Genomic DNA, 71,158 nt, shown 5'->3' with positions numbered 1-71,158 from the left:
TAAAACAGAAACCCAAAACGTGCTGTCAGGTTTAAAGCTGTACATCCCTTTTGTTTGCTTGGCTTAACGTGACACATATTTAATATTTTTGCAGGTCTTATGAATCGAGACTATGAAATTGTAACAAGCAGAGCAGCGAGTGAAATAAATCATTATGATGGTACTGGAGCAGCAATGAGCATTGCTGCTAACAGGGTCTCATTCACTTTTAATCTGACTGGACCATCACTGACGATTGACACTGCATGTTCATCTTTTCTTTTTGCTCTACACTACGCCTTGCAAGCAATTAAATCAGGTAATGGGACGGAAGAGAAGCTGGACAATGAAATTAGACTTGCTACTGTTTCTGTGCATCATCTTGGACATCTCAACATGAGCGTCTTTCCATTTTACTCCAGGAGACTGTGAGGCAGCAATCTGTGGTGGAGTGAACTGCATAATAGATCCCCGCACCTTTGTGTCTCTCAGTAAAGCAAAAATGATCTCTCCCGAGGGAATAAGCAAACCCTTCTCCAAAAAGGCAGATGGCTATGGAAGGGGAGAAGGCTGTGGTGTTGTTTTCCTCAAACCACTGAAAAAGGTAAGGTTGCTTGTGAAGCAGCCTAAAGTAGGACTGGTTCCTTACCTGAATTTCATACCTCCAATTCTCATAATTACTCCAGAAAAGATTTTCCAATTCAAGTTTAGGATTAATGAAGCACTTACTGAGCATTAAGCATTTATGCACTTCCCCTACCGTGGGGAAGGGATCACACATTTTAAAGTCAGTATTATACTCTGTCTGTTCGTTGTTTTGTTGTTATGTTTTGGTTTGTCCTATACAGGGAAAGCATGGGATTATTAAAGATAATTTTACCTTTTTATGACACAGGCAAAAGAAGATTACAGCAAAATCTGGGGTGTTATAAACATCAGTGCAGTAAATCAGAACGGTAGGTCCATGACTCCAATCACAAGACCGTCTCAAATAGAGCAAGAGAAGTTACTGCGCAGCATTTATGGAACTCATGTTGATCCCTCAGTTGTGCAGTACATTGAAGCACACGGTACAGGAACTGCCGCTGGAGATCCTGTTGAAGCTGAAAGCCTGGGTAGTGTCATTTGTAAAAACAGGTCTTCACAAGTTTCCATTCTGAAAATGGGTTCCGTGAAAGGAAATATTGGCCACACTGAATCAGCTGCTGGAGCAGCAGGGTTAATCAAAGTGCTTCTGATGATGCATCATGGAAAGATTGTTCCCTCCTTGCATTACTCAAAGGAGATGAGCAGCATCGATACAGAGAAATTGAACCTTGCAATTCCCACAGCTGTAGAGCCCTGGGAAGAATCCCCTGAGCATGGAAGAGTAGCTGGCATCAACTGCTTTGGATTTGGAGGAACCAATGCTCATGTGGTAGTCAGGCAGATTAAGCAGCTAGAGCCTCTTCCCGCCTTTAAGAGGCCCCTTGAATTAGTTCTGCTGTCAGCAGCGTCAGGTAAGTCCCTTCAGATGACAATGGCCGATACAGCTGACCAGCTGCGCACAAGAAACTCTGTAACTCTCCCAGGCCTGGCCTACACGTCTGCCTGCAGAAGAAGCCATGCCAACTATAGGTACCGAAAAGCGTTTGTCACAAATTCTCTCCAACACTTGCAGCAAGAGGTTACATCGGCAGCGAGCACTGAACTTGCCGTGTCAAAGGTGGAACCACAGCTGGTGTTTGTGTTCTGTGGCAACGGCGTAACGCTGAAGGAGTTCAGCGAGGTACTGCTGAGCTCAGAGCCAGTGTTCAGAGATAAGTGTGAGGAAATAGAAGCACTTTTTCAGAAACATGCTCCCATCAGCCTCCTGCCACGAAGAGGCCATAGCGCAAAGTATTTGTTGGATCCAGAGCTTTCCCAGCCCTTGCTTTTTACCCTGCAGGTTGCCTTAGCTTCCCTTCTGAAATACTGGGGCATTAAACCAGTCACTGCTGTTGGCCACTCGGTAGGGGAAGTTGCTGCTGCGCATTTTGCTGGGTACCTTTCCCTGGCAGATGCAGTCAAAGTGATTTATCACCGGAGCCGGCTGCAGGCAAAGACTGCCAGTGGCAGAATGTTGGTGGTTGGAAACATCCCTGTTCAAGAGATTGCTGAATGTCTGCATGGCTACTCAGGAAAGGTGTGCATTGCAGCTTTCAACAGCCCAGTTTCCTGCACCTTGTCTGGGCATTCGGACTCTGTGGATGCTGTGCAGAGAGATCTAGCTCAAGCTTTCAGCCAGAGAAACATCTTTCTTCACGTTTTAAATGTCCCAGCTGCGTACCACAGCCCCAGCATGGATATGATACTTGGGGAGTTGGAAGAGAACATAAAAACTTTAGAAAAACAAAAGGGGGAAATTGAAGTGATCTCAACACTGACTGGGGTGGCTGCTTCTGAAAATGACTTTGCTCAGGGCAAATTCTGGGCCCGGCATACTCGTGAGCCTGTTGCTTTCACTCAAGCTATCAAAACTGCAGCTAGAGACAAGGAAAACGTGGTGTTTGTGGAAATAAGTCCTCACCGAGCGTTGCAGCGAAGCATAAAGGAAACTCTAGGAAAGGGCACAAAGGTGTTCTCTTCTTTGCAAACTGATGCAGAGTATCAGACACTCTTCACCCTGGTAGGAAATCTGTTTGAACTGGGATATAATCCCAACTGGCAGCACTTTTATAATGGGTATCAAAGCGCTCCACTGGCCATTCCGCGGTATCAATTTGATCGCAAAAAACTCATGGCCTGTCTAGATATCCATCAACAAGCAAATCAAAGAAGTGTCAGCTCCAGTCATCCTTTGATTTATGGCATAAACAGTGACAACACGGAGTTTGGCTGCCTGCTGTCTCAGGAGACGACATCGTACTTATATGAGCACAAGAACAATGGTGTGGCTTTAGTCCCTGGTGCTTTTTATGTGGAGCTTGGTCTGGCCTCTGTGATGAACAGCTCAAGACCTCGAGTGCCTCTGAGTACTTGCCAGATGAGCATCAGTTTTTCTGCGCCGTGTGTTCTCACACAGAGTTCGCAAGTCTTGAATATCAAACTGAGTCCACAAAAAGCAGTGACAGCCTTTGAGATAGTCTCTTCCTCCAACGCAGTTTATGCTACGGGCCATGTCGTAAAGGGGCCTGAAGCTGTGGTGGAAGAAAGCACCATCTGCGTCCAAGACATCTATCAAAGATGCAGGTCAGTGGTTAGCAGAGAGGAGGTTTATGAAGCACTGTCTGAGATTGGCTTTCAGTATGGTTCCATGTTCAGGCAGCTCAGTGACGTGCATTATTGCCAGGAACTAAAGGAAGGTATAACAAACATAAAGGTGAACAAGGAGACTGTCAGAGAGATGCACAACTACTGCATCCATCCAGTGCTGCTCGACTGTTTTCTGCAGATGACTGCTATCATGACCTCAAGGACGGTCCAGTCCAGAGTAGGCTTTCCATCAGGGATAGGCAGCCTGGTGGTGCTCCGACCACTGGAGGAAGAAATGATGATATATATGAGAACAAGCAAAACCAGTGGGAACTGCCTAGAGGTCTGTGGGTGCTTTATGGACAAACATGGCTCTGTTTTGGCTGAACTCAAGCGCGTTGCCATCACTTTCATGAAGCAAGCATCTTCCAGAGACAACGAGTTCATGTTTGAAAACAAGTGGAAAGAAGTCTCTCTTTCACAGACGATTGGATATCTGGGGGCTATGCCCAGGGTCCTAGTGTTTGCTGACAAATTTGGGATAGCTGAGCAGCTCAAAAAATACTTGCATCCTGATTCAAGATATGTTATGTATGAAGACTGGGAAGCCCTCTTGGAAGGCCATACACAGAATAAAATGAGAGCAGATGTTGAGGATTATGATGACATTCTCTTCCTGTGGGGAATTCAAAAGTTAAATGAAGACTTCCCAAGCAAAGCAGTAGACGAATTGGCAAAGTGTTGTGAAGCCTATCGCCAAGTTATTGTGGCATTAAGAGAGAAAATGTCCCGCTGTTCAGTCAGAGTTATCACCTACAGAACAACAGAGAGAGATGTGGACCATGTTAACTGTGGGTTTGCGTTGCATGGCATGACCAGAACTTGTGTCACTGAAGTTCCAGAAATCACGTTTCAGATGATTGACCTCAGCTCTTCCAGTTCCCTGGACATCTCAGTGCTAGCAGATGTTCTTGTCAAATACAAAAGTAGGGACTATCCAGAAGTTCGCATCAGCCAGGGAAGAACTTTTGTGGCTGAAATCAGACGCACACCTTTTGTAGATGCAGATTACGGCCAGCGTGTAAGATCTCTCCAGAAGTCAGAAACATTCACTTTGTACACTTCTGATCCGTACACAGCAAAAGACTTGTCTGCCGAATTATCCCCCAGCACCGCTCCTCAGCTTGAGAAACAGAGCGTTGAAATTCAAGTGGATAAAATATGTCTCCACTCAGAAGATTATTTTCCCATTAGTGTTTCTAGTCGTAACTTTGGTAATACACTGTATTGGAATTCACAAGCAGTAGGCAAACACAGACTTCTGGCTCTTGATTTCAGTGGCACAGTAACAGCAACAGGCAATGATGTGAAGAAACTTAAAGTGGGAGATCACGTGGTTTCATGTTATCCAGCTGCTGCGTCATCCAGAGTTCGGATTCCAGGAACAGTTTGTTTCAATGTAAAGAAATTCCCATGCTTTCAGAACGTCCCCTGTATGTCATACTTTATCCTTGCGTGGGAAATCTTCAGTCAGAGGTTACCCAAGGGGAAAAAAGGCAGAACACTGGGTATTATTTCTACAGAGCCATCATCGGTTTTGTGCCATGTTCTTTCAGCGGCAGCAGAAGAGATGGGTTGGAGAGCAGTACTTGCGAGGCCCACTCCTGATAAGTTTCAGTACATAAACTTATGCAATGCCCTTGTTGTTCTTCCTCCAGTAAACAGACTGTCTCAGGAGGATCTGTCCCACATGAACTTTCTTAAAGATGTGGTGATAGTGTGTGGCAATCGACAGTCTGACTGTGTCCAGAATGACAGCGGAATTGATCATGAAAATGTCAGCTTCCATATTCTTACACTTGCCAGCATTTTCCAGAAAGCATCTCTAAAGGAATTGCAGAAGACTGTGCATGCATGGATCAATTCCATGGATATGAAACGTTTTAGACATCTATCAGGTTCTGTTTTTCAGCAGACTGAGAACTTGGAAAGGATAAACTCTGTGACGTCTTATTTTACCTGCAAACCTGTCCCACTTGCTGTACTGAGAAGGCAGAAGGACATCACCATGCTTTCAGATATACCGTTGTATGAATCCCAGAAGAAGTTGTTTAAGCAGAATGCTGTTTACGTAGTAGTCGGAGGGCTCACTGGACTTGGCTTTGAAACGGTGAAATTCATAGCCGAGAATGGAGGAGGGTGTATTGCAATACTCTCCAGGAAAAGTCCAAGCAATGAGAAGCAAGAAGAGATGAAGGCTTTGCAGCAGCAGTATAAAGGGAGCAAAGTAGTGTTTGTGCAGTGTGATGTTACTTCGACCAGTGATGTTGAGAAAGCTTTCCAGTCCATTGCAAACATCTTTGCAAGGAGTCCAATCAAAGGAGTATTTCAAAGTGCTGTTGTTTTACATGATGGCCATGTTGAAGCTCTGACCTTGGCTGACTTTCAGAAAGTGCTGAGCCCAAAAGTAGCAGGGACCCTAAATCTTCACTGGGCTACCAGAGGCCAGGAGCTTGACTACTTTGTGTGCTATTCCTCTGTAACTTCCTTTCTGGGAAATTCCACCCAGGCAAACTACGCGGCTGCAAACTCTTTCTTGGATGTCTTCTGCCTCTACAGGAGGAACTGTGGGCTTTCCGGCCAATCCATTAACTGGGGTGCTTTGAACCTTGGCATACTGCTCAATCAAACCCATATTCAGAACATTCTGGAGTCCAAGGGCATAGACATTCTGCAAGTGCATGAAATTCATGAGTATCTCAGGAAGAGCTTACTTCTGAATAACCCGCAGCAAGCTGTCGTCAAGTTAAACTTTCAAGCTTTATCGCATCATGTTTTTTCTCGCATTCTTTCACTCAAAAGTCGCTTCATGTCACTTATATCAGAAGAATTCAGGAACCAGCTTGAAACCCCTGAGGAAACTCAAGTCCAGGATACTGCCTTGATCAAATCTGAAGACTATATCACCTTACTGGTAAGTGACCTCACCAGGTTGAACCCAGATGAACTGACCATGAATACACCACTTTCATCGTTGGGCATGGACTCTATGTTAGCTATGACAATTCAGAACCGTGTCTTTCAAGAGAGAAAGGTGGACATACCTCTTCTGAAACTGCTCGATCCTCACACAACTCTCTCAAATTTAGTAGTAGTTTTAGAAGAAACAAGCAACGCAACTGGCAAAGCGGAGAAAAAAAAGGCTGCGGATGACAGTGCCGAAAATGGGAGCTGGCTATAGGAGTCTTCTCATTCAGGAACTGTGTAACTTGGCAGCTACCTGGAGGGGCCCTTTGGAGTATCTCAGAATATGTCGTTGCAGACAGGGTAGAAGATCTGGTGATGCTGAATGTACTCTTCTGCATCGACCCAGAAAAACTCAGACCAGGTTCTTCTGCCATTGCACTAGCTGTATTAATTTCAGTCAATTGTTTGAGTTGTTACTTTCAAGACTTTTACCTTCATTTTTAATTTTTTTAAACTGGAAATAGGTAGGTTGATACATATACAATTTCCTTCGGTAAATTTACATATTCAATGCGCATTGCATTTTTTAGCCCGTTTAAAAGTCTTGATCAAAATGGTGTGTTTGCACTTCTAAATGATGACTGCACCTGTAAAGCAGCACAGGTTTATCACCATTTTTGTCATCATTATGTTCTTACTGTATTATTCCTTTTTTGAATATTATCAGATGTGTATAAATACGTGTGTCATTTTGAAGGTCTTCTAGATGTTGTGAATTTCAAAGGTTTCTTCTCAAGAAATTAAACTTAATTTTTTCCTTATGTCTGCAAAAATACTAAAAATTTACCAGTTGAAAAGCATACAGTAAAGCAACTGTTTTTCTTTATTAAATAACCATCTTTTACGAAAGCTCTAATAAGCAAGAATAGTAAAAAAGTTTAAAAACCAAAACTTAAAGTGTATCTGTCATGGTTTGGGCCAGACTGACGACCGAGACGAATGACAGATGGTCTCCCCCACCTCTTTCTCCAAGGACCTCAAACCAGGAGAGTATCTTTGTCTTATTTTGATTTTTTGTCCCTCATCTGCTCTCCAAGTTTAAATTTTCCTTACCCTGACATCTGCCCTTATTTTACGCCAGTGAGGAAATACAGACTTTTCCCCAAGGACACTGAAGGAAACTTTGCTTATAGGCTTGTAATATGGGAATAGGGTCCTTGTATTGTTTCTCCCTTTTATACCTAATTAGCATTCACCCCAAGATGTCCCTCGCGGGTCTGGTAGTATTCTCCAGTGCATGGAGTGTCCACGGACTATGAGGTCCCCCTGAAACCACTTCTTCCCCAGGCTGAACAAGCCCAGTTCACACAGAAACACAGAATCGTAGGGGAGGGAAGGGACCTTCTGAGACCATCTAGTCCAACTCCCCTGCAAAGCAGGTTCACCTAGAGCAGGTTGGACAGGAATGGATCCTGTTCCCTCAGCCTCTCCTCATAGCTCTGCTGCTCTAGCCTCCAAGCATCTTGGTGGCCTTCTGCTGAACCTTCTGTTGAACTTACTCAAGCTTATCTATACCTTTCTTACACTGGCGGGCCCAGAACTGGACCAGGGTTCCAGATGTGGTGTAATGAGTAAAGTGTGGTGAACTGGTGGTGTACCTTACACCACAACTGTGATATAATGAGTAAAGGTGAAGAATCACTTCAGTCGGCCTACAAGTTATGCTCCTGTCGATACAGCCCAGCCGGCTGTTAGCCTTCGTTGCTGCCAGTGTGCGACTCGTGCTTAGTCCACTGCCCATCAGGACCCTCCGGTCCTTTTCATCCAAGCTGCTCCCCAGCCAGTCATTGCAACATGTACGAGCTCCCCAGCTCGTAACATCGTGGGGCTTAGTCTGTCGCACGTGCAGAACTGGTGCAGGGGGCTAATCCACCCCAGGTGCAAGGCCTTGCATTCCCCATGGTTGAAATTAATGAAGATTCTGTTAGGCTATTTGTCCCTCCGAATAGCGGCCCTCCCCTTCAATGTGCCAAACGCTCTCACCTCGCTTCACGTCCTCCATGAATTTGCTGAGGGCAGAATCTGTCCTGTTGCCTAGGCTGCCAATAAAGAGCCTGCGGGATGCTGCTAGGAACTCGCTGCCAGATGGACTTTGCACTGCTGATATCGTCACCTTTTGGGCCTGCCAGGCCAGTAAATACCCCACGCAGCTTATAGTCCTCTTTTTCAAACTATCTCACATCAATTTGGCTACAGAGATGCATTAGGAGACTGTGCTGAAAACCTTGATGGAATCAAGGTGAATAACATTCTCTCTCCTCATCCACAGAGCCTGTCTTTTCATTCTTTCTTTCAAGGTAATCAGGCTGGTCAGGCACCACCTGCCTTTGGAAAATCCATGCTGGTTGTTCCCAACCACTTCTTCATTCGTGTTCCTTACAGCCTGAATCATTCTGGTTCTGTATGAGCAGAGATCCCCCGGGACCTTGCCCAAACATCTTGGAGGGAAGCATGGTAATGCAGTGAGGAGTAAGTAACTCTATATGTATACGTATACATACATGCACACATATGAGGAGATGCACAGGGAAGATTTTAAATCCAGAGTGGTTCTGGTGCAGCAGAACCTGACCAATAGCCAGGGAACTCACAGAGCAGGGAAACAAACACATTAATTTTGCTTGTTGTCTGTGCTGTTTCCTGTGCAAAAGCACAAGCACCTTGCAGCACTGGTGGCAAGGTCAAAGCAGCGGCTTCACATAGCAGTAGGTTAAAGGCACGTTTGGAACTATGATACAGAGGGTGGAAGACACTCCAGGACATCGCTCTCTGGTTGCTTGATGGCTTGAGGGACACACCTTGGAAAGGGTGATGCCAAGGCCAGTTGCTGTTAATTCAAACGTGGCCATTAGTCACAAGAATTGTGCTGACCGATGTGTCAACCAGGGAAGTAACCAGAGCGAACAGCAGTAGCTATAAATGCCCATAGCGGTGTAACGCTGTGACAGAAGGACGCAGAAGTTTCCATTGCCTCAGATGACTGTTTCTGCACTGCACCATATGCCCACCTTGCCAGAGGCAGCAATACCACAAACGTTGCACTGTGTCATCCTGACCACCTGAAATAATGTTTGTGTGAATAATTAATGCATCCCACCTGCAAAACAGCAAACTTTTTGCCTGAATGTTATGCAGCACTGGTGAGGCCACATCTGGAGTGTTGTGTCCAGTTCTAGACTCCTCAGTACAAGAGAGACATGGACATAGTGGAGAGAGTTCAACAAAGGGCCACGAAGATGGTCAAGGGACTGGAGCATCTCTCCTATGAGGAAAGGCTGAGAGAGCTGAGAGTGTTCAGCCTGGTGAAGAGAAGGCTCACAGGGCATCTTATCAATGTGCAGAAATACCTGAAGGGAGGGTGCAAAGAGGACAGAGCCTGGCTTTTTTCAGTGGTGGCCAGCGACAGGACCAGAGGCAATGGGCACAGCCTGAAACACAGGAGGTTCCCTCCGAACATCAGGAAACACTTTTTTACTGTGAGGGTGACTGAGCACCGGCACAGCTTGCCCAGGGAGGTGGTGGAGTCTCCCTGCTTGGAGATACCCAAAAGGCATCTGGACACGGTCCTAGGCAATGGGATCTAGGTGTTCTGGCTTGAGCAGGGAGGTTGGTCCTGTGACCCCCAGAGGCCCCTTCCAACCTCCACCGTTCTGTGATCTGGTGAAAAAAGAAGCCTCCAAACCTGTAATCAGTTGTGCATTCCAAGACCCTCAGACTATAAAAAATCTCTTTGGGAAGAGAGAGGGAAAAGAGAGAGAGAATTGACTACCAACACACCACGTCTCCTGCCATGACTGGGCGTATTATCTGTCACCTCTGTGTGGTATCACGCTGCTTAAACTTCTATGTTTGCTGTGTCTCTGTACATGGATAGACCTATGAGATATGCTTTTATACTTTTGCTGAATTTGTATCATGAGACACCTTTCAATCTCATAATACAGCAGCTGCTAAAGCTAGCACTGCAGGGCCAAGTGTCACGGAGAAATCTCAGATTCCACAGATTAGGGCTCTGCTATGAAGTCTTAACAAGTATTTTTCCAGCTTCCAACAAATCAGGCCTGACTACAAGCATGGCCCATATATAATTTCCAAAGAAGAATTTTAGTCTTGATAAGGACAGGTCCCATTGAGTCAGGCGTGCAGATACGGATTTATGGAAGACAAGGGCTACAGTATCTCTTCCTTAATTGCCTGGCATCGGTATGGATTAGTGTGGTGAGTTTCCATTTGACAGAGCAACCGGTTCTCCCATCACGGCCAGCATCAGAATTGGATCTTCTGCCGAGGTGATGTTCCTTGTACCAAGGGAGCTGACTGATGATCTTTGGAGAGACACAGCTGATGAGAGAGGAGGGAACTTCTGGTAACTACCTATGGTAAGTGATTCTGTGAGACCGAAGCACCAACTTCGCTGGCTGCAGCCGGTGCTGCTCTTCGGCTTTCTCTTGCCAAAGCAATCACTGTTCTGCTAGCACTGCCTGGCCACGCACTTCTCTGAAAGATGGGTTTTCATCATCTACCGATGGCGCTTGTATTCCGAGGTCTTGTTGAAGGCTCTTGTCTCTCCTATGTGCTTTGGTTTTCACCAAACCCATGTGCTTTGTTTTTGACTGCTTCTGTGGAACTGCCGTACATGTCCCAGGGGCCAGAATATCTGAATAAAACCAAGAGCACTCCCAGCCCCCAAAAGCATAGTGAGAAACCTCATCTTGAAAAACGCCCTGGCAAAGCCAGTTGCAGCTGCAGCCAGGGCAATTAGAACTGACTATTCCGAGAGCAGCAGTTTGTAACGCAGGGTAGCGCAGCAATGGCAGAGCACTGACTGCTCTTTCATTTGTGCCTGACAAATACGTAGGACATGTGACCAGAAAAAAAGCCTGTGGGAAATCCACACAGATGACACTTTAGCTCAGAGATATGTTTAATGTCCTGAAAGCAGCACCCAGCTGGAGGAGCAGGAAAAAGTTCCCCACAAGCAACAGAACGGACTGCAAAAACACAGAAGCAACTCGCAGCGCTGCAGGAGCAGTGACGAAGTCCTGAGTGCTGTTCTATGCTACCAACCATCCGAACACATAAACAGGACCTTGCAGTTCTTGCTTAGGCCTCTGATTCAGTTTAAAAGGGTTTTTTGTCTTCATCAGCTGCTATCAAATGTGATTGTTTGAAGAAAGCTGTCGCTGTCGTTTCCTCCTGAAAAACGATGTTCTGCTCAAAATCTGAATTGTAATTAGATAAAAGACTTGTGAAAAAAAAATCTGTATCTGTGTTTGAGAGAAGGCTTTTAGTGACAACATTGTTTGGACTTTGCAATTAATCTCAGATAGAGCTGAGATTATACATAGATAGAGCTGAGAAAATACACAGGGTGTATTTTTCAAGATTCTGGGCTCTCGGTCTCCAGACTCGCAGTCCTGTTATCACAGGAAGGATCCCATTAGCAGGATGCATATTCAATAATAAGATAATCATGACTCTGCCACAGCACTTGGAAAACTATTAATTTTTCCAGTCAGGGCCTGAAGTGATACAGCATTTAGCCAAACTGCTCGAACGCCTGTCCCCCCTTCTCTGAGTACAACCATAAATGCAATTAGACAGATATGTTCTAAACAGCACCGACACAAATAGAGATTTAACGGCAAAGATCCCTAATGTTTCTTTGGACAAACGTGCTCATGGATGCACGTTTACTTTCTGCCCCTGGCAACTCATCAAACCATCCCCCTGTTGTGAAAAAGGAGCTTGCAGGCTGAACTAACAACTTCATTTTCCTGCAAGTAAACTGATGTCTGTTTCTTGTTTTTCCTGCACCGTGTAATGCCGGATAACATGCATGTTGGCCCACGGTTGTGTTCTGCACCCAGATCAGGGGACACAGCCCGGCTTCGGCAGGATCGGGACACAATGGTGGCCACAGCTCTGGCAGGGGCCAGGTGATGGAGCCTCAGCTTCCAAGCACTTCCCTGTGACCGGGGCAGGCTGTGGCCATGGCCTCCCCGCAGTGCCTTTGGGAGTCTCTCCCCGTAGTCTCGGCGGAGCTACCTCAGCCCTGAGGCCAGGCGGCCAAAGCTCAGGATATTAAGAAGCCAGCCTGTGTCTTCTTTTTCAGATAACGTCCCAGAGAAGTAGGTATTTGGTTGATGGAGGCAATATTGCTGCTAATGGCTTCCCTCAGTCATAACTTGTTAACACACAAAACATCGATTATCGCTGTGAAATAAAAATGCTGTAGCCTAAACGTAGCTATGTAAATGTTTTAATCGATGTAGCCAGCAGATTAAGATGAATCTTACTTGACAGCCTGTTCCTATGATGCTGGTGGAATGTAGACCTGACTCTGCTACTTAGTGTTGCACCTGTGACCGCAGAGAGGGTTATAAGAAATGGTGGCGTTAATAACAAAACAAGACATACATTTTGCAGAATCTTTGGAGAGCTACGGCAAAGCTCTTCAGACATCTGAGGCAGTTGGGATGATTAAGGAACTGGAGCACGTCACGTAAGAGGAAAGGCTGAGGAAGCTGGGACCGTTCAGCCTGAAGAAGAGAAAGCTCACAGGGGATCCTATTAATGTATAGAAATACCCGAAGGGAGGGTGCAAAGAGGACAGAGCCCGGCTCTTTTCAGTGGTGACCAGCGACAGGAGCAGAGGCAATGGGCACAGCCTGAAAGATGGGAGGCTCCTTCTGAACATCAAGGAACACTTTTTTATTGTGAGGGTGACCAAGCACTTCCACAGGTTGCCCGGGGAGGTTGTGAAGTCTCCATCCTTGGGTATATTCAAAAGCCTTTTGGACATGGTCCTGGGCAACAGGTTCTAGGGGTTCTGGCTTGAGCAGGGAGTTGGTCCAGATGACCTCTGGATGTCCCTTCCAACCTCGGCCATGCTGTGATTCTGTGATTCTGTGAAATCCATCGGCAGATGGATTTGATCATCTCTGTTACTTCAAATCTTGGGGAACGTTTGACATCACCACATTAAACAGAGCTGCACGAAAAAGAGTGATCAATTCAGAAGCCTCTTGCCCCTTAAGTCCCTCTTGACCGCCCACAACAGCATGTGACTCTGGAAGAAAGAAGCTGACATGTTCTTGCATCATTTTCAAGGATGGACTTAGCAGAGAGTGAATTCCTCAACGCAAAGTTAATCACCCCCCGCCTCCCCGCCCTTCCTTCCCCAAAAGAAACAAGAAATCCTATCCAAGAAAAAAGGTGAAATAAATTTGAATCAGGACTGATAACTCCCCTCTCTAAAATACCCATTTTCCCCACTGGCAGCAGGAGGAATCCACGGCAGTTAGCTCACATAGTACTCCCTTGGAGACAGCGAGGCTGATTTTGTTGAATATTCACAGAAGTTCAACCTACATAGGCATGGATGGAAAATCTTTAGCCGTCTGGCCTGCATTTGGCAGAAGTCTGTGCAACTGGACAGGGGGCTGAGTGTGGGAAATGTCAGACAAAATTCGTTACGGTGTTAGTCATGTCACCTCCAGATGTGTCAGCCCCCAGCAGAAGAGCAGCTTGTCCATGCTCGTGACACGGATGACAACTGATGAGACCACTTGAGCCAAGTACTGGTTTAGAAAGACACCCTTACATTTCTCATATAGCAGTAAAGGAAGATTTCATCCAGACCGTGGATTTCTTTTCAATCCTCAGAATATGAAGAAGAGATGCTTGTGCAGAACCGTAGTTTCTTGTCATCGGCGAAATTTATTGCCAAATCATTAGGAACTCCAAAGAATGCAATATTTCATAATGACATATGGGACTTTTACTTCCGTATTGAACTGAGGAGAAAATAAATAGCTGGCTATTCTGCCAGGAGGTTGCAAAAAATTCTGAAGGGAGGTTGCAAAGAGGTCAGAGCCAGGCTCTTTTCAGTGGTGACCAGCGACAGGAGCAGAGGCAATGGGCACAGCCTGAAAGATGGGAGGCTCCTTCTGAACATCCTATTGAACTGAGGAGAAAATAAATAGCTGGCTATTCTGCTTTTTATGTAATGAAGCCAATACGTGGTGGAACTGATAATTTCTGGAAACGGACAAAATTAATTTGATGGAAATACCATTGGAAAGATTTCATATCAAAATATTATGCACACAGGGAAAAATGTGCACAACGTGAGCGATCTTCTTGATGAGTAAGTCTGTTACCGCGATCTAAAACTTTAAAACACATTTTTAGCATGCCGACTCTAATCCTCTTCTCCCTGAAGTAAATAACATTGGCTTTCACGAGTTGTGGAACAGTGCCCAGTAAGCATGTAGAGAGTTGTTCCTTTGTTTCCAGGAATTTAACCCATGCTTTGTCTGGTAAATCTCCTTGGCTTTAAATCCTGGAAGTGCCATAGGCAGCAGTGGTGATGACAGGAACGTCTCTCTTGTGTAATTGCCTGGACAGTTTGTATTTTAGAAACTTTCCTCGTCTCTTTTTACTGTCATTTCTGGATTAACAGTTCTACACCTCAGCTGTTATTTGATAAAAGCCTCTGTTACCAGGGCAGATGGGCACAGGGCAACGGTACTTGTGCCTCCACCTCCCGTGGTGGCTGCTGTGGCTGGACGTGGCTAAGGGGACAATGCGGAGTCCCTTTGCGGCCAGAGCAAGTTCCGCAGAACGCTTCTTTGGCAACAGCTCAAATGCACATTTAACTTGTTGATGCTGCGACCCTTTTTCCAAATCAAGAAGCCACCCTCTAAGCAGTGTCACGGTTGCTGTGTCAGCGTTGCTTTAAGCAAGACCTGTTTGTGAAGAGAGAAGTTTGCAAGATAGGACTATCTCTGATGATGGACTCTGAGCCTACTTTAAAATGAAGCAGCTCTTTAAAGAGTAAAGGTGGGTGTTGGTGTGCACACCGACACGTGTACATGTACTATGCTATGTACCATACCTATGCGAAATATTTTCTGCCAAAACACTTGTTCCCAATTATTTCAGTGAATAAGGACTTGAGTTGCCTTAAATGTTATTTAGAGAAAATATCTGTTTACAGATTGCTGCTGGAAGCTGCACTACAGCAAATAGAAACCTTTTATTAAACTGAGTAGGGCTGCTGAAGCCAACAGATTTATGGTCTGTGTCAAAACTCCTGCGGAAGTTGCCTAAGGTTTAAAAAAGCTGGCCTGTGATTAGCAGCAAGGTACTTTTTTTTTTTTTCTTTTTTTTTTTCTTTTTTCTTTTTTTTTTTTTTCAGCAGGATAGTGAATGAAATAGCCCAGGTCTTCAAACACAAGGTTATGTTTTTCAGAAGGGGATTTCTGACGTAGTGGCAAGCTCCTCTTTAGCTGGTGTTTAGACTAGAAATGAATATACAACAATTCCCGGGGCACTCTCTGGTGGGAAGATGACACTGTAGAAGTCACGTATTTTTCACACACGTAGCTGCAAGACATTTGGAATTTGTGACATGGGGACGAAACATACAGACCAAAGGTTTTTTTGGTCATAAAGTCAACAGTCTCAGGGTGAGAGCAACAGGGGTTTTTTACAACTTGAGACACGTATCCCCACAGCCACATAGAAGTAATTAAAATCTATGGAAACACTGGAGATGTGGAACACTAGAGTTAAAGTCACCGTGGTAGGAACAGCTTCGATAATTCTCATTAACCTCTCTGAATTACTATTATGGCTGTATTTTATAGATGATATGTAAAAAATACTAGTGTGGTAAATCAGAACAGACGGTCCCTGCTCCAGTTGCAAACCCTGCTCGGTTTCAAACAAGAAAACTCCTTTTGCTCTATTTATGAAGTTGACCATTCATCAGCTGAGCAGTCTTCATGAGTGCTTATCCGAAGACTGACTTGGCTAAAAATCAACAGGGGTTAATTACATTTTATTCTAAGGATGTGCAATGTTAAATATTTGCATTTCTTACATATCTGTGTGGCAGAGTTACGAAGAAGTGAAACCTCCTATTTTCATCATCTCTGTGTAAATGAGAAGCAGCTGGCGAATTTGGGACAGGATGGGGATGAGCTGAGCTGGGTTTAGGAGAAACAAGGTCGCAAATGACTTAAGCAAATACAGGCTGCTCCTCCCCGTAGAGGACCACTGGAACTGTTTCTCCTTTCTGCACTTGAAATTAATACCCTGAATTGACAACAGAAAACACATCTGGGCAGCTGAATGCAGGAAATCAATTGGTCTCTCTGGACTTGCCAAGTTACTTGCCCATACCAATGCCAAGTTTGCCAGTGCTTTTCAGAAATAATTGGGTTTAGCACTCGCCAGAAGAAACGTCTGTCTTTCTCTTTTAAATGGCCCAAGTGTCTTCCACAGATGGAATCCAGCACGAGAAACCACGGGGGAAAAAAAATTTAAAAAAAGAAAAAAAATAATTTAAACTAACAGAAGTGGATTCAACACTGCCTGGGGTGGCTGCTTCTGCAGAAGAGGTCACAGAGCAATCCACAAAAAGCTTGAGATTTTGTTGTTTTCGGACAAGCAATAGCACACAAATAGGAGAAAACCCGAGAGTTTGTAGGAACGCGTCCTCAGAGATACTCCTCCTTGTGCACTAACACTGCATATCACAAGTCTGTTTGACTTGGGATGTAACCCTGACGGGAGCCCATCTCTGCATCGTTTGATCTTTACCTGAATCATTTATGAGTGTCCCAGTGGCTGTTCCACAGTACGCGTTTGATCACAAAAAACTCGTGGCCTGTCTGGACGTTTCTGCTGCGGAGAAGTACGGACTCTTGAACTGCCAAAGGCTCTTCCATCGCTAGCTCTGGACTTCAAAGGCAGAGGCTGCAGTGGCAAAAATACAAAAGCTAAACAAAAAATTGGCTTTTGCTCAACTTAAATTTCATTACTACATTTGTCAAGTGAAGAGAAAGAACCGGTGCAGGACATCCGAGCGTTAAAATAAAATTTGTTGAACAGTTAGGGTTGCTTTTATGGAACAGAGTGGAAACCTGAAAACAGCGACTACTCCAGTAATTGCAGAGTCGCCTACATCTGTCTCCTGAAACTTTTATTTCCCCCTGGAACCTTTGCAGTGCTCACAAAATAGTGCAGGTAGCCTTGATGGACACGAGAATATGAACAAGTGCTGCCAAGAAGTTGGGTTCGGCCAAGGGTTAACTTGGTGTGCTGGGGTCAGCACTGTGAAACTCCTGGGACACGGCTCTGCTGGATGGGGTGGGGTCCGTGCTCAGGATTAAAGCTAAAAGCACTGGAAGCGTCACTTCTCTTCCAGTCAGTGCAGTGAGGTTGGAGTGTATCTTCATTTGTATTTGAGGCATTTCTGTGGAAGGGCAGGACGAGAAGTGGGTTTTGCTTTTACTCCAAAGGCAGCAAGCTTCCCCCTCCCTTTCACTGGGGAGCTCCCACTCCCAGAGCCATTTCTCAGGAACTGTGCCTCCTGCACGTGAGCACTTCCCGGAGGCTGATAAAGCCCTGCTGCGCAGCTGTGCAGGGCAGACCACTGTAGGAAGCCCTCTGCCCACCCTGTCCTGTCTCCAGGGCTGGATGCAGTGTCTTGTTTCCACTGACCTCATGAGGTCCACGCAGCACCGCAGTGGCGTGCTCTCTCAAAGTCTTTGAACCCTCAGAGTCTTTACTCCTGGCCCCATGAGTGCCCCCAAGCCCACCCCATTCCCTGACTTTCCTCAGGTGTTCCACCCTTCTCCGTCAGCGCTGAGCAATGGGCTGCCGGAGGCCAAGACAAGCTCCTCAGATAAAATGTATTTAGTTATGCAGGTTCATTCTTAACTCAGTACTTCATCACAAGTCATTTAAGAAGCCTCTGACACCATTTCCCACAGCATTCTTCTGGGGAAATGGGCTGGACAGGGGTACTTTTTTCTGGGTGAAAAACTGGCTGGACGTCTGGGCCCAAAGAGTGGTGGTGAATGGACTTAAATCCAGTTGGTGGCTGACCACAAGTCATGTTCCCCAGGGCTCAGTACTGGGGACGGTTCTGTTTGATATCTTTACCACTGATCTGGACAAGGGGATCGAGTGTCCAGATTAAGTTTGCAGCCCTCATTATGTTTGCAGCCGACACCAAGTTGGCGGGGAAGTGTTGATCTGCCTGAGGGTAGGAAGGTTCTACAGAGGGATCTGGACAGGCTGGATCGATGGGACGAGCCCAATGGTATGAGGTTCAAGAAGGCCAAGCGCTGGGTCCAGCACTTGGGTCACAACAACCCCATGCAGCCCTACAGGCTTGGGGCAGAGTGGCTGGAAAGCTGCCTGGCAGAAAAGGACCTGGGCGTGTTGGTCAACAGCTGGCTGAATATGAGCCAACATTGTGCCCAGGTGGCCAAGAAAACCAACAGCATCCTGGCTTGTATCAGAAATAGTGTGGCCAGCAGGACTAGGGAAGTGATCGTCCCCCTGTACTCAGCACTGGTGAGGCCCCACCTGGAATACTGTGTCAAGTTTTGGGCCCCTCACTACAAGAAAGACATTGAGGTGCTGGAGCGTGTCCAGAGAAGGGTAACAAAGCTGGTGAGGGGTCTCGAGCACAAGTGTTATGAGAAGCAGCTGATGGACCAGGGATTGTTTAGCCTGGAGAAAAGGAGACTGAGGGAAGACCTTATGGCTCTCTACAACAACCTGAAAGGAAGTTGTAGCGAGGTGGGGGATGGTTCTTTTTCCATGTAACAAGTGATAGGATGAGAGGAAATGGCTTCAAGTTGTGCTGGGGTGGTTTAGGTTGGATATCGGGAAAAATTTCTTCACTGAAAGGGTTGTAAAGCATTGGGACAGGCTGCCCAGGGAAGTGGTTGAGTTGCCATCTCTGGACATATTTATAAGACGTGTGGATGTAGTGCTGAGGGACATGGTTTAGCGGTAACTTGGCAGTGTTAGGTTTATGTTTGGACTCAATGATCTTAAGCATCTTTTCCAACCTAAATGGTTCAATGATTCTTCTATAATTCTATGATTCTAAGAAGTCCAAGGCGTTCAGGGTATCTACTGGCCAGCCTGGGAAAGGCATTTGTGCATGGTGGGCTACTCTAGCCCAGGATGTGATGAGAGCCAGCAGCTCTTCCCATGCTTCTTGCCTTACATGTTCCTTTTCTCCCTACAATTGTGATCAGCATCTCTGTAGTCCTCCTGGGTAGCCTGACCTTGCTTGCAAAGTCCATACACTTTATTTTTCCACCAAGTTTTCCACCAAGTTCCAGAAGGAGATCCCTGTTCCGCCAACCAGCCTTCTGCCCGTTTGCTTGACTTCCAACACATTGGAATTTCCTGCTCCTGTGCTTGTAAAAGATGGCTCTTAAACATGACAGGCATTTATGGACCTGAATACTTGTGAAAGCAGATTCCCAGGGGATCTTACTAACTAGTTCCTTAAGTAGCCTAAAGTCTGCTCTTCCAAAATCCATGGTAGTAGTGCTGCTGACAGTTTTTCTCGTATCAACAAAGATTTTAAACTCAACCATTTCATGGTCACTGTAGCCAAGACAGCCATCAATCATCACAGTACCCACGAGACCATCTCTATTTAGAAACAACAGACCTACGACAGCACCTTTCCTAGTCGGCTTCCTTAATATCTATATCAAAATATCTTTGACATGATTCAGGAATTTCCTGGGCCTGTTGTTTGGATGTGAATCTGGATTTCATCCATGAGTAAGCTTTGCCTGGTCTTGATGGGTTCATTTGACTAAGAGCACTGGTATCTGTGTCTAAACCAGGTTTCCAGATTCCCTTCACGTCAAGGGAAAGACGGGAACTTCTATGGCAACTACCCACAAGTAAAGTCTGCATACAGAAATAGGCAGAGGACTTGAAAGGAAAAGCCTTCTTTCTCTCCACTGAATATAAAAGGAGCATAATGTGACATGCCCAACTATGCACGTCTTCCACCTGTGAGGATTCCCTCATTGCTCTGGGAGATCCCGTAGGTTTCTGCTGTTCTCCTGGACACCGGCTTCCCTGTATTGCTGAAACAGGCAGGAGTGAAGGTGACACGGCCCACCTGACTGGCCTGGCAGTGCTGGGGCTAGTGAACTACTTTCTGCTGAGCTGTCCTCAGTCAAGCTGCCCAGAAACCTCAAAAGTGACTCTGGCAGCCCTGGAATGCACATATTCCCTGTGGCACTGCAAGATTGTAACTCCTGCATGGCTGTGGACTGTCTTGCAAGGAAAGGCAATTTCTTAAAACCTGCTTTGCAACTGAAGCCTTAGTATGTGGATTGTCTAAAAATGTATTTGGCTAACTTTCCTTTGAACAGGACAAAGCCCACACAATGAAATGTTCAAAATGCAACAAAGAATAGGTCTTTGAGAGAGAGACAGATGAATAGACCCGTTTGTATTGTGTGCCATCTCCGACTTCCAGCCCACTTGCTTGGAAAGATCTGTGGGCAGATGTCTCAGCTGCATGACCAGGAGTACCCATCTTCCTTCTGCTCTTCCTTTTGCCCCTTCCCTTCCCTTCCCTTCCCTTCCCTTCCCTTCCCTTCCCTTCCCTTCCCTTCCCTTCCCTTCCCTTCCCTTCCCTTCCCTTCCCTTCCCTTCCCTTCCCTTCCCTTCCCTTCCCTTCCCTTCCCTTCCCTTCCCTTCCCTTCCCTTCCCTTCCCATGGGAGAAGAGACCAACCCCACCTCTCTACACCCTCCTTTCAGGTAACTGTAGAGAGCGATAAGGTCTTCCCTCAGCCTCCTTTTCTCCAGGCTGAACAAGCCCAGTTCCCTCAGCCGCTCCTCATAACACTTGTTCTTAGATCCCTCAACAGCTTCATTGCCCTTCTCTGGACACGCTCCAGCACCTCAATGTCTTTCTTGTAGCAAGGGGCCCAAAACTGGACACAGTATTCGAGGCGGGGCCTCACCAGTGCTGAGTACAGGGGGACGATCACTTCCCTAGTTCTGCTGGCCACGCTATTCCTGATACAAGCCAGGATGCTGTTGGTCTTTTTGGCCCACACCCCCAGGTCTATGAAATAAAAGTATTTTAATCCTCCTCGCAGCAAGGGCAGGGTGAGGCCAGGGTGCAAGGGTCCGAGCTTTGGCTGCAGTTGGGACACCCTGTGAGTGCGATGGAGTGCCGAGAGGACACCTCAGCCACACCGCCTCCCCGGGGACCCCTCCCCGTGACCCCGTTTGCCGAGCCCGGCCGGGACCAGCCCCTCCCGCCGGCTCGCCCCGTGGGTGTCCCCGCGCGGGCAGCAGAGGGCGCTGGCGGGCAGCGAGCTGGCGGGAGGCAACGACGAGATGCTGGGTCCAGCGAACGGCGCCTAAAAATTTTTTATGTCAGTAGCTTGCTTGGTTTTCGGGGATTTTTTTATTTATTTTTTTTTTATAACGTTCTTTTTCTAATTCACAGTCTGTTTTATTTGCCACTGAGGCCTTGTCTTGGCTTCCAGTCCTCTGTCCCCATAAACCTGGACATCATGACGGAAACAGATTCCGCCCTGTCTGCTGGGTCTCATACTGGTCAGAAATCCACAGGGAACAGAGGCAGACCCTGGCTTTGTCACGCTTGCTGCTTATCTCAGAACAAACACTCCACAGCTGCAGATTTGGACTGAATGATTTAATAACTCCTAGACCAATTTTTCCAAAATTACAAACATCAGTTACCATCATTTGATTTCCAACTGGTAGCTCATTAAATTGGTGACAAATTATGAAATGACTTTTCATTGAGCATCTTGTCCCTACAGGTTAAAAGACCACCTCATATATTCTTAGCTCTTACTTAGTGAAAGCTCCTCTTCTCTATCAACACATCACAGCGTGGGTCGCCACTGATGAGCACAACAGAATTTATAGGTTTATAGTTTTAGGCCTAATGGCTTAAACCTGAGTTGCTTTTTCCCTTTGTCCATAAGCAGGGTGTGATTCTCACTAGCGAATCCTTGCCCTGTCATGCCACAGCACCATGTCTTCCATGGTGGTTACCCAGGAGGTCCACACAAGTTCAATCACCTGCAGCATACCCCTTCACAAACTGCAGCCAACAGAAGCAACACAATCTTCTTAAAGCTACATTATGTTTAATATTCACTAGAAAACAGGACACCAAGAAAAAAAGGATTTGAATAGAAAAAGTGAATCGGTTTCTCTTCCCTAAGGGTTTCTCATGCTGCATTAGGAGCCCAAGTAGACTTTGTCTCCTTAAGTCTTATGAATCACTGCAGTCCGAGGCAGTTCTGACCTCTTCTAATCTTTCTGTAAAACCTCCAGATTTGAGCCTCTTGGGGGAAAGCTGTCTTCAGACTCCACATTGGGCTGAGTTATAGCATCAAGGTAAACAGGCAGGAAACGCAAACCAGTGGGAGTTACTCTTCCCACCAGTGTAACCAGTGTTACATGTCCAACAGATGTGTAACATCGTCCATTAAACTGATGCAGTGGTCAGTGTTTATAGTAATTTTAATACATTCCATAAGCAAGTAACAAAAAAAAAAAAGGTTTAACAACATGGAAGTAAGTCAAGCACACACAAAAATGAGAAATGTAAACACATTCTGAGCATTTTCATTTATTCTTCTGTTATTTTTCTTGACTGGCTTTTCAAAAGCCTTTCCTTTCCTGTTGTATTTATTTTCTGTCCTTCATTTCCTTCATTTCTTATATTACCTAAAGTCACTGCATTTTAATCTACACATAATAAATATATAATATATTACATTTAACTTAGTCACGGACAATCTTTATCATTTCTAAACCTATGCTCTAGCTTTTTAGATTTGGTATTGTGGGGTGATCTGCCAAGGTTTCCAAAAAAGGTTAAAAACACTGGAATAAAAACAAGACCGTGAAGAGCCCCAAACAAAATAACAAGGAACATGATCTTGAAAAACGTCCTGAAGATGTAGGTTTTTGCTGCAGCCAGGACAGCTACTCCTAGTATAGTAGAAACTGCCCCTTGTAACACCGGGTAACCTAGCAGGGACAGAGCTTCGATTGCCCTTTCATTGGCCGATGACTCTCCGCTCGTAACGAAGGCATAGGAAATATGAGCAGAAAAATCTACTGAAAACCCTATACAGATGACCAGGTTGATCATGGATATGGAATCTAGATTGATGTTCCAAAATGTCATGAAACCAGCAACACCAACTATAACAGAAGCTATAGCAAAAGTCACCCACAAGCAACACAAAGGGCTGGGAATAAGCAAAAGGGAGACGACGAGCATTGCCCCAGCAGCAACGGCAACGTTCTGAATGGTGTTCTGCACTATTACCAGGTACTGATCGTAGTAGATGAATGCTGGGTGATACACCATCAATGGAATACTGCACTGCTTGGCCGTCTCTCTTAACTGATTGAGAAGATTCTTCTCATCGACAGCTGAAGTTACATTCACCGTCTGGATGAAGAAACGTGAAGCTTCAATTCTATCCTGAGTCTTGTTAATGTCCCACTCAAAACTGGGAACAACTTGGAACAGTACAGTTAAATTCTTAAGGAAAAGAGTCTTATTGTTTATATTTATCAAAGCACTTTTGGCAAGATCTGTGTATACTGTCAGCCATGACTCTGAGAGGTTCTTATCGATGTAGGAAATGCCTTCTAAATTCTCTGTGCAATTCTCAATGCCAAGACGAACAGTCTCATTCCAGTAATCTACGCTTTCAGTAATGACAACCATGACCCTGGGTCCATACGCTGAGAAGTATTTGTCGTCGTCATCATAGTATGGAATAATATAAGAGTCATCACTGGCCAGATTTCGAAGATCGATGCCTTCCCTGATCTGAATGCATCCATAAATACTGCCACCCAAATATACCCCGTACAGCAACACCACAAGTACCTTGACCCATTTATTTGTGAAGAAAGGGCCATAATACTTTTTAAAGAATACGCTCATTGGATGTTCGCTTTCTGTCTGAGATGATTCCCCAGAACAGCTGCCGATGCAGCAAGCATTGTACAAGCAGGACTTCTCAGCCTGACCCTTACCTACTCCCACAGGCATACAAGTTAGCCAGTGTCGGTTTCCTTGCTCCCTTTTATGATTTAATACAATAATTGCCCCAAAGAAGGTCAGGGTATAGATATAGCAGAAGACAAAAGCAGTGCCTGTATAGAGGCAAAAAGATCTCACGGATGGAAAAGCAGTCCAGGTGCCAATGAAGAAGGCCAAAACATCCGTGAGAGTGGTGATGGTCACAGAAAGTGCTGCTTCTGCATAAGTCTCGGCCAACCGAGACTTAACATCGGATTTCTCTTTTTTTCTTGAACTTTGTTCCCAGGAAGCAATCATGATGAACATGTCGTCAACACCAACTCCTGCAGGAGGAGAAAAAGTTAACGCTGCATTGCAAATGGCAGCTTCCACTAACACCCAACAAAAGCACAAAATAAATCGCGTTTAAGCCTGCATAAAATTTTGAAAAAGAAAGTTAGGCAATTAACATTGCTTTAGTACTGATGCAAGTTAAACAGATCCAGGAAAACAGATCCTTTGTGTGTAGCTGAATTTATTACATTTCAGAAACTCCTGGTGACCTGATGGGTTGTTGGTCCCTCACCCTCCTCTGCTGAAGGACCGAGCACACCTAGTCCCTCTCTGACAAGTGTGTTGTATCTGCTGCCCAGCTGCCCAGGGATGTAGATTACACACATTCAAATACATCACTTTGATGCTCAACTGCCCTTACCACCTTACCCCCATTATCTCTAGAATCTCTTCTTCATCACTGCAGCAAATTAGACCAGTAATTTCTTGCTCTGCCTTCAGCAGACAGGGAGAACAGCTGCTATCACATGGGAGAACAGCAGTCCCACTTCTCCAGTGGTTTGCTTTTGTGTGCTCTTTGCTCTCCACTGATCTTCTCTCTAGTTTATCTTTGAGCATTTATTCATGATTTATTACTCATTTATCTTCACATTGATACTGATGTGCCTGCATATATTACCCACCGGAGTCTTGGGAAACCCTGCCAGGAAGACTGGGTCCTGGGCTAGAGTTTTTGCTAAGACACAAGAATAAGTGAGCCAAAGTCTGAAAAGGAAGAGCCAATGTGCTTCCCTCAGCTCTGCTGACTCTCGAGATTTTAATCACAGACCTTTCAGTATTTTGCCTGCGTTACTGTACCAAGGGCTCTTCTATTCCCTGAAAATTAATCACACAAAAAAGGGAAGCAAGACCGCATGCACAGAGGAGCAAGCAATAATTATATAGCTAAGCATAAAGGAATAGACGAAATCACTATCTACTGCCTGAACAATAAATTGCCACTAAACATGCAAAGATTAATTATTTGTAAAACTGGATAGATGTCTTGATCAAAGGCATTAAGGGAAAGCACTAGTACAGTGCTGGTGAATGTTTTAATTGAGAAAACAGAAAACACATTTAAATTCCCAGTAATAGCTGGGAAAAAAGTTCCAAGCACTTCAAGGGGTACGATCAATTCACAGCAAGTTTGATAAACTGGAGAAATACTAATTTACCTGCTTTCAGAATTAGAGCAAGTCAATGAACAAAGCATTCCATTTTAGAAACAAACAAACAAACAAAAAGACGGCACAAATATAAAATGGAGAATAAATGGGTAGGTGGCAGAAAAAGATCTGTGTGGAGGGAGCAAAGATAGGAAATGGAGAGCTAGATGACAAACATAAGAAAAGAGCATGATGTGCAAAAGACTGTCAGAATCCATTAAGAGGAAAGACATATGGGTAGGTGCTCGTCTAAGAACACAGGTAGATTAGTGGCAGGTACTGAAAGTACTTTTACCCTTGACTGTCTTCCCTGAACATCTCCCAGAAATTGCTTCTGCATAGCAGGTACAACTGAACATAACGTCTGATATAGTTAGATAAACCAAACTTGGAGTTACCCTGCTCTGTCTGGCTTTAAAAATACAGCAAATAAGAAGCTGTTCTAAGTGCAGTTCAGCTATCCCTACCGATCAAGACAGTGTCCAGGAAAAAGGTGGACCAGACAGGGCCTGTATCATTTCTTTGATACAAATCTGCTTGGATATTCAATACTAGGGAAGACAGCAAGGTAACAGTCCTCAAATGAATAAATGACTGTTAAAAAATAATCATAAAATCAACTATTTCCATGTATATGGACGAACAAGGAACAATCACCTCAGGGAAACCTCAAAAGTTCTTGAGGTAAGTAACCACTAGAAACGGTTTCCTTTTTAATTCTCAATAAGTTCTTAAAAACATTTGCCAGGTGTGGTTTAGTTAGATCCTGCCTTGCAGCAGGGAGGGTGACCTCATGAGGCTCCTTCCAGGCCCTGCCTTCTACAATTTTGATGAGATGGCTTTCTTAAAAAAGTCGCTTCTAACGTATCAGGATTAAGCAGCAATCTTTGTGCTCAGCCTCCCACTCATGCCTGTTCCTTGTAACTGTCAAGGAAAGCTTGAAAATGTTACCTAACAGACCATAAAAACAACCAAACATGTAAACTCACAAATCAAAAAAAGAAAACACACAGAATTGTTTTTCTAGAAAAGACTTGTGATTTTTAACCAGGCCTATGACTTTTAAATGCTTGGGACTGGCTCTTAGATCTCAGATCAGCCAGAAACCAGGAACAAGATAAGCAGCAAGTCAAAAGGTACTATGGGATGGCAACGAGCCAGGCTGCTTAGGGAAAGCAAGCAAGCTTCAACCTAATGAGCCGGCAATTTGTTTGCCTTAATGCAAGGAAGACAAAAGTGTGCATGTTATTTATAAAGATCTGAAGAGACTGGCTTAAGCCCTTCCCCAGGTACACAAAAATGGTCTTTCTGAAATTTAGAGCCTGTGCAATTGATAAGCAAACAAACGCAAATACAAAATGCATTTGAATTATGCAGGAAACAAAGCAGCAAGGCGTGCCCTGAGGAGCATTTGCATTAGACATCTAGTATGATGCAGAGCCTCTATCAACCCGAGAGTTCCGTGTACTTTCCTCAGCACGAGAACGAGACCAAGAAAACATCACACAAACTTACCACATAGGAGACCAGGTAACGATTTTAAAAGCAGTAATTTATTTGCAGGAACATTATCTAATGGTATTTGGAAAGGCCAGCACTGGCTGTTAAACAGCCTGTGCAACTTTGATGCCGTAATACTAACTTCCTTGCATTTTTGGGGAAAGCTGGTTGCACGAATGGTGCATCACTTCAGTTGTATAGATAAACGAGACTTTAGTACCTAGTCATTATATTGCAGAGGAAATTTCACATCTTAACAAAACAAGATGGACTTTGTATTTGAAATTACAGACAGTCCTGCTCACTGCTAAAGCTGTATTCAGGCCCAGTTTTATCTGACCAAAGACTACACTCTGAAACTGGCATACAAAAACTTATGGTAACTTACTTCCCACATTCACCTCATAATACAGGTGCTGGATGAAGTCAGTGCTAGTGTAGCATGAGCTGCACACTGGACACATGTTCCACGGTGCTGCTGTTGAGCTGCTGCTGAGGCTGACTAACAGCAGAGAAGTAGGGAGCTGTTACTGTACTGCAAAAAGAGGCGGTGAAGAGGTGGTTGGTTTGGGGAAGACCGCTGCACCTGCTTAAATTGCTGACAAATTCAGCAGTCCCATAGAACAGTACTAACAACAAACTGTTTTGGAGTAGACAAACTTACCCGCAGGTAATGACGTATGTAAATGCTTATAGTATGCCCATAAAAACAGCAGAGGATAATACAGGGGAATGTGGTGACAGAACCCTGTTGAGCTCACCTCAAGTATTAGCACTGATATGATTAATATAGCAATAAATAATTAATTAGCATGATTAAATTACAAGGAACACTAGAACAATGCCAGAGGTGTTAACTGTACCACCCTCTCATTTATAGTTTTCATGTCATAGAAGTCGAACTAGGGTAGGCATCATTTTTGGGGAAAAGCTACCATTCTGCCAGAGATCAGCTCCAGTCCCAGTGTGGGTACGCTGAGCCGAGCGGCTCCCCTGCCTGTAGGAACTCAGAGGGGGCTGCACCTCCAAGTATCTCCTCCCCTCAGTGCAGGACGGAACTGTGTATGATTATAAAAGATGGCTCACATCATAAAAGAGGAACACCATCAGGTTGCTTCAAGGTGCCTTTAGTTTTCATATCTGATCCCGATTTGCTTTCCTACTTACCTAGAATAAGAAATGGTGCATTTCCTACAGTGACCACAAACGGCACTCCACAGAACAGCATCAATCCAAAGCTGCTTAGTACAGCTAAACCGGCAGAAACCACTCCACAGCATGCAAGCCAGACATTATTTCTTACACAGCTCAGTCTGAAAATATTTTAAGGAATATCTTAGTTACATGTCAAATATTTCCCCAAGGTGTTTGGCATGACAAGTGAATATTATGCACAGATATCGATGGTATCCTGTCTGTGAAGAGAACTCTTGATGAAAGCTGCTATTTGCTAGGAGATCTCCCAGGTATCAGCATTGACAAGATTAATTTATATAGATTGTGCTAAATACATTATTAGTCGGGCTAGTTACATACCTAAGAGAAAAGATGTGTACTGATCTTTGCATCAATAACAAGAGAGCTGGCAAAATATGCAGGCTCTACTAGTGACAGCCTAGATTTAGGGTGATCCAAAAAATGATGAATTGTTAGAAGCTCTTTCCTTTTCCTGTAGCATATCAGTGCAGTATGGAAGCATCTCCCAGGCAGTAAGTGCTGTGTAGAGAAGCTCTCTCAGCAGACAGATTGGCTACCAGCCATTTGCCAAGACACCTCCGAGGGCTGTCTCAAGGCTTCCCTATGAAACGCTCCCAGTAGGAGACTTTGCACTACACCGAGAGGTAGAGAGTTGCCTCGTCTGAGCAGTAATCTTTTCCAGGCTCTAGACCATTACTGAACTTTAAGAGAGCTTCTCGCTTCCAAGACAAGAAGCATGTGTTGGTGGAACCACCCATGCTCTCTCCGCACTCACAAATGACTGGGCGTGGGACAGCTGATAGCCAGAAATTGTATAGCTTAATGGGCATGATGCTTGATGCAAGCACTACATCAATAAGCTCACCCTCCAAGTAGAACTTTCTTTCTCAAGCGCAGCACACAAACACTGCCATACGGCTGTCAAATGTACAATGGTTCCCCTTCCACCAGCACAACGAAGGGGCAGGCAAAGTTCTTTGTGGACAACATATAAGGCTCAGACTCTACTAGCAATCAGAATGCCTTAAGTGGTACCAAGACTTGCAGTAATCTATGAAGCTAGTGCTCATTCATCTGTATCTTAACTGAGCAGGTGGCAGAAAAAAGCTGCAAATGGATGTTATCGTGGTATACTTCCCCCTCCTCCCCTGCTTTCTTCCCTTTTTCAACTGATCTTTACAAAGAATTAGTATCTTGTGAGCAGGATGTGGATAGAAGCTACAAATGAAACAACAAAGCAGTAGAATAACCTTAGCAATAGCACCACTTGTTGCTTCCCTCCCTGCAAAGGACAACTTTCTTGTTTGACTTTTATCCATCGTTTTGGTGAAATGCCCCCACTGGGTATGCCAAGTTGAGCTTGTAAGATTTATTCAACGGAGTGTTTGCACAGAATTCTGCCGCTGCCAAGCTGGCTACATTATGCTTCTGGCCTCCTCCGCACACAGGGTAAAGTAGAACCCTTTAATAATTAAAAGTGTTTACTTTGACACAGTGTTTTTCAGTTGCAAAGCTACAACACCTCAGACCTCTTAAGAAGACAAGGGGTCGCGGGTTGTTTCAGTTGTTTAAATAGTCCAAAACCCACCATCTACAAAAATTATTCTGATGAGGGGGGCTTACAGAAATGACTGACTGACGGCTTCAGAGAACAGATGAATGGATACTCACATTCAAGCTGGGCATGTCTGCACTGAACACTTGTTCAGGTATTCATCTGGTACTTACCATGAACCCCATGTAAGCAGTCGGGAAATATGCACAAGTAGCAACGAAACAGCAAAGAAATACATTTTGACTATTATTACATGGAGTCTGCAGGTTCAAGAATGACTTGACTCAACAAGAGCAGAAGCCAATTTAGGCAAGGTAAAGAAGAGTGGAGGTCAATTCTCTTTGATCCACAGCGTAGAAGACATTTTACCTTAGGCAGGAGACGATTGAAAAGGTTACTGTCAAGAAATACGTTATGGAGAAGAGTGGGATCACGCTCTTGGCATTTCCTTCAAACTCCTGTTGTCTGGACAGCGAGGTAAAGTAAGTCACCTGTTGTTAAAAGAACAAGGAAAGAAAAGATGAAGCACGTCTGCTCTTTTTCTTGGTTTTTCTACACACGCACAGGCAATGCTAAACAACACGTTCGCACCAACGCATTTCCGTGGTCCTCGCAACCTGCAGGCCATCCCCGCCTTTCCCCCCACCATCTCCTTTCCTTGCGGGCCATGGGGCAGCCAGGGCGTTTCGGGTCTGTCCCCACGGGCCCCAGACGACTGCACCCACCCCTGCGTTACCTCAATGTTCTTTAACGCCGCCAGGTGCGACGGCACCTCCTGCAGGAAGTCTTCCAGCCACCGCCGGCTGTCCGCCGCCGCGGGGCCGTCCTCCTGCAGGTAATACACCAGCTTCAGGGCCCGCGCCGACAGCACCCGCCCGCCGGCGCCCGTCCTCACGCCGCCCAGGGCGGCCCCCAGGAAGCTGCCGTTGCTGACGGGAAAGGTGAGGTTCCCCAGGGCGGCGTCCGCCCCCGCATCGCCCAGCAGCAGCGGCAGCAGCGCCTCGGGGCAGGGGTGGGCGCAGGTGTCGCCGCTGCGGGCGCAGAGCTCCTCGTAGCGACCGTCGCTGCGCACCGCCTCGTCCAGCTGCTGCAGGTCGCGCCGCGCCGTCGAGTTCAGGACGGAGCCCTCCCCCGCCGCCACGGCGATGAAGGCGGCGTAGGTGCCCTCGGTGGGCAGCCGCGGGGCGGAGAAGCGCTCCGAGTCGTTGGTGGGGAAGTACCGCCGCACGAAGTCGCGCTCGGCCTTGGCGGGACCCCACGTCGGCGTGAACTGCCCCTCGATGTCGTCCGCCTGCCGCTGCGGCAGGAAGACGAAGCCGGCGCCCAGCCCGCCGGACAGCAGCAGCGGCACCAGCACGAAGGGCCAGGGGCAGGCGGCCACGCATCTCCCCAGCCCTTGGAAGAGCCTCCTCAGCGGCCGCTCCAGGCAGTCGGTGTTGCGGCAGGAGCAGCCCTCCGCGGGGCTCCGCGGCCCCGCCATGGGTGAGGCGAGGGCAGGGGCTGCCGACGGCAACTCCCCCGCCGCGGGCGCGCTTCACGCCGGGACCCGGCAGCACGGCCACTTGCCGCCCCTGATGACAGCCGCCTTCTGCCCGACGCAGCCGCGGAGGGAATGAGCGTTCCTCCGCGGCGCGGCCAGGGCCCTCCCGGCGGGGCAGGTAGCCGCGCCCTCCGCCGCACCCTCCCCCTCAGCGGGGCTTCCGCCGCCTCCCCGGGACAGGCAGGCGGGGACATGAGGCTCCCACCGCCCCCTCGCCTCCCCTATCCGCTTTGGCCCTGAGGGGACCCTGTCCCGCCGTGGCCTCGGGGCCATTACAGCGCCCGTCGAGCTCAGCGCTGACCGAAGCCCCATCCTGCCAATGCCACCGTGCCGGCCGGCTCCCGCGGGGCAGGCTACAGGCCCGGCATGGCCCTGCTCCGCTTTTCTGGAGCGGCGGCGGGGCGGGGAGATACCTCCTCAGCCTGTGGTGATGGTGTTTCCAACCTCTCTCCGCCGTCCACACGCCTCCTGCTTATGCAGCTCAGTTCCTGCTCCAGGCAGCTGCCATGGCTGCCTCTGAAGCTACACCAAAAGCCACGATCTGCAGAATGATCTGCAGTGAAGTGAAACAAAGTGTCCTTTTGCACAGGAGAGGGTGAGGCAGACTCTGCTGCTGTAGGTGCCATGTTGTTTGATGGCTGTTGGAGCTGCTTGCTGGCACTGTGGAGTCTTGCCAGCCAGGTGCCTTCACTGCACCCTTCCCTCTTGCTCAGGCACTTGCCTGGCGCCTGGTTTAGCTTCACACTGTAATCCTGCAAAAAGAAAGTGACTGTGTGTCTAATGAGCTGACCGAACTCAGTGGGGGGGATCAGGCAAGTGTCAGGCCTGTGCAAGGGGGAGGGTGAGGTACGGCAGGAGGAAAGAGCACATCTGGGAGCAAGACTGTGATGTGCACAGTTGTCTCATGAAAGCTCACGCGTAGTGGAGAGCTGGGATTATAAGTAATTTTGGAGTTTGCATTTGGGATCTTATGTCTTGAACTCCCTGTGGTAAACAGGATTAATGTGATCCTTGGGTATATGAACAGAGAACAGGCCTAGGGAAGGGACTCCCATGGTATATAATGGAAAAGATTTGACTGATGTTACAGTATTAAATCCAGACCTAGCTTCTGCGCTGTAAGAAAGAGGCTGCAAAATTAAAAAGTGAGGGATAAGTTGTAGTGATGCTGAGCAGGAGACCATTGCATATCGAGGAGTTAAGAGATCACATAGCAGTGAGCCGGTGCTGTGCTGCATGCCCAGCGTGGCCCTCGGGCTGTGCTGTGCGGCACCCATCCCTTGGCCACAGGATAACCTCATCCAGCCCATGGCAACAGGAGCATGCAGGCAGCTCCCACTTTTTGTACCAGCAACTAGACAGCCTAGACTTCTTTCCTGTTTTTCCCGAATCTGCTGCAGTCATTACTTTGACACTAAGGATTATTATTCTGCCTGGCAGCAAAACACAGAAAGTGGTGATGGACATCTTGCTGTATTTGCACTCTCAGTAAACAGGTTTACAAAACATGGGAGTGAGAGCTGAAGAAATAGAAGACTTTGAAACAGGGTTTAGTGATTGCAGTGGGCAATGACTAAATGAGGATGGTGAGACACTGGAACAGGTTGCCCAGAGAGGTGGTGGAGGCCCCATCCCTGGAGACATTCAAGGCCAGGCTTGATGAGGCTCTGAGCAACCTGATCTAGTTAAAGATGTCCCTGCTTACTGCAGGGGGGTTGGACTAAATGACCTTTAAAGGTCCCTTCCAACCCAACACATTCTATGATTCAATGATTCTAAGCCACAGCAATCTCAGTGGTGTGGTACCCCAGAGCTTTGTGCAGTAACAGTGATAGGAAGCACCTTTCCAAGTCCAAAAAACACCCTGCAGCCTGGTATTCTTGACACTGGTAAATGACAGTGATTTGAGTGCCTTCTGGCTGAGGAGAACAGTAGGCTCAGATGTGATACTTTTGGAGAAGTGTCACTTCTTTTCTCTCTCCTTCTTTGCCTATCTTTCTGAACAGCTTGTAGCCATCGATAACCACACTACAGTCACGGGATTCATCCCACCATGTTTCCATGATGGCAACTATTTCATAGCTTTCCTGCTGCATAATGATTTCCAGCTCCTCCTGTATGTTCCCCATGCTGCATGCATTGGTGTAGAGGCACTTCAGCTGGGCTTTCAGCCATGTCACCTTCTTCAAGGAACACCCCTTAATTCCTTTGAGGTATTTCCCTGGTGATTCTTTGTTGGCTCCCATTACCTCAGGAGCCCCTGGCTCATCTCTGTAAGACTTCAGGTGTGCTGCAGTGTAGGCAGCACACCTCAGAGCAACAGGCTGACGGCTCTCACTACCACCCTGTCACTTTAACCGTGGCATGTCATCCCACAGCTTTTCATGGGCAAGCCTGATATTGCCCCCTTGCCTCCTCAAGCCTGGTTTAAAGCTCTGTCAATGAGTCCCGCTAGCTTGTGAGCAAAGACCCTCTTCCCCCTTTCAGAAAGGTGAATGCCATCTGATGCTAGCAATCTTGGTGCTGTGTAGGCCATCCCATTATCAAAAAACCCAAAATCATGTCAGTGACACCAGCCACGGAGCCATGTATTAATAGACTGGACCTCTCTGTTTCTTCCAATGCGGTTGCTCGCAACTGGGCAGAGAGAGGAGAAAAATAACCTGTGCTCCTTATTCCCTTACCAACCATCCTAAGGCTCTGCAGTCTCTTTTAATCACCCTTGGATTATGCATTGTGGCTTCATCACCACCCACATGGAAGAACAGTGATGGGTAATAGTCCGAGGGCCCTACCAGCCTAGGAATTTTCCTTGACTTGGTCCCCAGCGAGGCAGCAGGCTTCCCTAAGAGGAGGGTCTGGCCAGCATATTGGACCCTCTGTTCTACTCAGATGGGAGTCACCTACAACTATAATCGGTCTTTTTTTCCTCGTGGAGGTGGTCTTGATATAGGGAGTAGGCCTTTCTGACCTTGGCAACACCTCTGATGTAGGTAGTCCATCATCGATATCATCTATTGACTGGCCTTCCACATCTAGAGCCTGATCCCTGTTGGACAGTTTAATAAGTGAGGGAAAAGGAAAGAAAAAACAGGTGATGCAAAGGCAATCACTCACTGTCTCTCACGAGCTGACTGATGCCCAGCCAGTCCCTGAGCAACGCCTACTTTGGAGAAACTTCCCCCACTTTTATTGCTGAATGTGGTATGAAATATGTGTTTGGTCAGTTCAGGTCAGCTGTCCCAGTTGTGTCACCTCCCAGCCTCTTGCCTGCCCCCAGACCACTGGGTAGAGTGAGAAACAGAAAGACTTGATTCTGTGCAAGCACTGCTTGGCAATACCCAACCCCCATTGGTCACAAATCTAAATCAGAGCACCATATAGTCTGCATGAAGAAAATTAATTCCACCCCAACCAGACCCAAGACACAGCCACATACATATACAATGCACCAGCAGAGCATAGAGGTCTGCCACAGAGCATAAGGACTTCTGGACAGAAGAAAGATGAGTAAGACAAAGGCTGTGTCCAGCCTTGAGATAAATAGTAAAGAGGAAGATCTAGGTGCCTCCCTGTTTGTACATGTAGCTCAACAGTCACCCTGAAGTGGGTGGTCAAGGGCTCTCAGGCAAAAGATGCAGCAGTTCTGCAAGTTTGACTTTTGGCATTGCTTGTAAAAATGAATCCTCTTAGAGCTCAGACCTCAGCTGATACCAATGTTTTTCTACATAGTATATCATATAAAAGAAAAGAGCCTATGGCTTCCCAAAGTGTCAAAAATTCACCGGCAATTTTCACCTGTGTGGGGCTTTTTCTGGGCCAAGGTATGATTGTGGATGAGACAGAGGCTGGACTGAAGACAAGGACTCTCTTTGCTGCATTCAAAAAACACTAAGAAATCACTTTATGCTGCCTTGAAGACCTGGGTCTGTCCCATGTAAAAAAGTTTCTCTTTGAAGCTAAAATAAAGTTATACCATACTTTAGTTTACAAATTGTATGGGGCATACAATTCCAAAGCACTCATAATGTTCAGTATTGATATAGCTAGTTTTAAAGTTCAAAAATATCATAAACATATAATTGCCCAAGACCATAATTGCAGGCTTTATTCCAGTCACATAAAATAAAAGAGCTTCCTGAAAAGATACCTTATTATTTTCCTTTATTATTCTGATATTTGAGCAAAGTTCAAACAATTTATGATTACTTCTGAAAGCTATAGAAAAGGTTCAAAGTGTAAAGTGAAATGGCATTTCTTATCATCTCGTGTCATAGAAAATTAACCTAAAAGAAAGCATAATGTAATCTTTGTCACCTGCATATTTTCCTGAATGAACTAAAGAAACACCAACAAAAGAACAAGGAGAATCAAACCATCAAACCCACCCCTTTCAACCTTCAAAATCACAGAGAAGATCCCCTTCAGAGACAGGTATCATGATGTTGCTTCAAATGAAAACATAAGGAAGATGACGTATTCTTGACCCAGTTTCCCGTAAAGGTGAATTACCTTGCTTATCCCTCAGCAGGGCACTCCCCACCAGGGTTATGTTATCTTGCATATCTTGCATGACAAGAACTCTCTGAGTGGACAGTCACAAAGCTGAGAAAGGAGACTTTGGGAGAGGACCAATAATGGACTGCTGTGCCGAAACTAATCACTCTTTTGGTCTGCCTGCCTGTTGAGGTTCTGTTCCACATCAATATACAGCCCTCCACAGTAAAGAATGGGTTGTTGGTCTTTTGTTTATTGATTTTTTTTTAACTCACCCCATTCACAATAATGCATGAGACCTCAAAGGGATTAGAAATAGAATCATAGAATCATAGCACGGGTGGGGTTGGAAGGAACATTTACAGGTCACCTAGTCCAACCCCCCTGCAATGAGCAGGGACATCTCCAACTTGATCAGGTTGCTCAGACCCCTATCCAACCTGACCTTGAATGTTTCCAGGGAGGGGGCTTCTACCACCTCTCTGGGTAATCTGTTCCAGTGTTTCACCACCCTCATCATAAAAAATTCTTTATTCCAGTCTAAATCTTCCCTCTTTTAGTATATAACCATTACCCCTTGTCCTGTTGCAACAAGCCCAGCAAAAAAGCCTGTCCCCATCTTTCTTATAAGCTCCCTTTAAGTACTGAAAGGCTACAATAAGGTCTCCCTGGAGCCTTCTATTCTCCAGGCTGAACAGCCCCAACTCTCTCAGTCTATCCTCACAGCAGAAGTGCTTCAGCCCTCCGATCATTTTTGTGGCCCTCCTCTGGACCCACTCCAAATGGTCCACGTCTTTCCGTGCTGAGGTCTCCAGAGCTGGAGGCAGTACTCGAGGTGGGGTCTCACCACAGCTGAATAGAGGGGCAGAACCAACTCCCTCAATTTGCTGGCCACGCTGCTTTTGATGCAGCCCAGGATACAATTGTCTTTCTGGGCTGCAAGCACACATTGCTGGCTCATGTTGGTTTTCATCCACCAGTACCCCCAAGGCCTTCTCCACAGGGTTACTCTCAATCCCTTCATACCCCAGCCTTTATTGATACTGCGGGGTGCCCTGACCCAGGTGCAGGACCCTGCACTTGGCCTGGTTGAACTTCATGAGGTTCACATGGGCCAACTTCTTGAGCTTGTCCAGATCCCTCTGGACAGCATCCCATCCCTCAGGCAAGTCAACCGCACCACTTAGCTTGGTGTCATCTGAAAATTTGCTGAGGGTGCATTCGATCCCACTGTCTATGTCATTGATGAAGATATTAAACAGTACCTGGTCCCAATATGGAACCCTGATGGACAGCACTCGTCACTGATCTCCATCTGGACATTGAACCGTTGACCACTACTCTCTGGATGTGGCAATTTGGCTCTTCCTAAAACCTTGTTTCTGTAATCCTGTGATCTTAAAATGAGCCAGAAGAATCTGGACAGCCTAACTTCTGCTTTACCGTCAGAACCATCCTTTATAAGAAATTATTTTTCTAAACAAACTTTATGGAAATGGCAGATAGGCACATGAACCGTGAGGGGAGAGAGTCTGCTGCAGACTTAAATACTAAATGTAGCACACATAAATCTTTACCTAGAATTGCCCACCCACTCTACATGGTGATAGTATAAGCATCTGCTGACACTGGAGATGAGTGTCTACGTGCCTTCTACAGTTTATGGAGGTCTGGTCAGCAAAGGCAGTGGACCGTTGTAGAGTGTTGGCTGTTTGACCAATGCAGGTGGCCACTGCACTCCCACTGCAAGTGTGAGCAATGAGCACTTGAGGAATGGCCTGGGAAAGGAAGGAAAAGGACTCTTACAGCTAGAGGATGATTCCTATCCAAGAAAGGGAAAGAAAGAAGGCCACGATTACATTTGTTTTTTACAATTAGTAATCTGAGAAGATTGCTAACTGAACAGGGGTGATTTCCCTAAACAATATTCCAGTGACCAGTGAAGAAAAAGAGAAGGGTGAATAAAGATGAAGGTACCCGTGGAAGACCAAGGTGGTATCAGGATGCACTCTGGTTCATTTATGAGAATAACTAACATGTCTGTCACTACTCAGGGACCAATGAGGTCTTTTCCCAAGGACATGCAGTCTCTCTATGACATGTTAACATTCTAGGGAATGCACTGCCAAGCTGACAGGAGTTCAAGAAGCTGAAATTCTCTATAGGTTTCTAGTATATTGCATGTAAAGCAGGTTACCCTAGTTCTGACATTTCTGCAAACATTTTGGCTTCCCACAAAAGTTTAAATCCACACGTAGATAAAAACATAGACAGATAGATCCAGCAAGCAGAATTCATGCATTTATGTGTGAATCTGCATTAAAATAGTACGTGGCTCTGATAGATAAGGCCGGCAACAATTAGTAAAGACAAAAGTCAGGAGACTCTGGACTGACATCATGAGAAGGAGCGTGCTTCTCTTAACACCCTGTTGGCACACGGGTCGGCTGTTAAGTTTTCCGGGTCTAGACCTAGATAAGGAGCCATGGTCAAATGCAGGCAGTTTCCACGTGCTGGGGGTGGGTCCTGGCCACAGCCTCCACACAACCCCTCTGAGACCCTTTCCCCTCCTCCCCAAGGAATGGGATTGCCCTCAGCTGTGCCATTGCGCTGAGTGCCTGAGGCCCTGGCAGTCAAACCTCTGATGAGCTCACACAGGGCCCATACAAATTCTTTGCTCATGGTTATATCTCTCACTCAAAATTTGCGCAAGGGCTAAGGTTTCAAACTGGAGGGGCTTTGGTGAAGTTCCTCACCTTGCTGTCTCTGTCACTTATGCTTCAGGCAGGGTACAAATCTCCTCATCAGCTTTTATTTAGTTGTCCATGTGACTTCCCACAGTAGCTGATAGTCCTCAGCACAGGAAGGACATGGATCTGTTGGAGCGGGTCAGAGGAAGGCCATGAAATTTATCAGAGGGCTGGAGCACTTCTATGAAGACAGGCTGAGAGTGTTGGGGTTGTTCAGTCTGGAGAAGAGAAGGCTCCAGGGAGACCTTATAGTGGCCTTCCAGTACCTAAAGGGGGCCTACAGGAAAGATGGGGAGGGACTCTTGATCAGGGAGTGGAGTAATGGGACAAGGAGTAATGCTTTTAAACTGAAAGAGGGGAGATTTAGATTAGATATCAGGAAGAAATTCTTTACTGTGAGGGTGGTGAGACACTGGCACCGGTTGCCCAGAGAAGCTGTGGCTGCCCCATCCCTGGAGGTGTTCAAGGCCAGGCTGGATGGGGCTTTGAGCAGCCTGGTCTAGTGGGAGGTGTCCCTGTCCATGGCAGGGAGGTTGGAACAAGAAGATCTTTAAGGTCTCTTCCATCCCAAACCATTCTATGATTCTATGGCAGGACATTTATGGCCGCTTCTTGATGTTAGCTTAGCTTCAGCTTTTCTTTCTTACTTTGTGTCAGGTAAAGAGTGGAACAGGAACTTTGCCTTAAAACAGGAACTTGATCTACTGTCAAAATATTAACTGTTTCACACTTCGAGCGCTCCCATGAAACTGTTACTTTACAAAAAGGAACTGTACAAAACCTGTCCATTCTCAGTGTACCACAGCATACCTACACAAAACAAAGTTGATACTGAAGTATACCTAGAAAATGTACTTCCTCTCTTAAAGAGAAAAGAAAACATATAGAACATGAGACAGAAATCCTTGATTTGACGCATACAAGTATCTGTTGCTACTTAATTAGCAGGAGGGGTTTAGGAGCTGTGAGGCAGTAAATATCATTGAAAAGGAAGATAAACTGAAGATCAAACACTGAGATTTGTAAAGTGGCCCTGTATTAGATGTGGTCATTCTATTTGCTGATGTACTGAGCTGAGCTGAAAATCCTGTGCTTGTGCCAAACACATCACCTACACATTGTAGCCAACACTCAGTTACTATGAGAAGTCATGACAGGAAACAGAGCTGCATCACAATATTTCCAAGAGAATAAACTTCTGCATATTAATTGAGATGAAGAAGGAGCAGTAGGCACAAGAGATCCAGGAAGACCTTGGGTTTGAAATCCAATACTGCCTAGGGATCTTCCTTAACCTAAGTTTGAAAATAAATGCTCCAGAGGATAAGTTCAAATGGGGGTTCAACTCAGTGCTCTCTCAGTCACAGGATTTCAAGAAGCTGAAATTCTCTACAGGCTTATGATATACTGTCTATAAAGCAGGTTACCTGGGTACTGACATTCTGCATACATTATGGCTCCCCAAAATAATTTAAAACCACATGTTGATACAAATACATAGGCGTAGACACAGATAGAGAAACACAAGCAGACTTCCATGTATGCATCAGCAACAGAAGAAGATATTACTCTGATACACACACCCATAATAAATAAAGATAAATGCCAGGAGAGCCTGGATTGACGTGAGAAAGAGATAACTTCACTAATATCCTGTTGGCACAGAAACACTGGTGCAGAAGGGCAATGATTACATTGGTTTTGTGGTTGGCAGAAACTTTCCATCTCAGGGATGTATAAAATTACCTTCCTGTAAATGAGGTGAGGAGAGTTATGAAAGGTCATCCCTTACATGGATAACAGAATAAATGCTCAAGTAAGCCCCTTTGATAGCTTTGTTGTGTATCTGAGCTCTCCTGAATCAAAGTTTAGTTCATGCTCAGATCAGTATTCTCTGATACCTAAATATTAAAAATAATAAGTTAGCATTTCAAAAAACTAAAAAAAATACAAATAAAGCCCGAACAGACATTGGCTGATCAAAGTAAGAGTAAGAGAGAGACACCGCAGTTTTACTCTGCAGTTTTTCCCCATAAATAACATGCACTTACAGTTCCTGAGGATCATCAAGACCTGACTGACCATTTTATGAGGAAGCTTATAAACATGTATGTAATAAAAAAGCAGCCTGCAAAGATAACATACTTCTTATTAATGAGACATGGATTAAAGAGGCAAATTTTTTACAGTTCTCACGGGAGTAAGCTGTGAAATCATTTATGTGAATTAAGGAAAGTGAAATTTTGTGGACCTATAATAAGGCAGTGCAAATATAAAAGTCGATTAAGTTCTTCAGTAGCCTTATGTTACATTGTACTCAAAGTGCTATAGGGTTTAAAAGTATAATTTAGAGCAGTCCTCATGGAAAACCTCATGATTCTGAAATCACGCTGGAGACAGGAATTTTTCTTTATGTCAGATTGAAAAGAAATATTCCCAGAGATAAAGTATAAAATATAGCAGCTCATCTTGCCTTTCTGGCATCCTATACTGATAAGCTGAAATTCTGTCCATCACTATAATGTACACTAGAAAGAGCATACCACCCAGTTAAAATACTTAGGCAACTTAATTCTTCCTAAAAATAAAAAAGAAAACTCAAATGAACATAGAAATTCCTGAAGAGCCTCAGAACATGCTTAACACATGTTGACAGCTCAGAGACATCATGTAAGGCAGCGACAGCTTTTAGCACAATGGCTGCCTCTGTGTTGATGTTGTCCCCTCCTACATAATGCCTAAGGTCACTGTATTCACAGCAAATACAAGTCTCATCATCAAGCAGAGGAGCAGCAGCCACTCATCCTGTCAGCGCTCAGCAGATGGCAATTTCACGCTCACTGTGAGCTCCCAAAGTGAGGAAGAGCAGACCTTCAACATGAATAAACATCTGTTAGTTCCGGGTCCTGGTGCTAGAATACCTTCTGGGTTTTCTTTAGAATCATATATTCTAAACTGATAAGCCGCCCTGGGGGAAACCAGGAATTCACCTCCCATCTGGCTGTCCTCATCACCAGGTCACCCCACATCATTCCTTTGTGGGCATTTTCCTGAAATGTGATTCTTCCTTGCACACGGGCTAGTGAGGGCACAGAGGGCACACGTCTCCCAGCTGGCAGCCCACAGTTTGACAATCAGACTGCTCACTTTGGATATAGGGATTTGAAGCAATGCATTTCCCACGTCATCTGCAGTCATGTAACCTCAGGGCCACAGACTGTCACTGCCTAGCACAGGTAGCAAAGTCCTGGTGTTCCACCCAGGCATGCAAGCAAAGAGAGGCAGTAGTTAGGCAGCCCACAGAGCACTCCTGCCTCAACCAGATGGAGGGAAAGGAAAGGACAGGACAGGATAGGAAAGGACAGGATAGGAGACAACTTCCCTGTTGTTATCTGTTGGGTACTATGGTGGGCACTGTAAAGAACTGGTTAGTCAAATTTTCTTCAGAAATGGCACAGGCATACCTGATGCTGCATTATGGTAGAGGAATTGAATAAAAGACTTCTCGATGTCACCTTTTTTTTTATTCTAGGGTCCATTGCATCTCACACAATTGTCAAAGCACTTTCCATGGGCAGCCTGGATACAGAAATGCCCTTCTGTCCTGGAGTTCCAAAGAAAGGCAGAAATAAGCCATCTCTGCTCTGAGAATTTGAAAGTGCAAATATACTTGTCCTGGGACAGGATAAGGACCAAGAGTCACAAATTGTATCGAGAGACATTCCAGTAAGATTGGCAAAAACTGTTTACTTATTCAGGGAATTTCCATGAATGTAATTTGTTTGCCAGTTAACAATCTATTAATTAGTGATTCTGGGATCAAAGAAGACTGAAAACAACCCACCAGCCCTTAGGAAAAACACCCCTGCTTCCCTCCAGACACCCCTTTCCCCCGTCCTTTTTGCTCTGGAGTCCCCTCGCTACCGTCACGCTCAGCCCCGTTGGTGAGGCGGCGGGCGGTGCAGGAGGCTGGGGACAGCTCGTGCATGGCGGTTCCTTCACCTGCAGCAGCCCCTTTGGGGCTGCACCTCCCAGCTCCTGCCCAAGCAGCCGCTTGGCTCCAGCCCCTGCCCAGCCCGTGGTCTTCTCTTTCCTCCTTCCTGCTCCAGCCTGGCCTTTTTTCCTGCTTCTCCTGCTCTGGCCTTGTTTCTCCTTTTGCTCAGTGTTTACCACCCTTACTTTAGGACATTTTCACAGAGGGGCCACAGACTCCCCCGAGGATGGGCTCAGCCCCGCCCTGCGCTGGGTCCGTTGGAGCCGGCTGGAACCGGCTGTGACTGGCTCAGGGCAGCCCCCGGCCTCTCCTCAGAGGCCGCCCTGCAGCCCCGCTACCAAAACCTTACCAGTTATGAGGCGGAAAAAATCACAACGAAGGTAGTCAAACACTGGAAAAGGTTGCCCAGGGGCTCTGGAGTCCCCATCCTTGGAGGCAGTCCAAACTGAGCGGGACAAAGCCCTGAGCAGCCTGGCCTAACACCCACGCCAGCCCTTCTCTGAGGGGGGCCCAGATGAGATGAGTGCCAGAGGGCCTTTCAAACCCAGGATCTTCTGTGATTCTACAAACTGTTTTAATCACAGTCTCAGTAAATGTTTGGAAGACACAGAAATACAGAGACAGACGAGAATATGCTTGTCTCTGCATTACTGAGGACAGCCTGCCCTTCAAACTAAATAATTGTTCTCACAGATTTTGTGAGCAAAAAGGACAGGCAGGAGACGGATCCTGTTCTAAGTAGAGGGAAATTGAGTCTCACCAGCCAGGCATATGTTGTTCCTTCATTTCAAAGCACTGTGCAGAAAGTCCCACATGCTAGAAACTGCATGTGCTCTCCCTACCCTGCTGTCTCTTCAGCCAGGAGCTGGTTCAGCCCTGGAGCCATCATGACATTGGAGCCATGACCAAAGCCTTGCCTGCATCCGCGAGCCTTCCTGGGCTGTAGCTGAGGGAGATCTGGGCTGAATTCTCCTTCTTTCTCCTTGCTTCTTGCAGGGTACAAGCACCCCAGCTGGTTGGTGGACCCCACTATGGAAGAGCGAAGGTTCTGGCACCTCAGTTTGAGGGTGGGGGTGAACTCGGGTCTCCTGCCCTCCTGGGAAATGGGATGACCGGGGTGCTGTGCAACAGGGAAGCAACTGAAGTCACCTGAACGGGACCTGCTTGTTTGTCGGTTGTATTCTTACAGCTGCTCTCGACTGGTTTAGATGAGCTTAAAGTGGACGATGTACTTGTGTTAGGCACATTCTGACACCATCTCGAGATGAGGCCATTGAGATTAGAAATGAATTGATTGTATTTCTGAGTCCCTACAGATCCTATCAAGAAGCAGGCATAGCACCAGCTATCCCTCTCAGCTCTCTTCTTGGCACGCCCGGTATGTATCTGCTTTGCTTGTCACCATTTCATTAGCATTGGGAAACACAAATGTGGCATTGTGAATATTTGCCTATGTGGCAATATTTCCGAACAGTAATTTAATTCCATTGAAATGTCCCTGGGCATTTCATGGCAAAGACACTGGCAGTGCCATGCATGCCTATGATGAAATCACATCTGTATTTTGTCACTGTCCTCATGAGGTGCTTTCAATTTGTATTTGTCAGCTATGCAAATTCAAAAATGTACTGGGTACCCTGATTGGTACCCAGTACCAGGCCATTTCCTACCCCCTTATCATTACCAGAGCTTGCCTCCAGCTCCTGAGGGACCAGAAAGAAACTTCAGCAAATCCCTGAGAACACATGAATTCCTAGAGCCATGACAAGTGGTCAATTTTTATTTTCTGCCTTGTTGAGCTTAAAAAAGTCAGTAACCCTTTACGGCTGTTTTTTACAGAGAAAGCATTTAGCCAGACATTATCTTTTCATGTCTGCTGCAATGTCAGTGAATCATCTGCAACCTCGTCCACTGCCGGGTTATCCTAGAAGTCTTCTTGATGTCTGGCTAGGGGATGGGTGTATCACTGTAGTTTATTCCCAGGCACAGGTCTATTTTTCTCTGGAGTTATCTGCAGTTAAGGGTGGCGATCTTTTCCAGCTGGGTAAGTCTTGACTAGAATTCATCCATTGTCTACGTGACATCAAATAGATCACTCCTTTTCTCTAAGGATGGATTCCTCTTATGTGAAGAGCTTTTACTCTAACACGATGTCATGATTTTGGCTGGATTGGCCAATCAGAAAGACGGATGGCCCTCCCACCCCCACCTCTCCAAAGAGAGGAGAGGAAGAGATAAGGAGATTTATGAGTTTAGAAAAATAACTAAACTAATGAAAATATTAATAAATAATGAAATAATAAATCATTGTAAAATAAAATTTTTAAAAAGTATACAATATATACAAAACCATATCCATCTCCCAGGATGATGATTGCATCACCAGCAGGCACAGGGGAAGTCCCAGACTGGAGTCAGTGACACACAGGAGCTGAATTCCGGATCTGGAGTCAGGAATGCTTGGATCGGGATCAAAGGCAGACGAACAAACAGGGTCCTCCTCGGACATCAGCCATTGAAGAAAGATCCCTTAGCTTTTATACTGAGCATGGTGCAGATGGGATGGAATACCTCTGTTGGTCAGTTTTGGGTCACCTGTCCTGGCCGCTTCTCCCTGCAGGTGTGACCCCTCTATGCTTTTCTGCTTCTGACCCTCCAATGGGGCAAATAACGAAGTTAGCTGACCTTGGTTGTTATAGCAATAAGTATAAGCAAGAGCCTCTGTGCATACCATTCCTTGGTATAATCAGGATTTATCACTCTGAGAGTGAACAGTTTCTGAACAATATGCTGTTAATTTCAGACTTTAGTCAGTTAGAAGAGGCCCAGCTAAAAAGTAAAATTACAAAACATAAAATTGGTTCTGTTTCACCTCAAACCAGGACACACAATATAAATCCATTCAAGGAAACAGAACAGAACATGAGAGAAGCTGTCGGTTAGGATTCAAATTCATCAAAAAACTTTGATTTCAACAAGTTAGTTGCCTGTCTCCCACAGAGATATTCAGAACTGATGTACCTTCCTCAGAACACCCGTGCACGGAAAAGGGGATCACCAGGATCCAACCTGCGCTAAATGCTAGGCGCAGTGGGAGATGTTTGAGGGACGGTGTGCTAGCAAGGTCCTTCAGTCTGCTGTCTCGAGGGAGGTAGGGGATGGAGATCCTTGTGGCAGCAAAGACACAAGGGTTATTGATGTGTTAAAAACCACAGAAGCACATGAAAATGGTCACGTAGGAATTAGGGCTTCTCCTCCCAAAAAGGTGATGGGATCAATACCCCTAACTGAAGTGCCTCTACACCAATGCACGCAGCATGGGTAACAAACAGGAGGAGATGGAACTGTTGTGCAGCAGGAAAACTGTGAAATAGTTGCCATCATGGAAATATAGTGGGATGACCTGCACAACTGGAGTGCTGCAAAGGATGGCTATAAACTCTTCAGAACGGGTGTTCAACGAAGGAGAGGTGGTGGGGAGCCCTATATGTTAGGGAGTGGTTTGATTGTCTAGAGCTTAATGATGGTGACGATAGGGTTGAGTGTTTATGGGTAAGAGTCAGGGAGAAGGCCAACAAGGCAGATATCATGGTAGGATTCTGTTATAGACCACCCAACCAGGATGAAGAGGCAGATGAAATATTCTATAAGCAGCTGGCAGAACTCTCACAGTCACTAGCCCTTGTTCTCATGGGGGACTTCAACTTACCAGGTGTCTGCTGGAAATACAACACAACAGAGAGGAAACAGTCTAGGAGGTTCCTGGAGTGTATGGAAGATAACTTCCTGATACAGCTGGTGAGTAAGCTAACAAGGGAAAGCAGCCTGCTGGACCTCTTATTTGTGAACAGAGAAGGACTGGTGGGTGATGTGACAGCTGCAAGCTGTCTTGGGCATAGTGACCACAAAATGACAGAGTTTTTGATTCTCAGAGTAGTAAAAAGGGGGTTCAGCAGATCTGCCACCTTGGACTTCCGGAGGTCAGACTTTGGCCTGTTCAGGAGACTGGTTGACAGAGTCTGTTGGGAGGCAGCCCAGGCTGGACATTCTTCAAGAAGGAAATCTTAAAAGTGCAGGAGCAGGCCTTCCCCATGTGCCAAAAAACGAGCTGATGTGGAAGAAGACTGGCCTGGCTGAACGGAGAGCTTTGTCTGGAACTCAGGAAAAAAAGGAGAGTTTTGGAAGAAGAGACAGGCAACTCAGGAGGCCTGCAAGGATGTTATGCAGGGAAAAAATTAGAAGGGCCAAAGCCCAACTAGAACTGAAAACAGCTACTGCCATAAAAGATAATAAAAATGTCTTATAAATACATTAGCAACAAAAGGAGTACTAAGGAGAGTGCTAAGGAGAATCTCCATCCTTTATTGCATGTGGGGGGAAACATAGTGACAAGGGATGAGGAAAAGGGTGACGTACTTAGTGCCACCTTTACCTCAGCCTTTAATAGTAAGACCGGTTGTTGTCTGGGTACCCAGCCCCCCAAACTGGAAGACAGGGATGGTGAGCAAGCAGATTGAAGCCCCCATGATCCAAGGGGAAATGGTTAGCAACTTGCTACACCACTTAGACACAGATAAGTCTATGGGGCTTTGGGATCCACCCAAGGGTACTGAGGAAGCCGATGGAAGTGCTCACCAAGCCACTTTCTGTCATTTATCATCAGTCCTGGATAACTGGGGAGGTCCCAGTTGACTGGAGGTTAGTAAATGTGATGCCCATCTGCAAGAAGGGCTGGAAGGAGGATCTGGGGAATTACAGGCCTGTCAGTCTGATCTCAGTGCTGGGGAAGGTTATGGAGCAGATCATCTTGAATGCCATCCCATGGCACTCCACGGTGAATGAAGTTAAATCCAGTTGGCGGCCGGTCACAAGTGGTGCTCTCCAGGGCTCAGTATTGCAGCTGGTTCTGTTTAATATCTTTATCAGTGATCTGGACAAGGGGATCAAGTATACCCTCACTCAGTTTGCAGATGACACCAAGTTTGGTGGGAGTGTTGATCTGCTTGAGGGTAGGAAGGCTCTACAGAGGGACCTGGACAGGATGGATCAATGGGCAGAGGCCAATGGTATGAGGTTCAAGAAGGCCATGCGCTGGGTCCAGCACTTGGGTCACAACAACCCCATGCAGCCCTACAGGCTTGGGGCAGAGTGGCTGGAAAGCTGCCTGACAGAAAAGGACCTGGGCGTGTTGGTCAACAGCTGGCTGAATATGAGCCAACATTGTGCCCAGGTGGCCAAGAAAACCAACAGCATCCTGGCTTGTATCAGAAATAGTGTGGCCAGCAGGACTAGGGAAGTGATCGTCCCCCTGTACTCAGCACTGGTGAGGCCCCACCTGGAATACTGTGTCAAGTTTTGGGCCCCTCACTACAAGAAAGACATTGAGGTGCTGGAGCGTGTCTAGAGAAGGTCAACAAAGCTGGTGAATTGTCTAGAGCACAAGTCTTATAAGGAGCAGCTGGGGGAACTGGGGTTGTTTAGCCTGGAGAAAAGGAGGCTGAGGGCAGCCCTTATTGCTCTCTACAACTACCTGAAAGGAGGGTGTAGCGAGGTGGGGTTGATCTCTTCTCCCAAGTAACAAGCAATATGATTCTATGTTTCTATGAGTAGAGGAAACAGCCTCAAGTTGTGGCAGGGGAGGTTTAGATTGCATGTGAGGAAAAATTTCTTCACTGAAAGGGTTGTCAAGCACTGGGACAGGCTGCCCAAGGAAGTGGTTGAGTTGCCATTCCTGGACATATTTAAGATGAGTAGATGTGGTGCTGAGGGACATAGTTTAGTGGTGGGCTTGGCATTGCTGGGTTTGCGGTTGGACTTGATGACCTTAAAAATCTTTTCCAACCTAAATGATTCTATGATATCTCCAATTTATTGTTTTGCTAACTGTAAGAAGTTAGATAAGACGGGGATTTTACTCTTGGCCTGGTGTAAAACCTGATTTCGTCAAGAATTTACTACTTCAGGGAAGCAGTTTTGAACTTTAGTCGGGGCCACTGACTAATCACGACTCATTGCCTTTTTTCCCTTTGAAAGGCGTTAACGTTTTCACCACATTCTAGCATGCGTATTTGAATAAGAAACCTCACAGAACCCTATATAAATGACTTCCAAAGACTCAGCCTATTAGTACACCCTACTGGGATGATACAAGGTAAGAGTTACATAGCTCACCTGATAACTCTATAGGTGCCAAAGATTTATATTATGTTATAATTGCAAGGGCCTTATTTTTCTCTTATATGCTATTTAAGTGCTACCAATGCTTTAAAGTACCTTTGTGATAAGAGTATCTATGTTGCAATATTAGGTTAGCAATGAAATATGAAATAGAAGAAAACATAGAAATCATAGACAATTTTGAAAGAACTAAAAGAAAACTATTTTCATAGCATTTTAGAATTTGTGTTATTGGTGAAATAGACTTTACTCCTAGAAAGCCAGATTCTTCTCCTTATTTTTGCTAGATGGCCTGTTAACTTTCTCTGGAACCAGGAAGTAAATTTTTCAAAGTGTGACTCTGAGCAGTTGTTTTTAATTTCATGTTTCAAAGCAAACCTCCAAGAAATGCCAACTATGAATGATGTGTGGGGCTGCAAAACAGCCTCATCTCTGCTTAACTGCCATGAGTCAATAACTGAGATGGGCTTTTTGGGACCTACTGTGGTATCACTGAGGCGAGAATCTGTCACCAGTGCCAAGAATCCCCCAAAATGCCTTTCAACAGGAATCTTCTCCTCTTTGTGGGCTGAAGCAAGTCCAAGAGGACTGAAGGGTTCCGAGGTGGGCATCCTAGTGAGTTCTAATTAATTGAATTGAACTGATTTTTATCTCACAAGTTCCCTTCCCAGAATTAAGGAAAAAAACCAACCAGCTTTAAATTTTATACTGAGGTATTTAATTTCATCTCAGACAATTTTTTTTCTTTGACAACTAACTTGTTGAAAAACATCATGTTTTATTTTGAGTTGCTTCAACAAAAAGCTTTCCCTGCGAAGCTGCAAATGAGGTGAATGGCCAGTTGTTCATATGGCTGTAGTGGGGCTCCCTGGAGACTGCGCACTGTCAGGAAGACAGAGATCTTGCAGCTTTTGGTGGCTTTGAGCATGGTTTGTGAGGGTTAATCTGTGACTATAGATGGAGCTGATTTAGAGAAAAGCTAAGCAGCCTTGGGATCCAGCAAAGCAGAGCTCTGAATAAGGTTTTGCTTTCCAGGCACTTTTCCAGCGTGTGGAAGACGCATCTTTCGTTCCTTCAGCTACTTGATTGCCTGTTGCCTGTTTACACGGTCTGATTTTAAGAGGTAATTTGCAGAGTCTGTTTGGCAGATCTGCTTTATGGATAGAGAAGATAGGGCTGAAAGTGTGCCTTGGTCAATGCACAATTCACTTCTCTACGCGAGAAGCGAAGCAGCACTGATCTAGGGAGAGGCTCGAGAGCAGATCAGCTGGTGGCAGGAGTAGCAGAGGTTAACAGAAAAAAAAGGCAGTGTCTGGGAATGAGGGAGCCTGGGGAATAGTCAGAGATTTTCCTCTAAAAGTAGAGACGAGAAGAAAAATACCCTGCAGCTCTGGTCACCTGTGAAGAATGTCATTTCTCATCACAACCAAAAGCAGATCATTCAAGATTAATCAAGTTTTTAGCAAGTATGTGCGCCTGTGGGAAGTTCACCTTTTAACCTAATATTTATTTAATGCTAAGTGCATAATTGTTTGAGCTGGCTGACACTTATACCTGTATTGTACAGCCCAGGAGATGGAGATCGAGACTGCGGATGAAATTGCTATTGTGGGAATAGGATGCAACTTTCCTGGAGGTAAGTTTTGGGTAAAAGCAAAGCAGGCTGCCGAGTGAACATTGAAAAGCACAGTCATTTATTAATGTTGAAATGGAGGAAAATAACATGTTCCGCGCTCACTTTTGTAGAATTCATTGCTTTGCTACTTGTAGGGTCTTTTTAAAAGGTCACGCTGTGGTAGAAACTAATTGGTTCAAATCTGTCTGCCGACAGAGAGACCTGCAGTGCTGCCTGCGGGCAGGGCACTGAGCTGCGCACGCGAAACTCATACACATGAACTGGGTGGGCATGGGATGGTTTGAGCTGTCTGCACGCGCGCTGGCTGGATGGCTGTGTGTTGTTGCAGGACTGCGCATCCACAGGGACAGGACAGATCGAGGGCCTGCCAATATCACCAGCTCTGCCTGTAGTGTAAATAGGTTGGGTCTTACTAAAAGAAAGCTTCCTCCTTTATTACAGTGTTCACTTTGAAAGGTGCCAGAAGAGAGCAGAGCTGGATAAATACAGGTCTGTCTCTAGTCCAATTCTGCCTCTTACAAATACAAACCTAAATACTGCCTCTTGTACGAGATGGGAAGCTTCAGTAAAGAACTAGTGTTGCCTACCATAGTAAAAGACAGCAGCCTGTATTACAGTAGTCTCATATTTACAATCGTAGTGACAATCGGGCCTTATGACAGTGACAGCTGACTTTATATTCTGAGTTTAGATGGTTGACTGAAATTAGATGGGTGGAGATGTTCAGATCGCTGTGAGAGATCTCTAGGTTCTGGCTGCTGCTGTCAAGCTCTCCATGTTCTTTACATTAGACAGATGCAGATTTTAAAAATCTAGAAATGATCCAGGCAGTGGAATACGGTTCTGTTCTTGCAAGTCGGCGTTCAGCCCTAAAGGTGACCACGCTAGTCTCTCCCTTTTTCTGTTTTCTTTCTCGCCCTCACCACGTTTCAGTTTCTGGCTTCATTTTGTACAAGACTCAATAGGTGTATACCTAATGTATCCATGTGGCACAGTGATAACTATGTGGCCCATAGCTAACTGTGGGCAAACATGAATGGTTCTGAATCTGGTAAAGTGCTAGTAAATACGCAGCAGCAGTCTCTTGCCCGAGCATTAAATAGCAATTTGGTGCAAGCCATCTGTTGGTCCAGACATGCCAGTAAAGGGACTCTCTTCAGAAATGTTGTGCTTAATTACCTCGCCATGCAGTAAGCGAACACGTGTCTCATGCTGCACTGTGCGTGCTCAGAACTGCATTTCTGGCCTTGCCTCAAAAGAACCGTTGAGTGATGGGAGCTGATGAAGTACCCCGTGTGTGGCTGGTGTCTGAGGCTGTGTCTGTGATGATGGACTCACCGTGGGAGGGATTAGGTGGGAATGCTCTCCTGTGGTCACTGTTGCTGTCTGCTAGCAGGGTCCCCAGCCCTGTGTCGGTTAGAGCCCTCCTGGTCAGTGCTGGGGCATGGCACAGGTTAGCAAGGGACTGTTTGCAGAGTGAGTCGGGGTGCAGCCAGTACATATCTTGGGTGAAGTGAAAGCTGGGAGAAGGAGAAATGTGGGCCACTGTGTGGATGCCATGTTTGTTGGTTTCATGGCTAAGAAGGTGGCCCAGACTTATCCTCAGTGCCTGGAGCTGAAGCTCTGGATCAAAACCAGTGAGGACACGGTCCCTCACAATCCAGTAGCAAGGTGTTTGATGCTGTCAGCGTTGAATATACACATACTTTTATGTTTGATTTAGGCGCCCCTCTAGCATTAGGGACAAAGGATAATGCCTCTGGCATTTTCCCAGGATTTGTAGGCTCAGTCTGTCTTCAAAGAGCTAATGTCCAGAGATGATCTCTTGCTGCCAATGGAGCTGCCTGAGGAGCGGTGCTGTACAGATACAGAAAGACCTCATCGTACTTGTGTGGTCATTAAGGACACGCTGCACGTATCTAGTAGAGGCAGTGACATGTTAGGGAAATGGGGACAGCAGAAAGTAAAGGATTTTGTGCGGTTCCTCGGCTTTTAGGCAAGCAGTGAAGGGATCCATCTTGCCTTTCCATTTTCCTCTCACCAAAGAATGATCGTTTCTTTCTCTGGTGATTCTACTGGAGCAACCTAGACTTATTCGTGGGAGTTCCTTGTAAGTGAGCGTGCATTTCTGGGTCTGCATAGGGAGGGGGAGCACCTAATTTAATCTACTTTAAAACCTTCTGTACAACAGGTGATGGAGTTGACAATTTCTGGAAAGTCCTGGAGGAAGGCAAAAACTGCACAGTAGAAATCCCCCCTGAGAGATTCAATGTCAAAGACTGGTACGATCCGGATGATAACAAGCCAGGAAAAATATGTACAACGCGAGCTGCTCTTCTCGATGAGTGAGTCTGCTACTATGCAGTGCCCCTGATTTTTTTTGTACTTAGATTAACATGTCCAGCCTTTCAGAGGGTGCAAGGCACAAGGAGAGCTTATAAATGGGACCTGGGAACCAGCTTTCTTTATCTCACATGATGAACATGCAGTTGTCAAACTGCAGGGATTCCTGGTGTGTGACACCGATGAGCAAATTAAGGTGCAGGCCATGTTAAGCACATATGTACCTGGCTGGCAACACATATGACCTTAGATTACATCATTGAACGTGTATGTATGTATGTACCCACCATATGTTGAGATGTCACCTGCCATGTGATGGGGGCATTTGCATTTTGGGTATACAGAAGTACACATGCATTATGCCTGAGGGGGAGTATACTGGATCTGAGGTGGGCTCCAGCCTGCCAAACAATTCATACTGTCTGTAGTACTATGGACTGTGGAGGAAGGTGTCAAGAGTATGCGGGCATGACAATTCAGAGACAAAGTAAGGAAGTCTGGTTTTGCTAGATAGTCAAGAAGGGGATCTTGTGCTTAATTTGAGTGTTATGCTTGCTTGTAAAACTGAATTATTCATAATGTCATAATAATCTTGCTTTGCTCTGGGCTCACACTGTCACGTCTGAAAAAAACCAACTTTTTCTTTATTCTGAGTCACTCCTCCATAACACTGAGGGATTATGTGTGTACAAGTATCAGGTAAAGATACTAGTGTAAAGAGAAAGTGTGGAGGAGCAAACTACAGTATGTCCTCATGTCTCATGTCAAATTATCTCAGAGATATGGGTACAGCTCTACAGGGGCTATGACTAGTGCAAAGAACAGCAAATTACAGTAAGATCAGCATAAGTGTCTTTTATTTTAAATCCACATTCACCTTAAATCCTCAGGCTGTAGACCTTTACTCAAACGAGAAGTTCACATGTGCAGAAGCAATCTTACTGGCTCTGGAGAATAATGCTTAGAAGGTTTGAATCGTAGGACCCAGAATTACTTCAGTGATTACTCCCATGTTAGATATTGAATTCTCCACTGAAATCAAGACAGGATAGAAGGCCAATACAAATCTGATCTTGGGATACAAGATTAACCCTGGGATTGGTTGTTTGTAAGCATGGGCCTACTTTCAGGGTTTTTTTTTAAAGATAAGCACACACATACACACATAAAATATTTTGAATTTATTATTGGAGAAGTTGGGGTATCTCTTGGAAACATTTGAGCTGATCCTCTACTTATTGGTTTTAAATTGTAAAGCATTGGTCTATATTGCCCTAAATAATTTAGAAGACAATATGTGTTTAAAACTTGTTGGCTAAAACCACATTACAGCAGAGGGAGTCTCATTCTGCAAATTTTCATAATCCGAGGAGTCCTGTTGGTACTAGTGGGATAACCAAGTGAATAAAAATTTCTAGGAGGGGGGCTCATAACTCTGGAATGCAGAATCGTTGATAAAAACACATATTTTGTGGTGGGACATCAAACATCCCTGGCCTATAAACATTTTCTTCTGAATTTCATAAATGGTAACCGTGGCCTAACCAGCAGTTACTGCTTTGCTTTTCATGAAATTGCAAAAAATGTGTACTTTGAGTCTTCTGGTATTGTGTATGTATTGTACCATTTTCTGGTCTGTGTATTTTAGATTTAATTCGTTTGACAACCACCTGTTTGGGATTAATAATATGGAAGCTGAACGCATGGATCCGCAGCAGAAGTTATTGATAGAATGCACATACAAAGCCCTGGAGGATGCAGGAGTCCCCATAGAAGCTATCAGTGGCACCAAAACAGGTGTTTTTATTGGTAAGATGAACGTTTCATGGTGAAGAAAGTATGTTTGAACCTCACGAAAATTGGAGCACTCCTTCATAAACTTTACATGCACATCTAGCACTGGAGGTCTAAGGCTACTGTGCTGTGACGCTACTGGTTATTTTTGGTAAGGATTACCAGGCTACTCTAGAAGTTCATGATATAATTCACGTATCTCTTTAGGTGCTCCTCTTAGTGTCTTCAGGCACTGAAGCTAAATCAGGAAACAGTTAAAGTGGCTACCCAACCCTTCCCAGGAACGATACTCTCAAGACAAACCTACACTTTTTTCCACTATACCGTTTCCCAGTATAGCATTTGTTAAGGTGTTGTAGGGATTAATATCCTTTTAAACCAGCAGAAATCCTCCCGTAGTTATTAGTATGCTACCAAGGTGCACTTGTCCAACTGCTTACCTCAGTACCTGGAAGAGTTATGGAGAAGATTATACTGGGTGCTGTTGAAAGACGTTTAAAGGACAATGCAATCATCAGGAACAGTCATCATGGGTTCCCAACCGGAAAGTTCTGTTTAATCTGATATCCTTCTACAATCAGGCCACCCACCTAGTGGGGGAAGAGAAGGCGGTGGATGTAGTTTTTCTGAATTTTAGTAAGGTTTTTGATCTTGTCCCTCACAGCATCCTTCTGGACAAGTCCAACTGTGAGACGACCAGGTCCAGGCTGCACTGGGTGAGGAAGTAGCTGAACAGCAGGGCTCAAGGGGTTGAAGAGAATGGGGCTACATCTGGCTGGTGACCGGTCACCAGCAGTGTTCATCAGGGCGCATTTCTAGGGCCAGTTCTGTTGAACATTTTTATCAAGGACCTGGATGCAGGAGTTGAATGCACCATTAGTAAGTTTGCTGATGATACTAAATTGGGAGGTGCTGTTGACCCTCTCAAGGGACACGAGGCCGAGAGGGATCTAGATAGATTGGAGCATTGTGCAGTCCTCAGTGGCATGAAATTTGACAAGAACAAATGCTGGATTCTGCATCCGGGATGAAGTAACAGTGGACACAAGTCTAAACGGGGAGAGGAGTGGCTGGAGAGCAGCCCTGCAGAAAGGGATCTGGTGCATTAAATAGAGTGTAACCAGCTGGTCAAAGGGGTGATTCTCCTGCTGTATTTAGCATTGGTGCAGCCTCACCTTGAGTATTCTGTGCAGTTTTGGGCCTCACAATTTAAAAAGGAGATGTCCAGAGGAGGGCAACAAAGCTGGTGAAAGGGCTGGAAGGCATGTCCTATGAGGAGCAGCTAAGGACTCTGGGTCTGTCCAGTTTGGAGAACAGGAGAGTGAGGGGCGAGCTCTGCTCTCTATGGCTTCCTGAGGAAGGGAGGTGGAGAGGGAGGTGCTGAGCTCTTCTCCCTGGTATCCTGTGACAAGGTGTATGGGAATGGTTCAAAGCTGCGCCAGAGGAGGTTCAGACGTGGCGTTAGGAAGAATTTATTTACAGAGAGAGTGATCAAACACTGGAAGAGGCTCCCTTGAGGGGTGGTTGAGCCCCAAGCCTGTCAGTGTGTAAGAGGCATTTGGAAAATGCCCTTAATAACAGGCTTTAACTTTTGGTGAGCCCTGAATTCATCATGCAGTGGACTAGAGAATCATTGTAGGCCCCTTCCAACTGAACTATTCTGCTCTGCTCTGCTCTGCTCTATTCCATTCCATTCCATTCCATTCCATTCTATCAAGGAGCTAGAATAACAGCACATTTTTGCTGATGTAACCTGTGTCCCTTTTAAGAGGAATTTTCAGGGATGGTTAGGCTGATGAAACTATAGGGGCAAACTGTTTAGATCATCTTTTAGTCTGAGACACGCTCTTCTTTCACAGAGGTGACTATTCCTTGCTCGCTGACTTTTCTGCATTTTCCACACGTGCCTGTGGACTTGGGGATCCACTTTATTTCGAGCACGTATGCTCCCAGAAAGAGGACACAACTCCTCTCACAGGCCCTGTTCTTTTCTATTTCTGTCTTACTTACTGTATCACAGTGAGCAGACCAAAGATAAATAAAAAGCACTGGATGTAGCTTATGCTGTGACCTTTAACTTGGAACATGTGAAGAATTGAAGCTAATGTCCTGTACATTTATATCCCACCTATCCTCATTGTAACTTCTTAATATCTATTCCCATAGTGAAACAAACCCAACCACTCTCAAACCGAGAAACAGGGGTCTGAAGAGGCTACACAGAGCTTAGCTGCATCATACAATGAGTTAAGCAATCAGGAAACGCCTGTCATTTACTGTGCAGGTAGAAATGTCCAGTGTTAGATACGTTTGTGTAAGTTGGGTCCAGAGGAATTGCTGGGAGTTTTGCCTTGGACTTGCGTTGAAACAAAGTTTCACCACAGGAGCACTGACTTCATGTAGTTTACTATTAAAACAGAAACCCAAAACATGCTGTCAGGTTTAAAGCTGTACATCCCTTTTGTTTGCTTGGCTTAACGTGACACATATTCAATATTTTTGCAGGTCTTATGAATCAAGACTATGAAATTGTAACAAGCAGAGCAGCGAGTGAAATAAATCATTATGATGGTACTGGAGCAGCAATGAGCATTGCTGCTAACAGGGTCTCATTCACTTTTAATCTGACTGGACCATCACTGACGATTGACACTGCATGTTCATCTTTTCTTTTTGCTCTACACTACGCCTTGCAAGCAATTAAATCAGGTAATGGGACGGAAGAGAAGCTGGACAATGAAATTAGACTTGCTACTGTTTCTGTGCATCATCTTGGACATCTCAACATGAGCGTCTTTCCATTTTACTCCAGGAGACTGTGAGGCAGCAATCTGTGGTGGAGTGAACTGCATAATAGATCCCCGCACCTTTGTGTCTCTCAGTAAAGCAAAAATGATCTCTCCCGAGGGAATAAGCAAACCCTTCTCCAAAAAGGCAGATGGCTATGGAAGGGGAGAAGGCTGTGGTGTTGTTTTCCTCAAACCACTGAAAAAGGTAAGGTTGCTTGTGAAGCAGCCTAAAGTAGGACTGGTTCCTTACCTGAATTTCATACCTCCAATTCTCATAATTACTCCAGAAAAGATTTTCCAATTCAAGCTTAAGATTAATGAAGCACTTACTGAGCATTAAGCATTTATGCACTTCCCCTACCGTGGGGAAGGGATCACACATTTTAAAGTCAGTATTATACTCTGTCTGTTCGTTGTTTTGTTGTTATGTTTTGGTTTGTCCTATACAGGGAAAGCATGGGATTATTAAAGATAATTTTACCTTTTTATGACACAGGCAAAAGAAGATTACAGCAAAATCTGGGGTGTTATAAACATCAGTGCAGTAAATCAGAACGGTAGGTCCATGACTCCAATCACAAGACCGTCTCAAGTAGAGCAAGAGAAGTTACTGCGCAGCATTTATGGAACTCATGTTGATCCCTCAGTTGTGCAGTACATTGAAGCACACGGTACAGGAACTGCCGCTGGAGATCCTGTTGAAGCTGAAAGCCTGGGTAGTGTCATTTGTAAAAACAGGTCTTCACAAGTTTCCATTCTGAAAATGGGTTCCGTGAAAGGAAATATTGGCCACACTGAATCAGCTGCTGGAGCAGCAGGGTTAATCAAAGTGCTTCTGATGATGCATCATGGAAAGATTGTTCCCTCCTTGCATTACTCAAAGGAGATGAGCAGCATCGATACAGAGAAATTGAACCTTGCAATTCCCACAGCTGTAGAGCCCTGGGAAGAATCCCCTGAGCATGGAAGAGTAGCTGGCATCAACTGCTTTGGATTTGGAGGAACCAATGCTCATGTGGTAGTCAGGCAGATTAAGCAGCTAGAGCCTCTTCCCGCCTTTAAGAGGCCCCTTGAATTAGTTCTGCTGTCAGCAGCGTCAGGTAAGTCCCTTCAGATGACAATGGCCGATACAGCTGACCAGCTGAGCACAAGAAACTCTGTAACTCTCCCAGGCCTGGCCTACACGTCTGCCTGCAGAAGAAGCCATGCCAACTATAGGTACCGAAAAGCGTTTGTCACAAATTCTCTCCAACACTTGCAGCAAGAGGTTACATCGGCAGCGAGCACTGAACTTGCCGTGTCAAAGGTGGAACCACAGCTGGTGTTTGTGTTCTGTGGCAACGGCGTAACGCTGAAGGAGTTCAGCGAGGTACTGCTGAGCTCAGAGCCAGTGTTCAGAGATAAGTGTGAGGAAATAGAAGCACTTTTTCAGAAACATACTCCCATCAGCCTCCTGCCAGGAAGAGGCCATAGCGCAAAGGATTTGTTGGATCCAGAGCTTTCCCAGCCCTTGCTTTTTACCCTGCAGGTTGCCTTAGCTTCCCTTCTGAAATACTGGGGCATTAAACCAGTCACTGCTGTTGGCCACTCGGTAGGGGAAGTTGCTGCTGCGCATTTTGCTGGGTACCTTTCCCTGGCAGATGCAGTCAAAGTGATTTATCACCGGAGCCGGCTGCAGGCAAAGACTGCCAGTGGCAGAATGTTGGTGGTTGGAAACATCCCTGTTCAAGAGATTGCTGAATGTCTGCATGGCTACTCAGGAAAGGTGTGCATTGCAGCTTTCAACAGCCCAGTTTCCTGCACCTTGTCTGGGCATTCAGACTCTGTGGATGCTGTGCAGAGAGATCTAGCTCAAGCTTTTAGCCAGAGAAACATCTTTCTTCACGTTTTAAATGTCCCAGCTGCGTACCACAGCCCCAGCATGGATATGATACTTGGGGAGTTGGAAGAGAACATAAAAACTTTAGAAAAACAAAAGGGGGAAATTGAAGTGATCTCAACACTGACTGGGGTGGCTGCTTCTGAAAATGACTTTGCTCAGGGCAAATTCTGGGCCCGGCATACTCGTGAGCCTGTTGCTTTCACTCAAGCCATCAAAACTGCAGCTAGAGACAAGGAAAACGTGGTGTTTGTGGAAATAAGTCCTCACCGAGCGTTGCAGCGAAGCATAAAGGAAACTCTAGGAAAGGGCACAAAGGTGTTCTCTTCTTTGCAAACTGATGCAGAGTATCAGACACTCTTCACCCTGGTAGGAAATCTGTTTGAACTGGGATATAATCCCAACTGGCAGCACTTTTATAATGGGTATCAAAGCGCTCCGGTGGCCATTCCACGGTATCAATTTGATCGCAAAAAACTCATGGCCTATCTGGATATCCATCAACGAGCAAATCAAAGAAGTGTCAGCTCCAGTCATCCTTCGATTTATGGCATAAACAGTGACAACACGGAGTTTGGCTGCCTGCTGTCTCAGGAGACGACATCGTACTTATATGAGCACAAGAACAATGGTGTGGCTTTAGTCCCTGGTGCTTTTTATGTGGAGCTTGGTCTGGCCTCTGTGATGAACAGCTCAAGACCTCGAGTGCCTCTGAGTACTTGCCAGATGAGCATCAGTTTTTCTGCGCCGTGTGTTCTCACACAGAGTTCGCAAGTCTTGAATATCAAACTGAGTCCACAAAAAGCAGTGACAGCCTTTGAGATAGTCTCTTCCTCCAACGCAGTTTATGCTACGGGCCATGTTGTAAAGGGGCCTGAAGCTGTGGTGGAAGAAAGCACCATCCGCGTCCAAGACATCTATCAAAGATGCAGGTCAGTGGTTAGCAGAGAGGAGGTTTATGAAGCACTGTCTGAGATTGGCTTTCAGTATGGTTCCATGTTCAGGCAGCTCAGTGACGTGCATTATTGCCAGGAACTAAAGGAAGGAATAACAAACATAAAGGTGAACAAGGAGACTGTCAGAGAGATGCACAACTACCACATCCATCCAGTGCTGCTCGACTGTTTTCTGCAGATGACTGCTATCATGACCTCAAGGACGGTCCAGTCCAGAGTAGGCTTTCCTTCAGGGATAGGCAGCCTGGTGGTGCTCCGACCACTGGAGGAAGAAATGATGATATATATGAGAACAAGCAAATCCATTGGGAACTGCCTAGAGGTCTGTGGGTGCTTTATGGACAAACATGGCTCTGTTTTGGCTGAACTCAAGCGCGTTGCCATCACTTTCATGAAGCAAGCATCTTCCAGAGACAACGAGTTCATGTTTGAAAACAAGTGGAAAGAAGTCTCTCTTTCACAGACGATTGGATATCTGGGGGCTATGCCCAGGGTCCTAGTGTTTGCTGACAAATTTGGGATAGCTGAGCAGCTCAAAAAATACTTGCATCCTGATTCAAGATATGTTATGTATGAAGACTGGGAAGCCCTCTTGGAAGGCCATACACAGAATAAAATGAGAGCAGATGTTGAGGATTATGATGACATTCTCTTCCTGTGGGGAATTCAAAAGTTAAATGAAGACTTCCCAAACAAAGCAGTAGACCAGTTGGCAAAATGTTGTGAAGCCTATCGCCAAGTTATTGTGGCATTAAGAGAGAAAATGTCCCGCTGTTCAGTCAGAGTTATCACCTACAGAACAACAGAGAGAGATGTGGACCATGTTAACTGTGGGTTTGCGTTGCATGGCATGACCAGAACTTGTGTCACTGAAGTTCCAGAAATCACGTTTCAGATGATTGACCTCAGCTCTTCCAGTTCCCTGGACATCTCAGTGCTAGCAGATGTTCTTGTCAAATACAAAAGTAGGGACTATCCAGAAGTTCGCATCAGCCAGGGAAGAACTTTTGTGGCTGAAATCAGACGCACACCTTTTGTAGATGCAGATTACGGCCAGCGTGTAAGATCTCTCCAGAAGTCAGAAACATTCACTTTGTACACTTCTGATCCGTACACAGCAAAAGACTTGTCTGCCGAATTATCCCCCAGCACCGCTCCTCAGCTTGAGAAACAGAGCGTTGAAATTCAAGTGGATAAAATATGTCTCCACTCAGAAGATTATTTTCCCATTAGTGTTTCTAGTCGTAACTTTGGTAATACACTGTATTGGAATTCACAAGCAGTAGGCAAACACAGACTTCTGGCTCTTGATTTCAGTGGCACAGTAACAGCAACAGGCAATGATGTGAAGAAACTAAAAGTGGGAGATCACGTGGTTTCATGTTATCCAGCTGCTGCGTCATCCAGAGTTCGGATTCCAGGAACAGTTTGTTTCAATGTAAAGAAATTCCCATGCTTTCAGAACGTCCCCTGTATGTCATACTTTATCCTTGCGTGGGAAATCTTCAGTCAGAGGTTACCCAAGGGGAAAAAAGGCAGAACACTGGGTATTATTTCTACAGAGCCATCATCGGTTTTGTGCCATGTTCTTTCAGCGGCAGCAGAAGAGATGGGTTGGAGAGCAGTACTTGCGAGGCCCACTCCTGATAAGTTTCAGTACGTAAACTTATGCAATGCCCTTGTTGTTCTTCCTCCAGTAAACAGACTGTCTCAGGAGGATCTGTCCCACATGAACTTTCTTAAAGATGTGGTGATAGTGTGTGGCAATCGACAGTCTGACTGTGTCCAGAATGACAGCGGAATTGATCATGAAAATGTCAGCTTCCATATTCTTACACTTGCCAGCATTTTCCAGAAAGCATCTCTAAAGGAATTGCAGAAGACTGTGCATGCGTGGATCAATTCCATGGATATGAAACGTTTTAGACATCTATCAGGTTCTGTTTTTCAGCAGACTGAGAACTTGGAAAGGATAAACTCTGTGACGTCTTATTTTACCTGCAAACCTGTCCCACTTGCTGTACTGAGAAGGCAGAAGGACATCACCATGCTTTCAGATATACCGTTGTATGAATCCGAGAAGAAGTTGTTTAAGCAGAATGCTGTTTACGTAGTAGTCGGAGGGCTCACTGGACTTGGCTTTGAAACGGTGAAATTCATAGCCGAGAATGGAGGAGGGTGTATTGTAATACTCTCCAGGAAAAGTCCAAGCAATGAGAAGCAAGAAGAGATGAAGGCTTTGCAGCAGCAGTATAAAGGGAGCAAAGTAGTGTTTGTGCAGTGTGATGTTACTTCGACCAGTGATGTTGAGAAAGCTTTCCAGTCCATTGCAAACATCTTTGCAAGGAGTCCAATCAAAGGAGTATTTCAAAGTGCTGTTGTTTTACATGATGGCCATGTTGAAGCTCTGACCTTGGCTGACTTTCAGAAAGTGCTGAGCCCAAAAGTAGCAGGGACCCTAAATCTTCACTGGGCTACCAGAGGCCAGGAGCTTGACTACTTTGTGTGCTATTCCTCTGTAACTTCCTTTCTGGGAAATTCCACCCAGGCAAACTACGCGGCTGCAAACTCTTTCTTGGATGTCTTCTGCCTCTACAGGAGGAACTGTGGGCTTTCAGGCCAATCCATTAACTGGGGTGCTTTGAACCTTGGCATACTGCTCAATCAAACCCATATTCAGAACATTCTGGAGTCCAAGGGCATAGACATTCTGCAAGTGCATGAAATTCATGAGTATCTCAGGAAGAGCTTACTTCTGAATAACCCGCAGCAAGCTGTCGTCAAGTTAAACTTTCAAGCTTTATCGCATCATGTTTTTTCTCGCATTCTTTCACTCAAAAGTCGCTTCATGTCACTTATATCAGAAGAATTCAGGAACCAGCTTGAAACCCCTGAGGAAACTCAAGTCCAGGATACTGCCTTGATCAAATCTGAAGACTATATCACCTTACTGGTGAGTGACCTCACCAGGTTGAACCCAGATGAACTGACCATGAATACACCACTTTCATCGTTGGGCATGGACTCTATGTTAGCTATGACAATTCAGAACCGTGTCTTTCAAGAGAGAAAGGTGGACATACCTCTTCTGAAACTGCTCGATCCTCACACAACTCTCTCAAATTTAGTAGTAGTTTTAGAAGAAACAAGCAACGCAACTGGCAAAGCGGAGAAAAAAAAGGCTGTGGATGACAGTGCCGAAAATGGGAGCTGGCTATAGGAGTCTTCTCATTCAGGAACTGTGTAACTTGGCAGCTACCTGGAGGGGTCCTTTGGAGTATCTCAGAATATGTCGTTGCAGACAGGGTAGAAGATCTGGTGATGCTGAATGTACTCTTCTGCATCGACCCAGAAAAACTCACACCAGGTTCTTCTGCCATTGCACTAGCTGTATTAATTTCAGTCAATTGTTTGAGTTGTTACTTTCAATACTTTTACCTTCATTTTTAATTTTTTTAAACTGGCAATAGGTAGGTTGATACATATACAATTTCCTTTGGTAAATTTACATATTCAATGCGCATTGCATTTTTTAGCCCGTTTAAAAGTCTTGATCAAAATGGTGTGTTTGCACTTCTAAATGATGACTGCACCTGTAAAGCAGCACAGGTTTATCACCATTTTTGTCATCATTATGTTCTTACTGTATTATTCCTTTTTTGAATATTATCAGATGTGTATAAATACGTGTGTCATTTTGAAGGTCTTCTAGATGTTGTGAATTTCAAAGGTTTCTTCTCAAGAAATTAAACTTAATTTTTTCCTTATGTCTGCAAAAATACTAAAAATTTACCAGTTGAAAAGCATACAGTAAAGCAACTGTTTTTCTTTATTAAATAACCATCTTTTACGAAAGCTCTAATAAGCAAGAATAGTAAAAAAGTTTAAAAACCAAAACTTAAAGTGTATCTGTCATGGTTTGGGCCAGACTGACGACCGAGACGAATGACAGATGGTCTCCCCCACCTCTTTCTCCAAGGACCTCAAACCAGGAGAGTATCTTTGTCTTATTTTGATTTTTTGTCCCTCATCTGCTCTCCAAGTTTAAATTTTCCTTACCCTGACATCTGCCCTTATTTTACGCCAGTGAGGAAATACAGACTTTTCCCCAAGGACACTGAAGGAAACTTTGCTTATAGGCTTGTAATATGGGAATAGGGTCCTTGTATTGTTTCTCCCTTTTATACCTAATTAGCATTCACCCCAAGATGTCCCTCGCGGGTCTGGTAGTATTCTCCAGTGCATGGAGTGTCCACGGACTATGAGGTCCCCCTGAAACCACTTCTTCCCCAGGCTGAACAAGCCCAGTTCACACAGAAACACAGAATCGTAGGGGAGGGAAGGGACCTTCTGAGACCATCTAGTCCAACTCCCCTGCCAAAGCAGGTTCACCTAGAGCAGGTTGGACAGGAATGGATCCTGTTCCCTCAGCCTCTCCTCATAGCTCTGCTGCTCTAGCCTCCAAGCATCTTGGTGGCCTTCTGCTGAACCTTCTGTTGAACTTACTCAAGCTTATCTATACCTTTCTTACACTGGCGGGCCCAGAACTGGACCAGGGTTCCAGATGTGGTGTAATGAGTAAAGTGTGGTGAACTGGTGGTGTACCTTACACCACAACTGTGATATAATGAGTAAAGGTGAAGAATCACTTCGGTCGGCCTACAAGTTATGCTCCTGTCGATACAGCCCAGCCGGCTGTTAGCCTTCATTGCTGCCAGTGTGCGACTCGTGCTTAGTCCACTGCCCATCAGGACCCTCCGGTCCTTTTCATCCAAGCTGCTCCCCAGCCAGTCATTGCAACATGTACGAGCTCCCCAGCTCGTAACATCGTGGGGCTTAGTCTGTCGCACGTGCAGAACTGGTGCAGGGGGCTAATCCACCCCAGGTGCAAGGCCTTGCATTCCCCATGGTTGAAATTAATGAAGATTCTGTTAGGCTATTTGTCCCTCCGAATAGCGGCCCTCCCCTTCAATGTGCCAAACGCTCTCACCTCGCTTCACGTCCTCCATGAATTTGCTGAGGGCAGAATCTGTCCTGTTGCCTAGGCTGCCAATAAAGAGCCTGCGGGATGCTGCTAGGAACTCGCTGCCAGATGGACTTTGCTCTGCTGATATCGTCACCTTTTGGGCCTGACAGGCCAGTAAATACCCCACGCAGCTTATAGTCCTCTTTTTCAAACTATCTCACATCAATTTGGCTACAGAGATGCATTAGGAGACTGTGCTGAAAACCTTGATGGAATCAAGGTGAATAACATTCTCTCTCCTCATCCACAGAGCCTGTCTTTTCATTCTTTCTTTCAAGGTAATCAGGCTGGTCAGGCACCACCTGCCTTTGGAAAATCCGTGCTGGTTGTTCCCAACCACTTCTTCATTCGTGTTCCTTACAGCCTGAATCATTCTGGTTCTGTATGAGCAGAGATCCCCCGGGACCTTGCCCAAACATCTTGGAGGGAAGCATGGTAATGCAGTGAGGAGTAAGTAACTCTATATGTATACGTATACATACATGCACACATATGAGGAGATGCACAGGGAAGATTTTAAATCCAGAGTGGTTCTGGTGCAGCAGAACCTGACCAATAGCCAGGGAACTCACAGAGCAGGGAAACAAACACATTAATTTTGCTTGTTGTCTGTGCTGTTTCCTGTGCAAAAGCACAAGCACCTTGCAGCACTGGTGGCAAGGTCAAAGCAGCGGCTTCACATAGCAGTAGGTTAAAGGCACGTTTGGAACTATGATACAGAGGGTGGAAGACACTCCAGGACATCGCTCTCTGGTTGGTTGATGGCTTGAGGGACACACCTTGGAAAGGGTGATGCCAAGGCCAGTTGCTGTTAATTCAAACGTGGCCATTAGTCACAAGAATTGTGCTGACCGATGTGTGAACCAAGGAAGTAACCAGAGCGAACAGCAGTAGCTATAAATGCCCATACCGGTGTAACGCTGTGACAGAAGGAAGCAGAAGTTTCCATTGCCTCAGATGACTGTTTCTGCACTGCACCATATGCCCACCTTGCCAGAGGCAGCAATACCACAAACGTTGCACTGTGTCATCCTGACCACCTGAAATAATGTTTGTGTGAATAATTAATGCATCCCACCTGCAAAACAGCAAACTTTTTGCCTGAATGTTATGCAGCACTGGTGAGGCCACATCTGGAGTGTTGTGTCCAGTTCTAGACTCCTCAGTACAAGAGAGACATGGACATAGTGGAGAGAGTTCAACAAAGGGCCACGAAGATGGTCAAGGGACCGGAGCATCTCTCCTATGAGGAAAGGCTGAGAGAGCTGAGAGTGTTCAGCCTGGAGAAGAGAAGGCTCACAGGGCATCTTATCAATGTGCAGAAATACCTGAAGGGAGGGTGCAAAGAGGACAGAGCCCGGCTTTTTTCAGTGGTGGCCAGCGACAGGACCAGAGGCAATGGGCACAGCCTGAAACACAGGAGGTTCCCTCCGAACATCAGGAAACACTTTTTTACTGTGAGGGTGACTGAGCACCGGCACAGCTTGCCCAGGGAGGTGGTGGAGTCTCCCTGCTTGGAGATGCCCAAAAGGCATCTGGACACGGTCCTAGGCAATGGGATCTAGGTGTTCTGGCTTGAGCAGGGAGGTTGGTCCTGTGACCCCCAGAGGCCCCTTCCAACCTCCACCGTTCTGTGATCTGGTGAAAAAAGAAGCCTCCAAACCTGTAATCAGTTGTGCATTCCAAGACCCTCAGACTATAAAAAATCTCTTTGGGAAGAGAGAGGGAAAAGAGAGAGAGAATTGACTACCAACACACCACGTCTCCTGCCATGACTGGGCGTATTATCTGTCACCTCTGTGTGGTATCACGCTGCTTAAACTTCTATGTTTGCTGTGTCTCTGTACATGGATAGACCTATGAGATATGCTTTTACACTTTTGCTGAATTTGTATCATGAGACACCTTTCAATCTCATAATACAGCAGCTGCTAAAGCTAGCACTGCAGGGCCAAGTGTCACGGAGAAATCTCAGCTTCCACAGATTAGGGCTCTGCTATGAAGTCTTAACAAGTATTTTTCCAGCTTCCAACAAATCAGGCCTGACTACAAGCATGGCCCATATATAATTTCCAAAGAAGAATTTTAGTCTTGATAAGGACAGGTCCCATTGAGTCAGGCGTGCAGATACGGATTTATGGAAGACAAGGGCTACAGTATCTCTTCCTTAATTGCCTGGCATCGGTATGGATTAGTGTGGTGAGTTTCCATTTGACAGAGCAACCAGTTCTCCCATCACGGCCAGCATCAGAATTGGATCTTCTGCCGAGGTGATGTTCCTTGTACCAAGGGAGCTGACTGATGATCTTTGGAGAGGCACAGCTGATGAGAGAGGAGGGAACTTCTGGTAACTACCTATGGTAAGTGATTCTGTGAGACCGAAGCACCAACTTCGCTGGCTGCAGCCGGTGCTGCTCTTCGGCTTTCTCTTGCCAAAGCAATCACTGTTCTGCTAGCACTGCCTGGCCACGCACTTCTCTGAAAGATGGGTTTTCATCATCTACCGATGGCGCTTGTATTCCGAGGTCTTGTTGAAGGCTCTTGTCTCTCCTATGTGCTTTGGTTTTGACCAAACCCATGTGCTTTGTTTTTGACTGCTTCTGTGGAACTGCCGTACATGTCCCCCGTAAACCTGATTCAGTTTAAAAGGGTTTTTTTTCTTCATCAGCTGCTATCAAATGTGATTGTTTGAAGAAAGCTGTCGCTGTCGTTTCCTCCTGAAAAACGATGTTCTGCTCAAAATCTGAATTGTAATTAGATAAATGACTTGTGAAAAAAAATCTGTATCTGTGTTTGAGAGAAGGCTTTTAGTGACAACGTTGTTTGGACTTTGCAATTAATCTCAGATAGAGCTGAGATTATACATAGATAGAGCTGAGAAAATACACAGGGTGTATTTTTCAAGATTCTGGGCTCTCGGTCTCCAGATTCGCAGTCCTGTTATCACAGGAAGGATCCCATTAGCAGGATGCATATTCAGTAATAAGATAATCATGACTCTGCCACAGCACTTGGAAAACTATTAATTTTTCCAGTCAGGGCCTGAAGTGATACAGCATTTAGCCAAACTGCTCGAACGCCTGTCCCCCCTTCTCTGAGTACAACCATAAATGCAATTAGACAGATATGTTCTAAACAGCACCGACACAAATAGAGATTTAACGGCAAAGATCCCTAATGTTTCTTTGGACAAACGTGCTCATGGATGCACATTTTCTCTCTGCCCCTGGCAACTCATCAAACCATCCCCCTGTTGTGAAAAAGGAGCTTGCAGGCTGAACTAACAACTTCATTTTCCTGCAAGTAAACTGATGTCTGTTTCTTGTTTTCCCTGCACCGTGTAATGCCGGATAACATGCATGTTGGCCCACGGTTGTGTTCTGCACCCAGATCAGGGGACACAGCCTGGCTTCGGCAGGATCGGGACACAATGGTGGCCACAGCTCTGGCAGGGGCCAGGTGATGGAGCCTCAGCTTCCAAGCACTTCCCTATGACCGGGGCAGGCTGTGGCCATGGCCTCCCCGCAGTGCCTTTGGGAGTCTCTCCCCGTGGTCTTGGCGGAGCTACCTCGGCCCTGAGGCCAGGCGGCCAAAGCTCAGGATATTAAGAAGCCAGCCTGTGTCTTCTTTTTCAGATAACGTCCCAGAGAAGTAGGTATTTGGTTGATGGAGGCAATATTGCTGCTAATGGCTTCCCTCAGTCATAACTTGTTAACACACAAAACATCGATTATCGCTGTGAAATAAAAATGCTGTAGCCTAAACGTAGCTATGTAAATGTTTTAATCGATGTAGCCAGCAGATTAAGATGAATCTTACTTGACAGCCTGTTCCTATGATGCTGGTGGAATGTAGACCTGACTCTGCTACTTAGTGTTGCACCTGTGACCGCAGAGAGGGTTATAAGAAATGGTGGCGTTAATAACAAAACAAGACATACATTTTGCAGAATCTTTGGAGAGCTACGGCAAAGCTCTTCAGACATCTGAGGCAGTTGGGATGATTAAGGAACTGGAGCACGTCACGTAAGAGGAAAGGCTGAGGAAGCTGGGACCATTCAGCCTGAAGAAGAGAAAGCTCACAGGGGATCCTATTAATGTATAGAAATACCCGAAGGGAGGGTGCAAAGAGGACAGAGCCCGGCTCTTTTCAGTGGTGACCAGCGACAGGAGCAGAGGCAATGGGCACAGCCTGAAAGATGGGAGGCTCCTTCTGAACATCCTATTGAACTGAGGAGAAAATAAATAGCTGGCTATTCTGCTTTTTATGTAATGAAGCCAATACGTGGTGGAACTGATAATTTCTGGAAACGGACAAAATTAATTTGATGGAAATACCATTGGAAAGATTTCATATCAAAATATTATGCACACAGGGAAAAATGTGCACAACGTGAGCGATCTTCTTGATGAGTAAGTCTGTTACCGCGATCTAAAACTTTAAAACACATTTTTAGCATGCCGACTCTAATCCTCTTCTCCCTGAAGTAAATAACATTGGCTTTCACGAGTTGTGGAACAGTGCCCAGTAAGCATGTAGAGAGTTGTTCCTTTGTTTCCAGGAATTTAACCCATGCTTTGTCTGGTAAATCTCCTTGGCTTTAAATCCTGGAAGTGCCATAGGCAGCAGTGGTGATGACAGGAACGTCTCTCTTGTGTAATTGCCTGGACAGTTTGTATTTTAGAAACTTTCCTCGTCTCTTTTTACTGTCATTTCTGGATTAACAGTTCTACACCTCAGCTGTTATTTGATAAAAGCCTCTGTTACCAGGGCAGATGGGCACAGGGCAACGGTACTTGTGCCTCCACCTCCCGTGGTGGCTGCTGTGGCTGGACGTGGCTAAGGGGACAATGCGGAGTCCCTTTGCGGCCAGAGCAAGTTCCGCAGAACGCTTCTTTGGCAACAGCTCAAATGCACATTTAACTTGTTGATGCTGCGACCCTTTTTCCAAATCAAGAAGCCACCCTCTAAGCAGTGTCACGGTTGCTGTGTCAGCGTTGCTTTAAGCAAGACCTGTTTGTGAAGAGAGAAGTTTGCAAGATAGGACTATCTCTGATGATGGACTCTGAGCCTACTTTAAAATGAAGCAGCTCTTTAAAGAGTAAAGGTGGGTGTTGGTGTGCACACCGACACGTGTACATGTATTATGCTATGTACCATACCTATGCGAAATATTTTCTGCCAAAACACTTGTTCCCAATTATTTCAGTGAATAAGGACTTGAGTTGCCTTAAATGTTATTTAGAGAAAATATCTGTTTACAGATTGCTGCTGGAAGCTGCACTACAGCAAATAGAAACCTTTTATTAAACTGAGTAGGGCTGCTGAAGCCAACAGATTTATGGTGTGTGTCAAAACTCCTGCGGAAGGTGCCTAAGGTTTAAAAAAGCTGGCCTGTGATTAGCAGCAAGGTACTTTTTTTTTTTTTCTTTTTTTTTTTTTTTTCTTTTTTTTTTTTTCAGCAGGATAGTGAATGAAATAGCCCAGGTCTTCAAACACAAGGTTATGTTTTTCAGAAGGGGATTTCTGACGTAGTGGCAAGCTCCTCTTTAGCTGGTGTTTAGACTAGAAATGAATATACAACAATTCCCGGGGCACTCTCTGGTGGGAAGATGACACTGTAGAAGTCACGTATTTTTCACACACATAGCTGCAAGACATTTGGAATTTGTGACATGGGGACGAAACATACAGACCAAAGGTTTTTTTGGTCATAAAGTCAACAGTCTCAGGGTGAGAGCAACAGGGGTTTTTTACAACTTGAGACACGTATCCCCACAGCCACATAGAAGTAATTAAAATCTATGGAAACACTGGAGATGTGGAACACTAGAGTTAAAGTCACCGTGGTAGGAACAGCTTCGATAATTCTCATTAACCTCTCTGAATTACTATTATGGCTGTATTTTATAGATG

At 45.6% G+C, this 71,158-nt stretch overlaps 3 protein-coding genes across 3 annotated transcripts in view; 2 read left to right on the top strand and 1 right to left on the bottom strand.

Moving 5' to 3' along the window:
* LOC134510578 (uncharacterized) overlaps positions 1-6,433 on the top strand; it is a 13,097-nt gene extending 6,664 nt beyond the window's left edge. Inside the window, exons 4-6 of the mRNA XM_063323871.1 lie at positions 95-298; positions 402-583; positions 875-6,433. Of these exons, the coding sequence (XP_063179941.1) occupies positions 95-298; positions 402-583; positions 875-6,433 (5,945 nt within the window). The remainder of the gene's footprint in view (positions 1-94; positions 299-401; positions 584-874) is intronic.
* Positions 6,434-22,850: 16,417 nt separating this feature from the next.
* LOC134510577 (patched domain-containing protein 3-like) lies at positions 22,851-31,431 on the bottom strand. Its single transcript, XM_063323870.1, has 4 exons — positions 30,598-31,431; positions 30,231-30,352; positions 28,277-28,422; positions 22,851-24,451 (listed from the first exon to the last, which is right to left on the bottom strand). The coding sequence occupies exons 1-4, from the start codon at positions 31,339-31,341 to the stop codon at positions 22,851-22,853; spliced, it is 2,613 nt and encodes an 870-aa protein (XP_063179940.1). The 5' UTR covers positions 31,342-31,431.
* An 18,948-nt stretch (positions 31,432-50,379) lies between these two features.
* Positions 50,380-63,436, top strand: LOC134510576 (phthioceranic/hydroxyphthioceranic acid synthase-like). The gene is made up of 6 exons (XM_063323869.1): positions 50,380-50,455; positions 52,647-52,800; positions 54,447-54,607; positions 57,098-57,301; positions 57,405-57,586; positions 57,878-63,436. Exons 1-6 carry the CDS (start codon positions 50,395-50,397, stop codon positions 63,434-63,436), a joined length of 6,321 nt encoding a protein of 2,106 aa, XP_063179939.1. The 5' UTR covers positions 50,380-50,394.
* The last annotated feature ends 7,722 nt before the right edge of the window (positions 63,437-71,158 follow it).

The sequence above is a fragment of the Chroicocephalus ridibundus genome, chromosome 2 (genome assembly GCF_963924245.1).
Source record: "Chroicocephalus ridibundus chromosome 2, bChrRid1.1, whole genome shotgun sequence".
Classification (NCBI taxonomy): Eukaryota; Metazoa; Chordata; class Aves; order Charadriiformes; family Laridae; genus Chroicocephalus; species Chroicocephalus ridibundus.
The sequence above is the reverse complement of the archived record's forward strand: the minus strand, read 5'-3'. Positions and strand labels throughout refer to the sequence as shown.

What these genes read in the sequence shown, in the direction of transcription:
- LOC134510577 (XM_063323870.1), bottom strand. Translation starts at nt 31,341, where the DNA reads ATGGCGGGGCCGCGGAGCCCCGCGGAGGGCTGCTCCTGCCGCAACACC. An exon ending in CGGCGTTAAAGAACATTGAG is followed by an intron (nt 30,353 to 30,597) that starts GTAACGCAGGGG and finishes TTTTAACAACAG; the next exon opens with GTGACTTACTTTACCTCGCT. An exon ending in TGCACCATTTCTTATTCTAG is followed by an intron (nt 24,452 to 28,276) that starts GTAAGTAGGAAA and finishes CTCCTCCTGCAG; the next exon opens with GAGTTGGTGTTGACGACATG.
- LOC134510576 (XM_063323869.1), top strand. Translation starts at nt 50,395, where the DNA reads ATGGAGATCGAGACTGCGGATGAAATTGCTATTGTGGGAATAGGATGC. An exon ending in CAAAACAGGTGTTTTTATTG is followed by an intron (nt 54,608 to 57,097) that starts GTAAGATGAACG and finishes ATATTTTTGCAG; the next exon opens with GTCTTATGAATCAAGACTAT. An exon ending in TCCTCAAACCACTGAAAAAG is followed by an intron (nt 57,587 to 57,877) that starts GTAAGGTTGCTT and finishes TTTATGACACAG; the next exon opens with GCAAAAGAAGATTACAGCAA.